Source organism: Taurulus bubalis (genome assembly GCF_910589615.1).
Source record: "Taurulus bubalis genome assembly, chromosome: 20".
In the NCBI taxonomy this organism is placed as follows: domain Eukaryota; kingdom Metazoa; phylum Chordata; class Actinopteri; order Perciformes; family Cottidae; genus Taurulus; species Taurulus bubalis.
In genome coordinates this window covers 4,652,084-4,724,172 of record NC_136608.1, presented here as the reverse complement: position 1 = coordinate 4,724,172, position 72,089 = coordinate 4,652,084, and the positions used below count along the sequence as shown (strand labels likewise).

At 42.5% G+C, this 72,089-nt stretch overlaps 2 protein-coding genes across 3 annotated transcripts; both read left to right on the top strand.

Moving 5' to 3' along the window:
• Positions 1-37,823: 37,823 nt before the first annotated feature.
• ntf3 (neurotrophin 3) lies at positions 37,824-39,964 on the top strand (the record flags this gene model as incomplete). Its single annotated transcript, XM_079236054.1, has 2 exons — positions 37,824-37,871; positions 39,005-39,964. The coding sequence occupies 2 exons, from the start codon at positions 37,824-37,826 to the stop codon at positions 39,875-39,877; spliced, it is 921 nt and encodes a 306-aa protein (XP_079092180.1). The 3' UTR covers positions 39,878-39,964.
• A 13,834-nt stretch (positions 39,965-53,798) lies between these two features.
• On the top strand, positions 53,799-59,854 carry LOC306752145 (uncharacterized protein). Of its 2 annotated transcripts, XM_079235854.1 has the most exons (6): positions 53,799-53,928; positions 54,136-54,197; positions 55,236-55,355; positions 55,462-55,530; positions 59,106-59,201; positions 59,690-59,854. In XM_079235854.1, the coding sequence occupies exons 2-6, from the start codon at positions 54,156-54,158 to the stop codon at positions 59,777-59,779; spliced, it is 417 nt and encodes a 138-aa protein (XP_079091980.1). In that variant the 5' UTR covers positions 53,799-53,928; positions 54,136-54,155; the 3' UTR covers positions 59,780-59,854. The 2 variants fall into 2 exon arrangements, with proteins under 2 accessions (XP_079091980.1, XP_079091981.1); XM_079235855.1 differs by lacking the exon at positions 55,236-55,355.
• Positions 59,855-72,089: the final 12,235 nt, after the last annotated feature.

The window sequence follows — 72,089 nt, the reverse complement described above, 5'->3', positions numbered from 1 at the left end:
TTTGCAGCTTAACCCACGTGACCAGACTCAGAAGAACGATGGACGCCGCTCAGCTGCGAGCCTATTTTTTCGGTGACAGAAGATACCCGCACACTTTGACCGAGGCAGAGCGCAACTTCATTTGAACTTTCCGTCTGACGGGCCGTCATCGCAGCGTTCAGGAGTCGACTGGAAGGTGAAGAAACAACCAATCACATTCCAATCAAAACACCGGAAAGGAAGATCTGCCAAAGGGAGCTCTTCTGTGTCGACACTTCTGATACGCTTCGGCCAAAACGAGGAATCTGAGACGAGTGATGTGCTGTGATCCAAGATGTTTCAAGTAGAATTTGGTGTCTATGGTCATGATGGCTCGTTTCTTCACCTGCTCAAAATAAAGTGTGCTCTGCATAGCTCAGTTTTTGGACCTCGGTATTTCTAAAATCCAGCGTACGCCCATACTCGCCATGATTGTCATACACGTGCATTATACGCTGTCATGGGCTACATTTACTAAAGCCTGAAGACGGAGCCAAGAGGAGTTGCACAAGTTTAGTTCTCACAGACCGTTTGAATTTCAACATGCTCAAAGATGAGTAGACAAATTGCACTAGGATAGGCTACAGCGTCAGACTTCATTGCGCCTGCAATTAACTGTAACCGCAGTCTTTTCCTGACCTTCAGCGAGGGATTTTTTTCCGTCATGCCGGCTCGTCTACACAGGAAGCGCTTCAGTTGTCCGTCTCACACAGAAAGCGACTCACGCAGCTGTCGACACAGGATGGGAATTGGCTCGTGTTTCGAACTTCCAGGCGTTCACAAAACGCGCAGCAGCGAGTGCCTGAACACGGCCAGCGATGGACAACGGCGCTGCTCAGCGTTCACGGTGCAGTCAATCATAAAGCTATCGTCAAGTTACCATTAATGTGATTCTTACATGGCATTAAACACACCACATAGTGCACATAGTAGAAAGTGAGTTTTGAAAAATAGAATATCGAAGATAAAAACAATTCGCAAACTTTTTTTGTTTGCAGGGTTGTGCAGAAGAATCACCCGACGTCTACATTCTTATCTGGCAACAGGGTTTATGTGTATTTATTTTTTCCTTCACTGACAAAATCTGATTCAGATGGTCACCGTTTCATTTCTTTTTTTGTTGAGATGCCTTTATAAAACCATTCAAGTTTTTCAACCACACCAGCACACTCTTATTAAATGTTCTTTTCTTGTGCGTGTGTTTTATTACCTGTGCAAATATATCAAATAAACTCCTCATGATATCAGATATTTGGCGGCGAGGTGAGCAGTGTTGCAGCAGGCATAGCAGGAAAGAGTAAGCGGTACACCGCCATGATGAGAAGGGTTCACTGTCAGGTGAGAGCAGCAGTGAACTTGAGTTATCTGCCTGAACTAGCTCCTCGTAAGCTTTGTTTTAATTGATTTATTACCGATGGAGGTATTCTTCATCTTGGTTAAAAGGTTGTGAGTCACTTTTAAAATCACCAGCTGCACTTTAGTCTCACGACACTAGAAAGACACACAGATTTAAATGGAGACAGTGCCCTTTCGTGGGTTACCCGCTCCACTGGTTCTAGGTCTGCAAAGCCTGCAGGTAGCTGGAGTTCATCGATGTGGAGCAGTGGGAATAACAGCTGAACCTAACAGGCATTCACTCTTTTTTTGTCAGTAGAAGAGGCCATCATCCGGCTCAACGTCAGCAGACAAACCAGCTCACTTGGTTGTAAAATCCACAAAGACGACCCCCACATGTCCAATTCTGCCAAAAGCCCCGGTGCAATTGATGGAGGGTCCATCAGAGTCAAGCTCTAGTAAACGATGCCACACCCGAGGCTGCAAATGTCCGTTAATCCAGCTAATTGCAAAAGGTCGCAACACTTCCCTGCTGGTGATTCATTATGATTTAGAAGATTCAAACTACTTCGCTCCCGACAGGAAGAGGAGAAAACCCGACTCCGGATGCCAAGCAGACGATAAAAGCCTTCTGAATGTCTGCAACAAAGAAACGGGACCACGATGTAATGTCTCTCCTGCTGACTGGGAAGTCAGACCTTTCCATGGAGCCATCAAAGAAGACATTTACTGAGTTGAACTTTGGTCGTACCAATGAATCTTGAAGCCTCACATGCCAACACGGTACAATGCCATGGGAAACCACAAACCCTCCAAAACATGAAAGAGCTCCACTGGGGCTCTGGCCATGGCTGTCATGGCTGATTATACATCTTTATACCTTATTAACAACCATGAGTGTAGTCCTTCAGTGCCTGATCCTCGTAACAGAACAAGTACGCCGCCCCTCTATCCTTACTGATATACTTACATCACATTAGCGACTCTCTTGCATCCCAGACGTTATTCAACTCGCTACTTCAGCATGTTTTTCCTGAAAATCTTGCTATTTATTTGGTGGACAATGCCATGGCTGAAACATACTCTCACGTCATATTTGCTACGCAATATTGGTTTGAATCTTATGAGCATAATGTTAGCACTCTGGCTCGTAGCTGAGCCATCGAGCTCATGAGCTGAGCCGATTAGATATCTCTCCCGTTGCCAAGTCGTACTTAAGGTCCATCCTATTTACTGGAGTAGTGACCAACGTGTCTGTTGCATAAGGACCTTACAGGGTAGTAATGCTGGTTCCAGGTATTATGGATACCTTCACCGCACGCTGCTGGTTAGCTTGTGCCACTCTGCAGTCCTTCAGCCTCCCGGATGAATCCGACTGATGATCTTTTGGGCGCTGCCCTCAAATCCAATTACGAGTCACAGCTGCTACAGAAACATTTCTAGGAAATAGAAAAAGACCAATGCAGAGATTTCTCAACCACCGACTGCTGGGCCTCAGGGTGCAGAGGTACTGTCCAATAAAAAGAATGAATCATATTTTGGGGGGTAATTTATAGCTACATTCTTTCACTTTTAAATGTGATCAGGAATTCAAAAAGGAAATGTGTCGTCAAGTCACCGCTGGTTTTAATTCCTTTCAGAAAGCATGCGTTACAAACGGAGGGTGTGGAGTTTGAAAGACGTGAACATTTATTTACCAGCAGGAAAGTTCAAATGAAAGAAGCTACACAGATGCATTAAGGGAAATGTTAAAATGTTGACCTGTGTCAGAATGAATCCAGAGTCAGGCTCTTCTCTTTCTTGTTAATCCTCTAATTCTGTTGTGCGTCCAAATTATGACTAAAACTACATAATGAGATATGAAGTGAAGTCACAAATATGATACATTAAATCATGTGGTGTTTGGTTTCTTCACATAAACAATAATTACTTTTTATACATTTTATAATGATGAAAACATCTTTTATTCATGAATATAAATACATACAAAATAGTATTTTGTTGTTTTGCTGAAGTGGGAATCTGTGAAACTGCTTTCTAGCTCGACTCCAAAAGGCAATCAAGACCCTTAATATGTGGATGTTTTATAATATTGTTGTATGTAATGTCTCTTTTGTTATTGTTCTATTTTTTATACATATCCTTTATACTGAATGTGTATGTGTTTAATAAAGAAAAATAAAAGTAGAGCTGAGTCACCAACTACTGTAAAATATATATATTTTATTGCGACTAGACCTAATTATTTGTCTTATTTTTTGCATTAAATATAAACATCTCTTCTCATACATTTCCTCTTAAATCTCTCCTTCCTTCCTTCATGCCTGCCCTCCTTCTGCATATTCTCTCCTCTCCATCTTCCCCTGCTCCTCTTCTTCTTCGTCCTCCAGCCCTCTCTCAGCTGACTCGGCCTCACCATCCCCACTTTCTCCTCTAAAAACTTCCCCCTTTCCTTTCATATTTGATGATTTCACCGCGGCCCAGGATAATTAATACACAGTTGTCACGTCACGTGGGGAGCCCGAGGGACCCGCTGGAGACGTGCTCGTTAAAAATTAAAAACGTCCTTTACAGTGATGATGCTGAACCAAAGCCTGGCGTGGAGGGACCTCTTATGATGTATGAATAATGCTTCGTCACTGAGGGGGAAATACATACAATATCCAGTGTGTTCCTCACTCTGTAACATACCGAGAGAAGTGAAACATGTGCATGAGGGTAGACGGGTCGAAGCTTTCGCTCTGATGGGATCTGTTGGGGGAAATTATGCATCTTGCATTCCTGCTCCGGAGATGTGAAGAAATATCTTACTAACAGTTTGAAAGTTCGTATTTGCAGGTGAATGCCGATTACTCATGTGTTCATTGCACAAATAAAGAATGAGAAATAAAACCCAAAAAGTATACATTTCACCATGAGTTTTTATGAATGCAGCCGTCTGCGTTGGTGCCACTAACATGCAGTAGCAGATTACAGGCGTGACGTAAAAACCTGGTGATTGTTAAACCCCAGATGCACGAGACGTCTTTCGTTTCAAACGTGCCGCCTGTTTCAGTGTTTCAACTCCACTAACACGGTTTCACGTTCACCTCAACGATGAGCAGGGCCGGAGTGGGGCCACTTTTCAGCCCGGGAATTTCAGGCTCAAGACCGTCCCACTTTTTCCATGGTAGTGGAAATTGGATAAATGAAGCAACAGTTCAGCTCTTATTATCCTGTATTTTTTTTTATTAACACCATGGTCCAACAAATAATGTAAAGGTTAAATACAACAATAATAATCCACTTAAGATGAGAAGTTAACAAAAAAAATTCCACTATTCCACAAGGATAGGTTGATAAATTAACAAAAGCAGAAATAAATAAATCAAACATTAGAAACGTATCCCACTCTTCAACAAAGAGGCATATTGAACTAATGTTTACAGTTGAACTCACAGTACAGTATACACTTATATTGTGAATAGCACCAACAGCATCTACAGCATCGTAACCGCCTAAGCAGTGCACTGGTTTCAGCCACTGCATCTATAACTGGGTCGTTGCTTAAAGACATGAGGATTTCCTTCTCTGTGCACATTAACATGAACGCCTACAAGTTGTCCTGCAAAGTTGAGCAAACAATGCATATTGGTTCATCAAGTACTGTCATATACTGCTCTTTCTTACAATATGTAACTTTAATTCATATTGTTTCCCCTGTTATCCTCTCTACCTGTCCCTGTAGTCATGGCCTCCTCATTGCAAATGCCTCATTGCAAATGTCGGGCTCATCATTTTCAGCAGGAGACTTACGTCTTATCTGCTGCTCTGAAGCTACAAAGAAAAATTAAGTCATATTACTGCATACTTCAATAATCAATATCAATATTATATATCAATATTTGCAAAGTCTATGGATCGCCCTATTTTGGGTGATATAAAAAGGCTAATATTTTAATTCAATTGAATATTTTGCTTGGGAATAGGTTGACAACGCTACAACGATATTAATCAAGGCTACAACGTTAGCCGAATAGTTACGTTGCTAATCATTAGGCCTTCGTCTCTCTTTACCAGTTGCCACTTTGTTTGTCCTCTTGAAAATAAATCGGTAAACTTGGCACATTTGGCAGCATCCTGCTCCAACGCCTTTCTTTTTTTCAACCTGGCTTGTTCAGCCCCTCCTGTCCTCTTCCTCCCGTCCATCCTCCCTGACGCGTATCGTTGCGGTCGGGCCGGCCCAGCTATCGGTAGCCTATCTGAGAAAACTTTTTGGAAAAGACGGGCTACGGACCGAACCAACTCTTTGGGAGGGGGGAACTTCCTCGCATGGTACAACCCATGCAGAGGCTGCGGTGTCAGAATGCGGAACGTGTGTAGCCCACTTTAAGAGAAGATGGACTAACGTGACAAATGTCAACAAATAAAATTCTCGACCGGCCCAGAAGTGAAGCGGCTCACCGGGAACTCTCCCGATTCTCCCGATTACCCACCCCGGGCCTGACGATGAGTGACTGCACTTTTGTTTTTCTTTGCTCACTACAGGTTTGTTTCTTCTGCTGAACTAAAATAAATGAAATGTAAAATGCAAAACTCAAGTGCTTCCAGAAACGGCGAGATGATACCTACTGTCTGCACACCAGACGACCGTAGGCCCTTTCAAACGCACTCTCCCTCCTCTAGTCCGTCCTCTATCTAATGGCTTGCACCCCTTTTTCTTTGTGAAGTTATAGGACCTTGGGAAATGAATGAGAGGAAATGTGTGGGACATTAGCACGAAGCTCTGTTCAATTAGATTCTGCCATTGTTGATCATTTTTGAGGAACTGTGGAAAAAGTTATAACGTCCAGACACTGCAACAAACCCACTCTTGGACTCTTTGTATCTTGAAAAAACTTTAGAGTTTCCAAAAACATGGGAGACCACAGACATTTTAATCTGCGTGTTTAGAATTACAAATACAAAAGCTGTTAATGAACTGGGTATCTGTTGGATAACTATAACGCTTTATGGTTGTAAACGCATGAAACCGGCTTCATGAGGTCTCTCGGCTCCATAGCGCCACAAGTGGCCAAAACATTTTGAGAATTTGCTTCTGATCTGCTAAACCTTCTGAGACTGTAATAATCTGCCTTTATCGTTGAGGTTTGGCACGCTCCAACCCCATAACGGTACAAACAATAATCTCCATTAACATAGTCTAAATCCAGCCGCAGCTATTTGATTAGGGCTCAGCCCGAGGGTGTGCATTACCTTCTACTTTTGTTAGAGTTTAATAGTCCATCCACCACCCACCTTCTACTTTTGTTAGAGTTTAATAGTCCATCCACCACCCACCTGTCCAATTATCCGTCAGGTCAGATCTTGCCTGTGTACGCCGGCCAATAAAAATAAAGCACATGATAGCTTTACCATGTGCCATTGAGATTGACAAGAGATGGGGGAAGAAGACCAGATGTGCAACCAGCAGAAACGCTGCAAGTCTATTGTGATGTTCCAACTCAAATAAGACAATTCACTGGAATACTACTCATTATATTAATCATTTCTGTCACATTCATTGAATGTGCTGTAACTCCGTTACGTTATTCATTCTGGCCACGTGACATCTATTGCTTCTGTCCATCCGTGGAGAGGGATCCTCCTCTGTTGCTCTCCCTCAGGTTTCTTCCACTTTTTTTCCCTGTGAAAGGGTTTTTACTATCTTTTTGGGGGAGTTTTTCCTGATCCGATGTGAGGTCCCGGGACAGGGATGTCATGTGTACAGATTGTAAAGCCCTCCGAGGCAAACTTGTATTTGTGATGTTGGGCTATATAAAATAAACTGAATTGAATTGAACTGGAAATGGGCGAGGAGAGAGACAGAGGGGTATGACATGTCATCAACAACCCAGGGCCAGAATCAAACCGCGGATGTTATTGTTGCTGTTTCACACTTCTAGAAATCCCCTAATGAGAACTCGCGACCTCCGATGTGGCTGCTGGAGGACACGTTACACTCCCTGTAGGACCTGTGGACATGGACGAGGCTAAATAGAATGATAGGTCCTCAAATACAAAGCGCCTTTGAGCAAGGCATTGAACATCCAGCTGAAAATACAACTATAAATAAGATATATGTATACATCTTACTCTATGCACCGGTTTACATTGGAACATTAAGACTTTCTCACTCTTCAAGAAGGGTACACTGACTTTAAATGAGTCTGTGCTTTACAGAACTTTACTGTAATATATAAGCTCCTGCTTACCCTAATATACAGAACAACGTGTGTTTTACTTGAGGGCTTCTTTTTTTGTATTTATTGATTAAGGAATACAACCCAGTTTGAAACGTTGCGCCTTGGGTGAACCTGCCCAACGTCAGCCAGCACCACATGAAGACGTAAAGGTTGCTTTGGTCACGCGCACACACGCGCACGCTCCTAATTCGATGCCCTAATTCATGTCAGCAGGCTCGCTCCACTGACAGACAGTGGCAGCATGCATGCAGGTCTTTGCAGCAGCGTGTGCCAAGAGCCATCTGTCCCGTAACAGAAAGAGCGCCGTAGATTATGTTGTCCAGAGAGAGAGAGAGAGAGAGAGAGAGAGAGAGAGAGAGAGAGAGAGAGAGAGAGGGAGGGGGGAGGGAGGGAGAAAGAGAGAGAGAGAGAGAGAGAGAGAGAGCGCATTACGCACACCCTGATCCTCTCCACGCACAACCAGTGTGGCGCGGAGACAGACGGCAGCCCTCAGAAAGTGGGAAGTTTTCGCCAAAGGATTCAGTCTACAGATTAATCACCTTCATGTCGACTGTGTTGGATACTAACCCGCCGATGCTATGGTTACCTTTATTACGGTAGGAAGGGCTTCACTCATTTTCATCGGGTTCTTTGCACAGCGTGTCTTTCTTTCCCCTCTGAAGAGCTCTGTGGTCCTTGTGGAATCTGACACGAGTGGAGTGACAGAGGCTGACCCAAAGTGTTCAATATGTGCAACTGACTTGAGTTGTACTTATAGTGCACCGAATCGTGTGATGGAGAGCTTTGGAGAGCTGCTGGAGTAGCTTTCAGAAGTTTGGGGAAATAGCAGGATTTGGCACCGCAGCGGCGTCTAAATTGGTTCGAAGTGCTCCAGATTAAATATTTACTTTTTGTACAGCACAGGAGTTTGCATGGCGCGTTCAGGGACGTTTTTCTTCCTCTAAACTCGAGCGTTGGCAGCTAAAAAACTAAAACACAGTAGAATGTGAGGCACAAGGCGCTGTGCGCTTCCTCAAGGCAACCTAGTGCGGTCTCTCTCTCTCTCTCTCTCTCTCTACCTCTCTCTCTCTCTACCTCTCTCTCTCTCCACCTCTCTCTCCACAGGTAGACAAAAGGGTTGGGTCTGGCACAAACACATTGGAGACTCTCCCTCTGTTTGTGTTTCACATGCATTGCTCTTTAAGGCGCTGTGGCTGTGCGGCGTGTCGCTGGGCGCGGGACCGGCCCGGTGCGCACGGGAGCGTCTGTGGTTCAGTTTGCATCTCGCAGATTACCGACGCGCTAATTGTGCCTCGCCGTGCTCGCAGTGAAAGCTGAGCTGTCACAGTTGACTCCCAACACAAAAGACTTCTTTCCCTCCCGGCGTCCAGGTGTACATGTAGATATTGTTCCACTAGTTTATGGGAAACATCTTTAAGTTTGGCCAAATAAGATGTGGAATCTACTTTGTGGAGCTGAAGTTTAGTGTTCTGCATGTATGTGAGTGCCTGTGTGGTCAATTTGAATTTGAATGTTGCTGGATGCTATTGATGGAATTAGAGCCAAATAGCCCAGTAACCCAAAAATACTGCTGCGCGCGTCTGTCCAGTGTGATAACGTAACATGCAGACAGATAGCAGTGCTGCTGTATGACCAGCTGTTTCAACATCTGTGTTGCAAATATCCTTATATCCATAATTCAAGTCTACCCTGTCATAATTAACATTTCAGATAAACATCATGTAATTTTTCAACAAAACAAACCCACTTCCATATCAGATATCTACAATCCAATTATTAACATAGTAATCATTTTATAAAAATGTAACCATTATATCATTTTGAATGTCCAAAATACATTTTACACTTACAGTCCAAATCCAATGTCCTCTATAATCATGAGTATGACGAGAAACAATGCGAATAAAATCTGTTCTGAATATCCCAAAAGTGGCCAAAATGGACCCCTTCAGTTCTGATGTGAACATCTGGATCTCAGATTCTATTGTAGACGATAAAAATGAAATTGTGTTTATCTAAAACTGAAAGCCCAAAGGTGAGAGAGTTCTTCCTATAGGCAAGAATGACGTTGAGGATATCCGAGAAGTTCTTTTTGATAAAAAAAAAAATTAAATGGAGAAATTCTATATGGATGCCTCAAAAGTAATTACAGATCAGAGTGTGGTTCCATTAAAAGTGACCTGCCAGAGCTGCGGTGTCTGACACGCCATGTGGTCTGGGCAGCTTTGCGTAATGGCGCGAATAAATGGGCGTCTTGAGCCTTTGGTGAATGATTTCCTGCTGCTATGGGAGTCCCCTTATATATATGTGTGTGTGTGTGTGTGTGTGTGTGTGTGTGTGTGTGTGTGTGTGTGTGTGTGCCGAGGCCGCTGCCCGAGCAGCTGTTACAGCGGCGGATTTGACGCAGAGCCCCTCCTGACATGCCGGCACACAGCAGGATGAGGAGATTAGGATGCAGGGAAGGAAGCGAGAGAGAGGGGCCGGTTCCATTCAAGTGACTCCCTTTACGGGCACTTGAGTCCAAACTGGCCTCCCGGGCAGCCCGAGAAACGCCTTCTACTACAGCTGTGGGCTGTTGCGTGCACGTTCGAGCTCTGAGTGCTGTGCAGCTGCGCCGACTCACTTTAACAACTCACATTTTGTGTTTTACTGCAGGGGAAAAGAGGAAAATCAGCAGCGAGGGGTGTGATCATATTAGGGGCTGGGCTCTCACTCCTCATACCTGTTTCATTTGCTGCCCAAATTGGTGTCATTAATGCTGCAGGACTTGTCTGGCAAAAAGCCAGTTGACACGAGTAAACAAAGTCGATCTAGCCTGAAGGTTTACGAAGCAGGGCGCTGGTTTAAATTCACAGCCAAACAGAAATAATGTGTGACGGGAAGACGCATGAGTAACTATTGGTGCCAGTGACAAGGGACAGAAATGTGCATTAAATGATAAACTCTGCACATAATGCCATAGAGTTGAAGCGTGCACGTGTAAAAAAAAGCTGTGCTTCTGATGATTCTTCATCTCCTAAAGACACATCGGCCTTCTCGGACTGTCCAGAACATCCAGTCTGCCTGAATCTCCATGTTTCACTCGGCATGTTATGTTTCACTTTTCTTCACCTCCCTTCATGCTGCGGCATGGCATTCAGTTTTCAATTTACACTTGACATTTCTCAATACAGATTTGTATTTTTTTTTTTACAATTACATATTCCCCGATAACAGCAAATTCCGTTTTATCATACCACTGAATAAAAGTCAGGAAAAGACCGCTCATGTTGGCAGCTGTTCCTCTTTTAGACCAATTCTACTCCATAACACAAAGAAAATGACATGTAAACATAATGTAATGTAGTAGAAGGCGTTTCATAAACATAACCAAAGCATCAGGCAGGGTAAGATTTCATGTTCGCTGCCATGTTAATCAAGATTGAAAAAAGCAATGGCCTGACAAATTAAAGGTTAAATCTAATTTAAAAATGAACAAACGACTGTATTTATCTGTTTCTCGTCAAAAACAACCTTTTACAAGATCGTGATAACGCTATAATTTACTGCCTAATAATTATGGAATAGAGCTTGAATGCATCCGAATGAAACTCAATGAAACTCTCCGTTAGCCGTTAGCTCTGCAGGACTGTGCTGCTAACGTTAGCTAGCTTTCCTCTCGACTTCAACACAGATTTATTGTTCACAATGTTGCATTCCTTAGCGCAAAAAACTACAATTTGACATAAATCCTCATTTTAAATTAGATAAAACTTGCACACACACTAAGCAATAACTGCATCTCTTACATTGGAAGTAAATTAGAAAGAGACCTCTCATTGGTCAGTGTGAACAGGAGCAATGATGACAGCAAGAAACACTTAAAGGAAAGGCTTGACAAATTCAGAACTTGTCCTTGAACTGAAAGTTGCTCACCAGGAACCAGGAACCTGTGACCCGAGGATCAAACCCGAGGATCAAATGAGACACTGAAATAATCTGCGAAATTTGTGCTGCATTTTTTCGGGATCTAGTTTGCCAAGCCCAAAACATCCGGTCATGAGATTTGAATTAGATCTTCGACGTACCATCGTGAACGTAAATACACAAAGAGGAAAATGTTGATGGCTGACAGTAAGTTAAACTAAATCAAATCACCACATCTTGCCACTAGTACTTGTTTCTACAATTAGCACCTTCAAAAGCACCAACAGGGACCGAGGTCCACCCATCACTCTGCAACTATAAAAGCACTTGAAAAAAACCTGTTTCTCTCAGGTTGTTTCTGCTTTTCGAGACATTGAAGGGTTTCGTAATAAAAGTCAAGGAGCTCAAGTACTTTTCTAATAGATTTGCGTCAAATGTGTTTTTTGCAAGACGGCTGGAGTCAAGCGCCTTCAGGGTTTTTCTATCAGGGGAGTGAACATGAGTGACGTCTGCAAGGATTCTGGGCTCTGATGTCCCTCAAGTCCATTACGAAGGCCTTCCATGAAGTGATGCGCGTTAATGTGACGCTTCATTCCAAAGGGATGAGAGAGACAAAAGATGTTCCACATGTGTTTGGGAACAAGTTTGGATTTCCTCCCCACACTTCCCCCACCGAGTCTCCCAGACTCAAGCTGTTCCCCTCAATTCTATATGTTTCGCAGTTTCACTGCTCTGAGATGGTTTACACATTTAGTCGACTGTTTATACGTCGCACATTCTTACGGCTAGTCAGAGCAACACACGCTGGGAGGATTTGGATTAGACGGAGTTCCTGTGCTCAGTGGAAACCGAGCAGTGCGAAGGAGCAGAAACACACACACACACACACACACACACACACACACACACACACACACACACACACACACACGACAGGACATTCAGTCAAGGGGAATTCATTCCTTTAACCTGTCACCTAAAACACTTACCGTGATGTCAAGAAGTTTAAATCTTAACTGAAATCCTAACGCAGAAGCAAAAGTTCCTTGCCTCGTCTTTCCCACAATTCCCAGAGACAGAGCAGATAGAGATCATGTGGTCTCAAGGTGAGGCTTCCCAACAGTTCAGTCATATGACAGCTCAGCCCGCCTCTCTCTGTCCGTTTTGACCCGGTAATCTGCCTCGCCGTCTCAATGATTTTCTTTATCTCCCTCACATTTACTGTCTGGGATCTTTATGTCCTCCTACCTTCACTTTGTACATCCCCGGTCCAAATACCCTCGCAGACTCAGTGACCTCCTGAAAACATCCTGATGCTCATACAGCTGATGGCTGATAGACTGGTCGACCGGGACTATCTTTCACTTACTAATCAGCCTTTTCTGATTGCTTATGTTTATATGTAGATTATATGCATGGACGTTGGCGTGCATCATTCATACCCACGTTGAGTAGTAGCTTCGTCTGTCCGCCAGTAGGCCAATAATACATTTATGGAAAGCAGGCAAATAATAAATAATTGACTACTTCCTGTTTGTGTTGGATTTTCAGCGTTCATTTTGATCTATATTACATATTTTTGGGTGATTGTGTAATTCATTAAAATTAAATTACCCATAAAACCTTTGGTGGAAGAAGTACACTTTCTTTACTGAAGTAAAAGTAATAATGCAATTTTTATGGGGTTTTATTGTCTTACTTTCTTTACGTTTCTTTTTTGATGGTTTTTATTTCATGGCCTGAACAATTTCAAAATCTTAACCTGAAAAGCCCCGAGTTACTAGAGCTGTCAGATAATTGTAATGCAATAAAAAAGTACATGAATCCCTGTAAAAGTAGAAGTATAAAGTAACATAAAAAAGATACATTAAAAAAAGTTCCTCAAAATTGCCCTTCAATACGGTACAGAGTAAATGGTCCAAACGAGTCAGATGGGCTTCTAAAAAAGTTGTGCACATATTTCCTTGACATTTGGTAGACGAGTCAGCCTCATCCAATGTGCTATTGGATTATATTAAGTGATTATATCAGATTTAGATCTAGAGCCTTTGCCAGTAAAGCGATTACCGTTTCCTGATTAGAGCTATGAAACTACAACCAGTCAAAGTCAAGTCAAATCTACCCAAGATCTGTCAGTTTCAACAGAGATTTACACAATCCAAGTGAGTTCTTGTTAATCTGCAAAACCAAAGTCCATTGTATAATTTGCGGAGACATGGAGATGTTGTTATGGCCACATGTTTTTACCTTTTTTCACTGCTCTTACATCACATTCATGAAAAAAGATGGAAAAAAAGAGCTTTGTGTTCAAGGGCTCTTGTGTTCCCTCCTTGTTTCACACATGATGCATTCACAGTGATGGATTCCCTGTTGATAACAACAGCTCTTAATGCTTTACTGAACTCAAAGGTACACCTCCAGCGTGTCTCGCAGGGTTTATCTGGAACTAGCTGTCGTGTAATGCTAGCTCAAATACACGGGCAGCGGCCATCTTTGTTTTCTCCCTATAGAATGCGAGGCCTATCGGTGACAGCTGTGTGGACTGACGGGTCAGGTTGGTGGCCACCTTTGATACTCGAGCTGACAGATGTTCAGACAACCCGAGGGTGAAACCACCCACTCACACAAACACGCACAAACCCAATCCCTACTTGTCTTCTCTTTCGGTTAAACTCCAACCCTAACATGAGACTAATCCTAACTTTAATCCGAGCCCCGAAGCCACAGCCTGAACCCTAAACATGGCCCTCGAGGAAGTGAGGATTGCGGTAGAATAATATCCGCGGGGGTCTCACATCACACATCGTAAACCATGCATATCCGATAATTTAAAGGGTTTTTAAATGGATACTTTTGTTCAAGTATGGCGAAACTATGTTTAATCCACGAAACATTATGTAGATACAGGACATGCTTTTCACTTGCAGCTAATCTTCACGGCGGCTGTGTTTACACACAGCGTGAAAGTCAAGTTGTAGAGCTTGAGAAAGGTAATCAAATTCAAAAGGCTTTATTGGCGTGATCATAATCAGATACAGTAGGGTGCAAAGCTCTGTATTAATAGTGACATTAGTCACCGTATTGTGTTGCCTTGAGACTTTTATGTAACTTTGACAAATGTTAGGCGATAATGCACTGGAAGGCTTAACTGATGTTAACTGACTCAAAAAGTGTGCCGGTGTGGTGCGTTCATGTGCTGGTTGGGAGCTCTGAGATCTGACACTGTGTGGGGATGGTATTTAAGTAGAAATGCCCCAAAACAAATCTCATTGCTCCTCATTGTTGGGGCAACACAGGCTCCCTGTTTCACAATCCTCGCTCCCCTAGAGTGTTGTGCCTGGTCTGCTGGGGGGTAGAGATGTTTAATTTAGCTTTTCATAAGTGCTTTAAGGATGGAAAAAGTAGTAGTCACCAAAATGGCCGATTCGTTGACAAATGAACTAAGAGGGTTGCCCCCTGGCGGTTTGAGGCGATGGGTGGGTCAAACAAAGACGGGACGTTCACCCAGTTAACCGCTGTTCATGTCCCATGTGAAACATCAACGTTGACTTATTTCACTGTAGTTTTGTTACATGACTGTCAAACAGTAGGACGTGTTGGGCCACTGACCAAGCATTGGTATTTGACAAGAACATGTTTCCTGTGAGGTTTTACAGAATTTAAGAATCAATGTTTTTGAGTCTGGAATTTCATTCTTGCTTCCTAGAAGTGCTCTGAATCCGTAGACAAGCTTTTTAAAAGCCTCATATCAAGTGAATCAAAAATAAATGACAATTTACTCAACTCAAGAACTATTGTTGTGACTTTCCACATATCGGTTGCTTTTCCATACTATAGTCATTTGTGGTTTTGCAAGTTCCTCTTTTTTAATCACAACATGTTTGCTTCTGAAGAACAATACAAACCAGATTTCATCGTATTATTTTCTTTCCATGGTTTTCTACCAAAGCATGATAGAATGGATGGATGGATGGATGGTTTCCTACCAAAGCATGAATGGCCTTAAGCATCAGGGCAGGATAGGAAATTAAGATTAGTTTTGGAACCAGTTGGGCTTCAATGATATAACTTTCAGCTTGAACTCACATGAGCCTCGTGGTTGGTAAAACAATTAGTAAAACCAGAGGGAAAGAAAACTCAACCTCATACTATGGCTTCGATGCTGAATAACACATTGTTTTGCCACAGTGAGTGTGGAAGGACACTAGTGGATAGTTTGTTTACATCTAAACCAACATTGGGTGTAGGTAAAGCATGGCCGCCTGTACAAATACATGTGACTTATGACACTGCTTGTCATAAGCAGTGAGTTAATAATGTGATATCCTGACATGTACATCTCTTCCCAATGCGTGTCATTGCTTTTCTATGCCTGATAATGAAGATTTAAATCCATAACATAGCACCCGATTAAAGAGAAAGCTTTTATTTTGGAAAGACTTTCCATATCCAGAAAGCTTTTTAGTGAAAAAACACTTGAGGTGAATTAGTCTTTCCACCAAACACGGCCTGGCGATATTCCAAGAACTAGACAAGCTGGAAGCGGCTTTTTTCAACAATATTCCAATGTTCCAGTACTGTGCTTGTACTGACATGGAGGTAATTTTTGATGTGGCCCGAGGCCTTCGTGCACACCTACTCGTCACTATGTTATTTGTTTAAAATGTGACAGAACGTGTTGTTGGGACTTCACTGTGTGGCTACAAAAAAGGAAACCGGCCTACCTGAGCTAGGTTTAACTTCACTAACTGTGTGAGATTTGGGTCAATCCAGTTTACTGGTGCCTTATCAGATGATTGGCCATGACATCACCAGGGCTGTATAAACCAGTGCTCAACATGACAGTGCCGTCCATGTGACTCAGGTTGCTGAAGGAGGTGAAACAAGAAAACCCCCTCGGTGTTAGTCTTAACTTTGCTGAACTGTTTTTGGATACCGAAGGAGAAAACGGATAACTTGCCCGTACTCCACATCTTTACCTGCAGAAGGTATTCTTCAAAGAAAGAGAAGGATAACTTCGACGGCCTGCTCTCTTCCTATTCAAGCCGTGGAAGGGAGGAATTCCCTTAACTTTCGAAGAATTAATTCCCGCTGTCATACGGAGGATTTGTTTGCCGCGTAGCTGACTGAACCAGTGTAGCTCCGTTTCCCGAATAGAGAAAGAAATTCTAAAGAAACACACAAACCGCTACAAAGCAATCTCAATAAGAGACGTTTGTCTGGGCATGATAGAAGTTCATAATGTGTCTGTAACCTTGTTTTGTTTTGTTTAAGTTAACTGTACTATTAACCGCGTTTGTGTGTATTTTACCACTGTTCAGTGTTGTGCTCGCTGCTGTAATGTGTTAATGTGTTGTTTCACGCTGCAGTGCTTTGTTGTGTTTGAATCGGTAAGCTGCACTTCATGAGTTAAAGGTCCAGGGGCTGAACTCGAGTTCTTCTGTGTGATAAAGTTACAGGTGCTGTACTTTGCTGCTGCGGTGATGATCTGCCTGACTGCTTTCTTCCTTTGTTTCTTTCAAACTAACCAACACACGTATACACACTCACACACACGCTGTTTTGATCCCACGTTAAATAATTGTGGCCTCGCCGCCATCGCGGAGTATTTCATGATGTGATTACTTTATGGGAATGCGTCTGCCTTCTGGCTCCCTCTCTCTTCTTTGTCTCCCCCCCCCCCCCCCCCCCCCCCCCCACACACACACACACACACACACACACTCCTCACCATGTGAGTGTTTGTCGCTTTTAGGTGTATGCTCGTTATATAATAGATATTTGTTGATTTATATTATTGGTTTTTATTAGCTGGAGGTAATAGCCTTTGCTCAAATGAACAATAATTTTGAGACTTTATCTACAGTCTGATTATTTGTCCCTGATCCCAGGGTGATGCCTCGTTATTGTTCATACATGTGAATAATCCTCTTGATTTTAATACTTTTATTGACTTCAATGATTTAGTTTTCATACTTGCTCTTAACCAAACACGCTCCTGCCAGATCCCAACAGCGTCAAGCTCGATAGCAATGCAGCTCACCGGGAGAGAGTGTCTGATGATCCCACATTGTTTGTAGTTTCTAAATATAAAGAAGACATTATGTGCACACTTACATAATTGGCCTTTGGCATTTCTAAACATGGCTGTTTTGTGTCTGCGTTTGTCTGGATCTGCATTTGTGTTTTCCGCTCCTAGTGTTTGTTTAAAAACTAAACACGTCGCGTCACGTTTACACACCAACCACCGAAACCTTTGCCCATCATTAAAGTTTTCAAAAGAGGGTGTGATTTCCATGCACTTTTTTGCATCCGTCAGAGTTCGACCGAACGTAAATGAAAATGGCATCATTCAAAATGTAATCTGATAATCTGATTCTCTTCGTTCATTCATCTCCCAGAACAGAGCAAACAAACAAAGTATTTGTGGAATTTAAAGACAAATTGTGACTAATGTGAGCTGAATGCTATAACACTGTTAATAAACTAATGTTTACTAAACACCAACTTAAAAAATTGTTATGGTCAGTTCAAGTTTTTGGGAAGTCATCCTGTTGAATGACAATATGGTCGCCATCTGGGTTTTTGGAACCAAAAATGACCCAAGAGGTTGGAGCTAAGTACAACCAAATGCTGAAGACATTTTTAGGCGACCAAAATGTTACAATTAACATGTTTTATGAACTGTAAACACATAAAACAACCTGTCAATCACAGAGTAGCCCCGCCCGAAGCATACCCTGCTTCATGGTAGTTTTACTCTAAATAAGACCATATTTCACAAAATAAACAAATGATGTTTACTATGGTAATACATTTCTCATAAACTTCAATACAATCAGACTTCTTTTGCAACCGGAGGAGTTGCCCCCTGCTGAAAGAATTCTTTAAGTTAAAGGCTCTTCAGCATTGGCTTCACTTTTCAGAACTGGATGTTGCTTATAATAGGCTTGTTCGAGATGAGCCAGTTCTGCGCAGAATCGATCGGCGGCGATCGGCGCGCAATGCATGCTGGTTAGATTTGTGTCCGACTTGCTCCCGACTTGCTCTGACGTCATGCACACGTGGTCAACGATACTCTCACGAGATCAAGTCGCCGTCGATTTCAGAGTCAGCCGCTGCAGTTGCTTTCCAACGACTGCGTGGCCCAGTGCATGATGGGAAACGCCTGGCTCTCACCACATCAGAGAGCTGATTGGCTCTTAGATCTGACAGCAAACACCACGTGTTGTAGAAAATTCGTATTTTATGTGTAGTTGTAATACTTAACGCATTACATAATACATAACGGATTATTGACTATTCGTCTCATGTTTGATCTAAAAACATTTATTGTGTGGTTGATAACACAAAATCGTATTTATACAACACACATCAAAACTACTAGTAATGTATTTCACAGGCAGACATAAAAAGAACAAAGGATGCAGCTACACACTCATTTTTACATAAATATATATTTATAAACACATATAATAAATCCAAACGTGATCTGTAAACTACAAGTAAACAAAAGTTCGGAACTAACAGGAAGTACTTTTTTCTGTGACTTCCTGCGTATACACAGCTGACAGCTGACAACTGTCGACTTGATTGCAGTTTTTTGTCAACGCCTCCTGCTGCGGCCGCTGCTCTCGTCTGGAGTCCAGGCGAGGCGCAGCTCTAACGAACGAGCCTATTACTATTTTTTTTTCAAATAGTACTGCTATTATTCATCCTTTTTAGCCAAAAATGTTCGAAAAGGACAGACAGGTTCACATTTAGACATTTTTCAGACAGCGTTTTAGACAATTAAAAACGCTAGTTAGGTAGTGTTTACGGTCCTCTACAGGCTCATATCTTTTAAACGCCTTGTCAACACAATTTTCCGGTACAATGAAAGACTTTACTGTTCGCAGATGCTGCTTAGAGTAGTTGAGTAACAGAACAAAGACGTTTTAAGAAGCTTTCCATTTGCCAAATCAAAATAAGACCAAATCTCCAGCCAAATAGTTGACAGGTCAATCGACTTTGAGCTCTAATGTTCTCTGCTTTCTGAGATCAAAAAGCGAAACAATGATGGATCACAAAACTGAAGGCGTCCTCCATTGACTGTAATACGGTACGGTTCAGGTCAGGATGTGTCTCCTGGATTGAGAGCTGAGCCGTGTGATGGCCAGTGATTTTGAGCAAAAAAGGGCTCATTTGCCGCTGCTTGAACACTTTGTATCTCGCGTGGGGAAGATACCAACGTCTTATTTGGAGAGACTGGAATGACATATGGACCGGAGGCCCAACATGTGAGCACATGCTGTGTTCTCTACTCGCAAGAATGTAAAGGTGACCACAAAGTGCATGTCTCTGGATCCTGAAACATCTAGAAATATTGAGGAATTACAGGTTTTACAGTGTAAACACATAGATGTGTGCACCCATGTAAACATATCAATTAGTACAGGGATGCACATTTTAAAAAACAATATGAACATTTGAGTCCAGTCACCTGTTTAATTCACGCCGCCTTTCCTTTAACCACGGGATACACAAGGGGTGAAGACAAAAACAAAAAAGTAATTCCAGAATCTCAGTCAGATGACAAATAGAGCCCGAGAGGATGTAACAGCAGAACAGATCCTATCGTCCAGAAATTCATCACGACTCTTGTTCCAGCCGCCCGGTAGTTGTCTGCTGCAGCTGTTGTTGTTGACGCTTGTCAAAATTTAGTGCAGTTTATTCTTTTATCACTCAGGGGAGGGCCGATCAATGCGGCACATTGTGTTAATGACTCTTTCGATGCGTGTCTGATCTACCATGCTTTGAGAGCAATTTATGCTAATTACATGAAGGAGATGCGCAGATTTCTCTCCCACTTGGCATCAGGGCCTGAATGCACCGTGAAAAAAAACATGATGCAAAAACTTTTAAAGGGGGGGAGGAGGGGTATTTGAAAAATTACTAAGGGTGCCTTGAGGCCGCGAGTGAGTGTGCATTCATGTGTGTTAGCCACTGCTAATCTGGCATTCTGCTGCAGCAAACTGGAATATTTTAGTTGCTCAGTTATGGCGTAGTTGCGGTGGCTCACGCTTTCTCCAAAGACCTTGTTGTCCTGCTGTGTTTATTACTGCCATTGACTGTCCGCCAACCCCTCACTTGCTACTCTTAACCGCCCCCCTGCAGGTGTGATAACACAGCTGAGTGCATCGCTGACCACAGTGGGGGCAGCTTGCTCACTCTAATTGTTCTGGACAGTGTGTTCGGCTAACAGCGAACAGAAGTACGCACACAGCTAACTGCTGTCACTAACCCCTGCTCTGAGCTTCCAATGCCTTTTTATTGGGCACCAACCCCAACATTAACACACATTTTGTCAAACAAATAGAATTGAAGCCTAAATATATACGCTTCAAAACGCAGTTCCACCCGACAAAGCAGAGCGGGCGCCTTCACAGAGGCAGTGCTATGACTTCTGCACAGAATAAAATGAAAGCATATCAGTTGTGTGAGACGTGCGAGTGAAGAACACATTTGATACACTTCCATGCTGGAATATTATAGGATTAATATAAGATCGGTTGCGTGTTAATATGATTATACACACTTTTGTGCAAAACGGAAGTCATAAAGGTCTTAAACCTTTATTTTGACCTGGAACTTCTTTAAGATTACATAATAAGGAGAACCCAAGTTAAAAGGCAGGCCAATGTCTAGATCTGCTCCCGCCTGTGACTGCAAGGGTCCATGGACTGCAAAAGTACAGTCAGCCTTTTGGGATCCTTCGGGGGCTCCTGGGCGGTTGCCCATTTTGCCCGGTTGGTAATCCGGCCCCGGCTACTGGACTATTAATCCAGGTAATACTACCATCATAAACACACACACTGAAGAAATGCCAAAGCCACTGTTGAGCCGTCCACAGTCTATTCCTGTGTCTGTGATTCTATTAGGCTTGGAACCGGATTAGCTTCCCTGATCTCTGCGGTTGATTTGGGTCGGTTATTACGACCCATTAACGCTGCGTCCCTCTCGCTCTCGCACATCGAGCACGCCCCTCTCACAGCGAGCGATCAGAACGCAAGCGTCTCGCTCTCTGTGGAGACGTTGTGGATTGAAGTGTTGCCTTGATATGACAAAAAGTACCACAAAGGATGCAGGAACTGGGGGAAAGAGCACAAACATCTGCTCGCCGTGTGTTTGTGTGTGTGTAACCCCAGTCGGAGCGGACCTCGTTCGATGATGGAAATCTAACACTGCAGCCAGTCCTGCTGTGTCTGTCTGACCTGTTGTGTAAACAGGAGACTGGTGGGGCCCCCATCCCTTTCACACTAGGACCAAACAGGCGTGTGTCGTTTATCCAACAGGTCGAGGAGGAACAGACATGTGCCTGAGGGTCAAGAGTCTGCGAGTTTGCTTTGTCAGCCAAACACTTCAGCAGCTGGTTTCGCTCATTACGTCGTCTCCTCCGCTCCGAAGCGCAAAGGCTCGGGTGAACAGACAAAGTGCTCCGAATGATCTCAACGGTGCATGGGAACCTACTGCATACTGCGCTTTATTCATTCAGAAAAGGGCCAGTGTGGAGCATTTAGGAGGATTTATTGATAGAAATGGAATATTAGATTATTAAGTATGCTTTCTTTAGTGTATAATCTGCACCATGTTTCTATAGGGGCCCAGAGCAGACAACCAAACTCTGGTTCTAAATAGTTCTCCAGTTGGTTGAAATCTGCAACCCCACCGCAAGAGGCCGCCAAATCCTACACACTGGCCCTTTAAGGCTTTACTTGGCAAGATCTTTAAGGGACACTCCACCAATTGTACATATCAAAATTGATGAACTAGTCACTACATATAAATGTGTATATATATATATATATATATATATATATATATATATATATATATATATATATATATATATATATATATATATATATATATATATATACATACATACACACTCTAATATACAAATTAGGGTTGCAACAAAATACACTACACCTCTTTCCACAGGAAGAGCTAAATGGTTTCAAAGTCTTCTTTGAAATGTCCTGGAGCTTTCTTATCACTCACTAACATATATGGTTTGCATCTTTGAGGCATTATGCACATGTTGAATCCATTTCCTTTTGCAAAGACAACTTTCTTATTGATATACATTTTTGGGTGACATTTTTATAGCTTTATTAGGGATGACAGGAAACAAGGGGGAAGAGAGCGGCAATGCCGGACCGGAGACATTGGCTCAGAGATTTAAGACACAATCCATAAAGTACAAACTTGGTTTAAAGGGGAGATGTATGTGCAGAGTGGAGTTTAGTACATAATGTAAGACTTTGCATTAGTGAGTACATTTTGACAGCAAACGTGCAGTTTTTGGTTGTAAAGACCACGACCAAACAAAGATCCCACTCGATATATTACTGTCTGTTAAGGAAGTTAACTGTGAATTAAGTTTAGGTTTTGAAACGAGTTGTTAACATCCATGTTTACTTGTCTGCAGTCTACTTTCCCCCCGCCTTCGCTGGTGTAGATCAGTGGAATAATGTAAACGCATTGGAAAGGCTCCATGTTGCAACTAGAGGTCAAACCCCCACAGGTTGCCTTTTAAGTCACCTTCGCTAGGCTTTTTCCCATCTTCACCGACCAGCGGGGTTTGTGTGCAGTTGACTGATGTTAAAGTTCAAACGTTAATGTTCAAAACTCTCAGTTACAAATCATTACCATTCAAAGTATATTCTCTCTGAGTTGTGGGGTGAAATCACATGGGCAAAATCGACTGGCAATTCAGAAATGTTTGTTTTGTATTGCTGTTTTTCATGGGCTTGTGTTAAACCAATCATGGGTGTAAAGCATGATTTGTAAGGGGGTCAATCGTCAATTGTTATTGTGGGTTTTAGCTGATGGATGGACTCGCTGACAGACAGTTCCCAGCTATAAAAGTCCGTTGTTTTGTCCATTGTCTTGTCCACAAGCTGGAATTTCACTATTACACCACCGAAAGCTTAGAAATAACAGAAAGTCATACCAATGACTGATTGTCGGAGTGTCCGTTGCTCCACTCCACACTGGTACCACTACATACACCCACTACTGAACAAAGTCACAATGGACGTTTCAGGACAAAGTGGGGGTCATGTTTACAAACACTGTCAACTTTTTAACGTTTGTTCCAATCACAAGTACGGATCCCCGGTCGGAAAAACTTGTTTACATGATTTACAATTTGTGTAATAAGTCTCCTGCACTGGGAATCATGATCATGTGTTTAGAGAAACAACTTCTTCTCTTCCTGGTTTCTGTCGTCAGACTAGCTGCAAGGTGTGCGCTTGTTTTTCTCCGGTGAAGGAATGTGTAACTGTAGGTCTGTACATACGTATGTGCATGCACTCTTCAAATCACACTTGTATTGTGCAATCACACACACACACACACACACACACACACACACACACACACACACACACACACACACACACCACGTTGACCTTAACACGCTCACTAATCTTCCCCATGCCCCCCGAGCTTTTAGAACCCGGCTCACACACACTTTGGCACCGCTGTCACTCTCTTCAACGCACACGCGAACGCACACCACACCAAAGACGGTTTTTGCAACCGCACATGTACACAAACTAGTTTGTTCAAAGGACAATGCGGATGACTCACCTGGCTGGTGGCAGCCAAACATTCAGCGAGTAATTCATTTTCAAGATGGGAATTCTGCCCTTCCCTTCGCTTACCTTAACATCCTGGGGGTGAAAAGAGAGGTGAGAGGTGACAGGGAGGATTAGCCGCCTGACTTAATGGCCTAAATCACAAAGTTTTTCACAAATGTACTCCTATTTGCTCAATTAAAATGTGGTTTCAAGCATAGCCACTTCTCTTCCCACAGGAAGTGAAATGCAAACTATGAAATGTCTCAAAGGACATCGATACCATGCTAGTTACGAAGCTACAGCCCGCAGCTGGTTAGCTTAGATTATGCAAAACACAGAAAGAAACACTTCAAAAACCAACGCCTCAAAAGCTCACTAATTAACATGTTATATCTTGTTTGATTCATTTACAAAGACGGAGGAGTAGAATTGAGCTGTTGTAGCTTTACGAGGCGTTATGAGCTAAGCGCAGCCATTACAGTGAGGTCGCAGGCCTCCAGAAGAAATAGATACGTAGCCCGCAGTAAACACCACAACGTGTTGCTTTACGCTTCGCTTTTTACACGACTCAGATTCAGAAGATATTAAAGTCTAGGTAAAGTCAAATCGGAGATGTTTTTCTTAACACAGAGATGTTGGAAAATTATAGCTGAAAACATGAGAAACGACTACCAATAAAGTACGAAATTGTTTTACATTTAATTGATTTCCCACCAGGACTTTGCAACACCTTGTTAATCTTTATCAAAGCACATCCATGAGTCAAAGCTGTATTTGTACCTGCCTTCTGAATATCGTATTCCTGTCCAGTTTTCAAACCACTTTGGCCATTTCAGGACCACAGAAGCCATTTGTAAATAGTTGTGGAATTCAGCATAGCATTGACTCCAAGCGTATCTTAACCAATACAACAGAGCAGTGTTAATCCCATTACCTCTCTTTGTTCTGACACCTCAACCACTCTCAAGTGTTCACATAGCTCTTCTGTTTCTCTGTGATGATGAATTATAATTTCCAGAACAAGTACTTGGCTGGAAACTCTCTCTCTCTGTGTGTGTGTGTGTGTGTGTGTGTGTGTGTGTGTGTGTGTGTGTGTGTGTGTGTGTGTGTGTGTGTGTGTGTGTGTGTGTGTGTGTGTGGTAACATCTGGAGTCAATTGGACAGTATTAGGGCTCAGACATCGCCGGGTGAAAATCCCTCTGGAGGATTTGCAGGTTTGGCACACTGCTCGCTAAGATGCATCACTAAGCACCCTGACTGCATCATCTCTGTGGTCTCCACGGTAACTGCAACGCACACATCCATCGACCACCGTCTCAATTTGATACGGTTGCGGTTTCACGCGCCAGCAGGTTTTCTGTTCGCAGCCACCAGGTCTCAACAGATGGGTCAGGGGTGTGTTTATATTTTACCTTGAGATAATCTTGCGTGATATCGGTTGGGAGTGCAGCTCTTAATTTGCGGTTTGGCTCATGCGACCGGATGCAATACAAATATCAAAGACTTATAGTTTCTTCCCATTGCCACGTTTAATATTTTATGCTAAAAGTAGTTTCCAGTGTTTTTCGGGAACGCTGTTGGTGAGGCACGCTGCACAAGAGTTGTGTCTTTCAACCCAGTGCATGTTAATCAAAGTCGTGTTCAGGGATTGATGTCAATGGGGTTGGAATCTATATCTAGAGGCAAAATGGGCCATTTTTTTTAAATAATGGTTTTATCATGTAATTTATCTCTTATAAAACAAGTTTATTTCATCAGTACTTTACTCTTCTGGATTGACTAACTCCTGTGTTTGCTGCATTGCTGCTTCCGTCTCCTCTGTGGACACATTTTATTCTAGTGGTTGCCTTATTTTGCAAATCATTAACTTCTGTTGATGACATGATGCACTTTCTGTTTTTGCTCTCATATGAAACTATTCATCAGCAGCAGTGAGTACTTTTAGTTTTCATCCACAGCTCACTCTTTTGCCAGCTAAGATGGCTACTGGTTTTGAGTGTGGACCTGTGCTTTATCGACTCTATGGACTGTGCACTGGAAACATGTCAAGGTTTAGAAAGCTTAACCAGCCACAAGCAAACATGGATCAGTGGATCATGGCTTGTTACAAAGAAAGGGTTCAGGTGGTGGTTGACGTGGACAGTTATCTTCATCACGTACTTTAGCTGAAGCAAGACCATAGGATTACACGGCTTTCTTTTGCAGCCGCTAACAACCTGCACAAATCAGACAAAAGGAAACCCCATAAATCAAAGCACCTCCTTTTCAATGTATTTAAACCAGCTGTTTGGATAATGAAAACTGCTGGACATTAGTACGCTTTTAAAAGACGTTATGATGCCAATTTCAAGTGACAAATAATTGTCTTGTAATTTTTTGAGAACCGCAGAAATTTCGCTATTGACACTTTCAGCTAACCCCTCACAACAGATGCTTTGGCCTTAACTTAATGTCCAGCTCTATGTTTTTTTGTTTTTTTTCTCCCCCAAATGAAGCCTTAAAATTACACTTTTATTTAATTCAGCAAATCTGACAGACTTGTAACACAGTAGCAACAGTTGTAAACGCAAATGTTAAATACACCACCGCCACAGCCTTTAAAGCCGGGGAAGGCCGTATGTTCTTTGGCATCATTGGGTCAAAATTCCATAACAACCTTTCAGCATGTTGTAATTCAAGTGGTATTCATGTGTCGGCTGTTTTCAAGGAAAAAGGCACGGGCCAAAACATGTGCCTCATACAAGACCCGTAGGAGTACTAGTCATTCATGCCAGACGTTAGTAGTAATAATAGCTGCAGTTCTATGAGAAATACCGTCTTGTTTTCTTTGCAAACGTGTGGGCCTTTAAACTCATTTGGGAAGACATACTGTAATTGAAGACTATCAGCGAGCAATTTCCAGAGATGGAGAGAATCGGGGTTTCTTTGCAGTGTAAACAGACGTGCATCTGCACTTGTAGAACGTCATCTGAAAGGACCTGCGATTGGCCAAAAATCTCCCGTCAAATTATTTTTAAGGCCTCAAAACAGAGATAAATAGAAGAAGTTCTTAATGTCTTCCGTTATGCCTTATTATTTATTAAGATTGTTGTGAGAGACTACAATTTTGGGTTTGAATGTGCATAAGAGTTATGTTCTTCCTTTCCCTCCGTGGCGTTTGACAGCTATGTGGCTTGCCTCATTTTTAACCCGACTTCTTAAAATAGCAAAATCTTCTCTCCCCTTTATTTCGCCCTTCGCCTCATTTTGCCTCACTGCCATATTAAATCTGTATTGTCTCCTCTTCCCACGATACCTCCTCTGATGGTCTTGTTAAATTACAGGTTCCTTTGATGTACCTGCCACTGTCTTTTCTTCCTCCCCATTCAAAACATTTCAACATTGAAAGCCTGTATAAAGGGACGGCTGTGAGACTGAAAATTGCGTTGAGTTTCATTCATGGTGACTGAACATCGTTCAGCCCGATATGACTTGTGTTGCTGTACTGAAGGAATTTAGTGCGGTGGAAATGAACATTATACTGTATGCATTGAGACAACAGGAAGACAAGGAGGAAGTTGTGAGTTTGCATTAACAGTTGGGGAACATGGGACAATAGAAATGAAGGCCTCTTTCTAATATAAGAGTTACAGACCATTTGAGAATTCACAGCATGAGATACAGAGTCTGAGGCGGTGAGAATCATGGTTTTCAGATCTCTTTTCAATGTTGGTACTGACGTTACGAAATGTTTTAAACCCTTTATGTTCATGGAGTTAAACAGCTTACCTCTGACCTTATGGAAAGTCAAAGTATGGATCTTTAGTGAAACAATGTTTCTGCACCTAGATGCTGTATAACAGGCTGAACATATGGTTGATGAGTGGAATTCGTGAGCTGGAAAACCAAATCGGTGAACCAAAAGATGTTAAAATGTAGCTGTAATGTTTCCTTCTTCCCCCCTTTCTTCTCTCTTATCTTCTTCTTTCCCATTTTGGCTTATCTCTCCTGGTTGGCTCCCATTCTGCTGCCTCGCTGCCAAACACGGACCAGGCTGCCTCCATCATTACTTCATCTTAATCAGACAGATGGGCCGGCGGCTGTCTTGCTCTAACACGCTACTCCTCTACTGCCGGTAAACACCACTTTTCCTGTTCATGCCCTTTGCACCATGCAGTTGAGGGGCGTGTCTTCAATTATGTGTGCCGATTAGGGGCCAGTTATCACCGCCACGCCCCAATGAGGTTCCTGTACATCACATCTGGGCTGTAATCTGGAGTCAGATTTGTTGCATTTATACTTATACTTAAAATAGATAAGCATTTTATTTAGGATGAAGGAGGATTTATCCCACGCCTCTTTACAGTTGATGTTGTAATTCAAACTGCAACAAAGCCTCTCGTTAAGGTTGAGTAAAACATCAAGGCTTTAAATAAGTACATGTGGTACTTGAGTTACGGGGTGGAATTTAAATAAATCAGTGTTGTCTTTTGGTCAAACATGGGACATGAACAGCAGCCTTCTGGGTTAAAGTCCTGTGCTGACTCACTCTAGACCTGACCTCCACCCTAGATTGGAAAAACATATTTGTGATTCGTCTAAAACAAACGTGATCTGGGAGCGCTTCCATTGTCTATAGCGCTTCCGCTCGAAGCGAAATAGAGAATGGCGTGTCGTTAACCTTACAGAGACCAGTCTGACAGACACCAGCTGTTCACTCATTAATTGCTCAGTGATACTCAATTTACGACATTTGGCCCACGGTAGGATGGCGGTTGGCCAGCCAACCATTTTCTAATTCACAATGGAAATAAGTTGATTCTAAATAGGATTTTTTTTTGTGTACCTTTAATGTAAATAAGGGACCAGGATAAATGAAATAAAACATATCAAAATAGACTAAGAAAAACATCACAGAAGGCGATTCCTAGACAGTTAAATATTTGTTTATTAACTCTTGTCATTTTGGGCAGAACAAGTTGAATCACCCTGCTTGTGATCTAGGATACAAGGCCTAATAAACAGTACACTTGGATCTAGAGAGATAGTGTGCATGCTCCTGCTCACACGCTCACACGCACACACACACACACACACACACACACACACACACACACACACACCCCCCCCTGTGTGTTTAAGGCCGCTCTTTCATGTGCGTTAGATTTGAATTCCTAATGGTGATCACTAAAATAACACACGCACACAAACTCAACAAATCCAGACACGATCCGACTTACATTGCCACAGGCTCCACTGACAACAACACAGAAGCATACACACACACACACACACACACACACACACACACACACACACACACACACACTCTCTCTCTCTCTCTCTCTTGCTGCATGCAGCGGTGTGTTGGCTCAGGAAGTTGTTTCATGACTTTGTTTGTGATGAAATGTTTCCTTTACAAAAGACAGAACCGTTGCACATTCAAAGAGAGGGGTAACCCCAAACACAGCCAAATCTTTACTTTTTAAATTTCACAACTGGTGTCGTCGTTCTGCAGTGGAAGATTAGAGCAGAGAAAAGCAACACAGCTCGATGAGGTAGTGAGCGGGAAGAGGAAGAGAGGAAGCAGAGCGCGGGACAAGATTAAAGCACTGGAAAGCAAAAGTTCCCATGAAGACGGGGTGAAAAGTATTTATAGGGCGATATCCAATAGTTAGATAAAAATATGCCGTGTGCACTAAACAGATAAAACATTTTTTTTTTATTCTGTGCCACGAATGACTCGGGGGCCAACAGTCACTCGACATAAGATATATATATTTGTAATGATTTATGGCAGTAAAACTGTTATTTTTGAGTTCTCTCCACTTCTAGTCATGTTTGTGCTGTTTCAATAGAGATGCATGACGTATGTACTGCAGTGGAAAACAAAGCCACAGTGAGTGATCATGGGACACGGGGGAACACAGCTTCCCTGCCCGGTGGCATGAATCCCGTCCCGGGGGATAGCTCTCTCTGCAGCGGCACATGATATAGTGGCGCTTGACCTGCACATGAAAAGCACAGAGTGCGTCCAGCACGTCACCGCTGAGGAACCCTGTCTGTTCTCCTGCTAAGACGCGGCCACGCTGAGAACGATTATCTGCACCAATCCCTCAGGAGTTAAAAGCTCAGAGGCCCCTTCCTCCTGTGGCTCACACCAGACTGCGTGCAAGAGACACTTATTATACTCTTTTTGCATATAATGGGACCCTTAATGGAGCACAGTCTCGCAATTGTGCCCCGCTTACTTTGCATTTACAATATGTGCATCCCCCCCTCTTGTGCGGCGGCTCTAAACCTTCAACTCGAGCTTGAATCAGATTAACAGCGTCAGTGAGCGTGGAGAACGGGTCATGGCTGCAGCCAAGGGTGCTGGCAATTCACTCAGCACCGTTTGTTGGGGGAATGATTAGCGCTGGTATTTTGGAAACGACCAGGGAAATGTGCAAACACACAGATGGCGGAAGAGCTTAGGAAGCTACACATGCACACCCGGACCTTTAAAAAGGCCGCTTCCACTGGATGAAGGGTTTGGGGAGATTTGCTGAACAATGTTCAAATAGCAAATTCAATTGTTGTAAAGCGAAATTGACCATATTCTATTGTTTCTGTGCAGAGGTTAGTAGAGTTTGTGTGGGTTTGTGTGTGTGAGCGGGGTATTAGACGCAGACGCAGACGGATCGAGAAAAGGACGAGGACTGAGGTGAGGATGAATATGAGCAGATTGGCATGTGAGATCATGAGCGGGTGAAGGGGGATAATGTCAGAGGCGGGCTGGACACTGACCTAATCGGCCTTCAGCCTCCTTAGATGAATCTATAAAGAGAGCAAAGGGAGGGCCGAGGCAAACATTGTAAGCTTTGTTCTTCAAAAAGTGAAATCTGATGTTTTTTACTTGTATATCATTTGGACACGATGTCCCCACAGATGCCGTCTGTGGTCATTCCGGTTCCTGATCAATGTGTTAAATATAAAGTCTCAGGATGGAGGATAGTTTTTTTGTGTGTAGCAGGACGTCGTGTTCCTACCCTGACCAATTAGATTAAAGTTATGAATAACGCCTTCTGCAATAAGAATACAAATCATGAAGATAGAATTCAGAACTGTCAGAAGAAGAGTATTTAAAGAATAGAGAGGAAACAGAAACTTGAAAGTATTTGCACCACCTGTCCCATGTTTTACCTCAGTACGCTCTAGTCTGTGCCCATGGCTCCACTTTTTACATTGCACACACACCACAGCTGCTGGTATTCTATTTTAATTTAAGTCCTAGTTCGAGTAGTAACTTTGGCAACGGGGGTTAGCTAGGGGCGTACCCTTTTTTGCTCCATCCAGGTTTTTACAAAGAGCTCTTCCTAAAATGCACAGGGAACAGTTGCATCAGATCTTGCTAAATTGCTTCACAAAGTCCTGCAGCTATTTCTACTTGCTGGAATGTGCCACGGCAAGTCTTTCCTTTCGTTTTTACCGTCTGCTGATCGTTCATTTCCATCTTGTTATTTTAATGTAATTTTTTTTGTGATATGTTTTGTACGTCGTGAATTTCTGTGTCAAATATAAAGCTATGGATCTGCAGCATTTGAGCAGTAAAGAACAAGTACATGTTTTACGAGTCATTTCTAGGAAGTCAACATTAAAAAGAATTAGAAAAACAAACAAAAAAATACACATTAGCCAACAAGATTACACAATACATTTCCACAATGGTACATGCCGATGATTAATTGCTTTTCATCCTCATTATTGATTCTTCCGCTCCTGTCATTGTTGCCTCCACACCTTCTCATGTCCCAACTCCCAGCCTCTCCTCTTCTCCATCCTTGGCCACCGCCTCACTTGAACGCTCATCCAAATGACTCAAGCCCTGACCTCTCCTCAAATGTCTCTTGTGTGTCATTGAATCAAGGTAGCTACAACACTTCATCCTTAGTCATTGAGGTAATGATGAGTTGTCATAGAGTCAGCAGCCCAGTGTGAGAGAAGTGGATTTCTAAAGTGTGTGAGTGAGTCTGAGTCTTAAGGCGGATCTTTCAATTTACCGGTCAATTATATTCCAACTCAGTCTATGAGCTCTGGGTGACAGAGAGGACCAGAAAGCAGATACAAGTGTCTGAAACACTTCTGCATGAAGGCATATCAATGTCTTGGAGGTTGCTGTTCTCTTTGGGATTTGCCTGCCAGGCTGCACTTTATTGAAGTTCCAGGGTGGATCGGATTTATTGCTGCACGTGTGGAAAGACTGAAATGTGTTGCAAGTGCCGACATGTGCAGGTTTTTGGGATGTAATGACAACCAGTACTGAACATGAGACATTATCCTTGGCTATATGGGGATTTATGCACATGATACTAGACATAACAATTCCTCTGAAAAAACTCCATGTTACATATTACATTTGAACACATCGTGATAGCATTTAAATAAACAGCAAATGTAAATGAGACTGAAAACCGGACCGTTTATGTGCATCTCCCCATGACTACAGGTAGAAGAGGAAATGAACATGCACATGATATATAATTCTAGTGTTGACTAAATCATAACAACCAGTAGGCTGCTTCCCGATGTTCAGCCTCCAACCTAAAACTGCTCAAGTTGACCTGAGCAATGCTTAAAACAGAATTGTCGATATGTGTGCAGCGAGGCTAAGACACAACCTGGTGCAGACCTCGCTAGATTGATTTAAAATAGAAGCGGATCGGTTCTTGCCAGACGCTTGTGATGGAGCCGACTTAAAAAAAGAAACGCCTCCTGTTAGCCACACCGATGCTAACTTCTGCATGCTAACATACTTGTGGCAACATAGTTGAACTACAGAATAGCAAATATTCATGTTAAATTACCAGGAGTCACAAGGTACGTTGTGGTGGGCGACAAAGCCCCCAAACCCTGCATTCCAGTTCCACACAGTTATGTGACTATTTTCAGGCCACAGTACCATCTGAAAATCACATGGAAAAATAGATTTTCCTTGAGCAATTACCCATTTACCCATTTGTGCGTCACCCAAGTGTGACGCACAACGCTCATTCACTCGGTGAGTTTTTTCTTGCTGCTGTGTCGGATCCCCTCTCCATGCTGACGGGCACCTCTCCCTAAAAATCACCGGCAGGTAACGAGCACTCAGTCACGAATACAGAAACTCCACAGACTCTCTGATGACCTGCAGATGAATGTGAGGAATTTAGTGAGTCCCCCCGAGGCTTCAGATGTTTCTTCTTGTCCAAACCTGCTATTTTAGTCATTTACAGTAGGAACACAGTGCAGGTAACCGCCACGCTCTGAATCAGTTTCAGGGGGGCAAGGTTTCAGCTAAAAGGATTACAAGGCCCTCTGCGGGAGGAGACAATGTTCCGTGTCCCTTTTTTGGCCGAGGGAAGCATTTAAATCCACCAGGAAATCTGTGACTTGCTCGGACCTCAAGCCATGAGGAACGCTTAATGCTTCCAAATGTGACATTTTGGAGGAACAGCCGGGTTGTAACCTCATCGGATATCAGTTGCAATTGACAGCAGAGACAAGAAAGGTTGGGGTTGGCTTTAAACACTGTTTTTTTTGTAGGGTTGGAAACGGCCCATGTTGAGAGCCGTTGCGAGGCAATGAAAATGTTCCCAATCCATCTATCTGAATAACTGAATATTTATAAAGTATTCAACTAAGTATTCTAATCACCAGCTGCAACTTTATAATAGCCATCCACTACACATCTACTAGTTAAAAAAACTATTATGAACCATGAACAAAGTGTTACAAATATCTGTGTAAGGTTTGTTGATGTTTTACAAACAATTTCTTATCATTCATGAATACTTAATATGGCATATAACATGATTTAATGTGTGCAATAATTAATGTTCTCCCATGTCCACCAGCTCGTTATACATCCTGTCGATTGTCCTATTTTATTATATTGACGTAGCTTGATTATTATATTATCTTGCATTGACTCCATGCGGCCTCCTGTCACACAGACTGAAAGACATGGAAACAAGCAAAAAGAGTTTGCCATTCATTTTAAGCTCTGTGGTCATAGTATGTTAAATTAATATAATATCTGTTATTGACCTTCATGCCTATGGAACAGACAATCTGTGTCGGCACACCGATATAGTTTCTTTTCTTTCGGGAGCATTAACATCTGCCAGCATCCCTCTCACATGCAGACTTTGACTTTCTATGACTACATTTATTCCCTCACGTTAATCCAACACCTAATTATAAACCGAACGCTAAACCCAAGTCCTAAAATAACTTTTTGTGGAGGTGAGGACGGTCAAAGTGTCCTCAGCGGGGAGGTCTTTCCTCATTTTGCCGTCCTTGTGCAGACTCCTGAACAATAAGTACACACACACACACACACACACACACACACACACACACACACACACACACACACACACACACAGCTGTGCTTTGTTAGCCTGCACATGTCTGAATGTCAACTCCATAAACTACCATCAGAGCTTCTATTGGCAGCAAGAGGGGAAATTAGTTTGCCTCAATAGATGCAGATTTCATGGACCAGGCGCCTGATTAACAGAGAGATCCTTATTCATACATTTGGATTAAATCACCAAAGCAGAGACAAATACATTTAGCTAAAAACTCAAAGGCTGTGTCACAATAAATGTGTCAAATTGTCAAAATGCGATTGGGATTGATCACATCTGCTTCTCTTAAGGACAGATTTCCAGGCAAATATGAATACAATTTATGGCACCCAGATTTTATTTAGAGAGCAAATGCTGCTTTTAATTTGATCGAAAGGGGATATATCATGCTCATTTTCAGGCTCATACTCGTATTTTTGGTTTCCATTAAAACATGTTTACATGCTTTAATGCTCGAAAAAGACATTATCTTTCTCAGACTGTCTTTTTGAATAAACCTGTAATTCCCTCTCTGTCTGAGACGCGCCATTCGAGCGCCTGTCTCTTTAAACCCACCGCCCGAAAAAGCCCAGTCTGCTCGAAATGGCTTCAGAGAAAAGTACGGCACAAAAAGTTCTTAAGTCGTGGGATGAGATTCTCAGAAGGGGGGCAGTATAAGCTAACGAGCATGCATGAACCTAGGTCTGTCACAATAATTACTACAGTATATCGACTTATCATACGATATGTGGCCATGACCGTGATCACGTTTGCTGACCTTCACGTTGCCTGTTGTGTTTGTTTACACAAGAACGTCACCAACATCTTAGCCCACACCTGCCAGTGTTTCCCTTCCCCTGTAACACTTGGGCGTTTTGTGGACTTGATGAAAATAATAGTTATCGTGACTACGTGTGACAAGTTTCTTGATTTATGCAACCCACAAAAAGAGGAATGCGTCGAAGTAAAAAAGTGAGAGGATTTATGGATGCTTAAACGAACGTTGCAACAGTGTGGGTGTGTGCATTACGTCGGTGTGTTCAAATTATTATGACTCAATAAAGAAGGGGTTGTTTGAGGGTTAACACGCAGCGTCACGGTTACGGTATGTGTCAAGGTATCGAGACAATGAGAGTCCTTGAGAGTGTAAAAGTACGAGTTTGTGCACGACTTTGAGCAGCGTTTCCAATATTCAAATTGACACTTCTCTTTAGACAGAAACAGACATTGCTGATGGGAACAAATCACCTCTTTATGTTCGCAGCCATCTGTTTGTCCATTATATGCATCCATGTGACTCGAGGAAACTGCATTCCCTGTGAACACCAAAGGTCATTTTGAATAGAAAGAAAACAACCTGTAGCTGGAGGGGGAACCCGAGTGCCATAGTTTGAAGCGCAGGGCCACTGATCAGTGTTTGACAACTCGGGCGTGAGAACACGTTGGCGTGTGTGCGTTGCGTTGCATTGCAACAAAAACAACAACTTATGTGAAACATGAATTGCGCATCACCACCTGCTTCTCTGGGGGAATACTGTAATTACACGGGGTGACGCATGAGAGAAGTATGCTGATACCGGACTTTTGTCCTTCGACTTTGTCATAGATTGTATACATCTTTCTTCAAGGGAATGCTGGTGTTTATAAATCAGAGTCAAGCCAGGATTGACAGCCCATAATAAAAGAATATAAATATTAAAGCAGGCACATACTGGTTAGCATGTCCTGGAGAAATACTGTACGACTGTGCATAAATCATTTTTCTTGTCTTTTTCTCTTCATGTAGAGGAGATCTTTTGCTGCTGCCCTTTTTGTCACAGTTAAGGGTTTAATTGTGAAAAACAAGGGTAATATTTAGTGGTCACAGCTGTTAGAAACCCCTCGTGGTGAACTCTAGTGCGTCAAACCAACTAGTTATTTTGGACACAATAAAACGACTTGCCTCCGAGGATCGTAAACCACCTGAAGAGTTGAAGGGGAAAGCGTCATGGTTCCATTGTTTTTACTGCACTGTTGGCCATAAGGCAGAGAAAAATGATCCGTCTAGACAGCTGAGGAGAATTCCAGACATTGATGTGCTGGAGCGTCTTTGCAATGAAAGTGCTGAAGAGAGGATGGAGAGTTACTTTGAAACCGCTTTGAAACAGAAGAGGATTACCAAACGTATGGAATGTGCCTTAGTTATTGTGGCACGCAGTGTCTCTGCATGTTTAAAGAAGATGGTTCAGTCAACAATGGACTACGTGACAATTTGAATGGCGATCAACCACGTCCGTTCCACCTCTCTGTCTCATGTGTGGATGAGTCGCGAGTTAGTCTGTGTCGTCACATCCAAGATGGCCACATTCGTAGCCACCCACTTTGAGCATCACAACGGCTATTCACAAACCTATGGGGGGCGTCACGGCTCTGTACTTTTTGTGTAAGCTAGCAAAATAAAAAAACAGAGAAGTTGTTTATTAAACTAATCTTTGCCTTAACTCCAAGATTAACCGTACCTTTGATTCAGTCTCACCGCTCTCATCCGTATCGTTTTCATCCGCATCAAGTAGTGGTTTCTAGTGAACAGTGGCTTCTCCCAGCACCAAACGGCAGACACATGAAGTTAGCAGCTAGCCGGTGAATGTAGCTGAACAATTAGACGCTAAAGAGACAGGTATTTCCCTCAGGAGTTGGTGGAGACCAAAACAGAGCTAAAGGGAGGGTGATTATTGGATGCTATCTGCGCAAATGAGTAAACCTGCTAATGAGTTTGCCTAATGGACTCTCAATATGCATATATGTGGGTGTTGTGTTTACTGTTTGTTTCTGCTGCTTTCAAACGGCTAGAAATTCAGTTTTGAAGTGGGAGAAATCCCCATGAAAAAGATGAAAAAAGCACAAACATTACTAGGAAGTGGTAATAACTCTTCCCTGATGTTTTACACCAGCAGCACATCCTGACCCATGCTGACTGGCTGCCGAAACATCTGCCTGTGCGAGCGTGCACGAACACACACAAACTGTGTGAACATGCTGTCTCACACCATGTCATACTATGAACTCCTACTTATCACCACAGGGTTTAAAAAACTCTTCTGGGAGTGATCGTCCATTAAAAAAACAGAAAAAAGGAAAAATAAATGAAAGAGATGGAACTCATTCATGCTTGATAGGATGACTGGGTGCGCCCAAATGAAATGTAAGAGTGCATGTCCCCATTGAGTGGACAGAGCCAAGAGCTGACAGATGATAGCAGTAAGAGTAGATACTTCAGGTCGGGCTCTTCTTTCATTTCTGGCTCCGACTGGAGGAAATGAGACAAGAGCCAGCCGCTGTGGTCCATGAAGACAGTGTTCGTGCCGTAGACGCTGTTCAACATGGAGCAGGGCGTCACCTCCAAGAATCATCCTACTCGATTTGAACTGGCAACCTTCCCATCACAAAACTGCCTCTCCACCAAGTAAACTACAACTGCATTTAAAAAAACAATTACTGCAAGTATGAGACAGCGACACCCTTTGGCAAGCCAGCAAAGTGTGTCTTTGTGTGTGTGTGTGCGTGCGTGTGAGCCATGTTTCATGCTCGCGTCAAGCATTTTACGTGTCCTACGAGCAGAATTGTGGGTGTTTCATGGCCACATGGTATGCTGTACATGTAGCAGCACGTCAGCTCCCATAACTGTTTGTTCATACGGCTGCTGCTGTTATTTACAATGTGGGAACTGAGTTAAAGCCAAAAGGTTCCCACAAAGCCACAAATGTATGTTGAATTAGCTATTAGAGGTTCCTGTTCTCTATAGACGTGCAGATGACTACAAACTGGAATACTTCGGAAGAAAACGTTAAAAAGTCATCATTCTCTTTCAAGTTCTTAAGTTATAAGACATTGGAGAGAATGATATCCTCAGGAAGTTAAGTCACACTGAATCAACCTGCTGCTGTCCTATAAATGAGCTGGATAAATAAACAGGGCAAACTACAATAATGCCCTTCCTGTTGTTTTTATAAACGGCATGCGTCCCTTCTTACCTCACACAGGCTGTTCTCATTCACTGTTCCTACTTTGACCAATGAGAAGCACTGTAATTTGTATTTATCCCGTGAGATCGTGAGCCAGGAAGTGCAGGGCTGCCCCTTGGAAAGGTGATGCAATATGAAGAGCGACAAAGTCGGCGTAGGGAAACAAACACGGGACTTTCACTCAGGAGACCGCTGTTTGTGTCCCCTATGAAACCAAGTCAATGTTGACTCCTTTTACTAAACTTAACTAACGCACTAGCTTTATTTTATGCTCAAACCATTCTTCACCGAAACCTAACCACGTAGTTGTGTTGCCTCAACAGGTTCTGATCGCTTGTGTTGCTGCATATTCATAGGAAAATGGACAACTTAAAAATAACCTTTCGTAAAATATCATACGCATCATTGTATGAGAGATCTTTGCCTTCTCTCTCCTCCCTGAAAAAAAAAAAAAAAAAAAAAAAAATGTATTTCTTTAGTCATGAAGACAACCAGGAGTACAGCATATCTCTTAAAAGTGTCTCTCTCTGTCTCTGCAGATCTTACAGGTGAATCTAGTGATGTCCATCCTGCTGTACGTGATGGTCCTCGTGTACCTCTACGGTATCCAGGCGACCAACATGGACAGCAGTCGCCAGGGGCAGCAGCAGCAGCAGCAGCAGCAGCCGAGTCCCGACCCCTTAAACTCCCTCATCATTCAGCTGCTTCAGGCGGACCTGACGAGGGGGAAGACCAGGGTGAACCAAAGCCAACAGGGGAAAAGCAGGGACACCGAGCCCCCGGACACGCTGCCCCCCATTCTCAGCGCTAACTTGCCTCCGGAGGAGCAGGCCGATGCAGAGCAGTGGGGGACGGGGGGGCGCAGCGACGACGCGGCCGACCAGCAGGTGATGCTGCTGAACTCGGACGTTCTCAGGCAGCACAAGCGCTACAACTCGCCCCGGGTGCTGCTGAGCGACCGGCCGCCGCTGCAGCCTCCGCCGCTGTACCTCACGGACGATTACAGCGGCAGCTTGGACGGGGCGGCGGGCAACAAGACGCGGAAGAAGCGCTACGTCGAGCACAAGAGCTATCGTGGGGAGTATTCTGTGTGCGACAGCGAGAGCCAGTGGGTGACGAATAAAACCCAAGCAGTGGACACGGGGGGCTACCCCGTCACCGTCTTGGCCAAATTTAAAATCAGTGCCACGCAGGACATCAAACAGTTCTTTTATGAGACACGCTGTCGGACCCCCAGGCCCTTCAAAGGTGGCTGCAGGGGCATCGATGACAAGAACTGGAACTCGCAGTGCAAGACGACGCAGACGTACGTCCGGGCGCTGACGCAGGTCCGCAACTCGGTGGGCTGGAGGTGGATACGCATAGACACCTCCTGCGTCTGCGCGCTGTCGAGGAAGCGTCGCAGGACGTAAACAAAGCCGCTGGTGACTACCTGTTTGGAGTTCTACTCCCTGTATCGGATTCTGCTTCCTGTTCACGGTGCCCCGCCCCCCACCCACCCGTCCACCCACCACCCCCACCACCACAGGGTGAGGCGTCACGGTGGTGATGAGCAACACTCTGCTCTGAAATAAAACTTCTCCTGAAGAATTCTCGGGTCCGTTTAAATGATATTTCACTTTAATGAGCCGCAAATCCACAAGAGCCGCTGTTACAGAACTCGTGTGAGAGGGGCTGGGGGGGGAGGGAGTGTGTGAGGGGGAACTGTACATATAAATTATTTAAATTATACGAAATGCATGTAGTTTATACATGTTTATCTATCTATATATGACTTATGAATATATTTGTGTTATTTATTGAAGGAGGTCTTCTCAAAAGGAAGGAAATGTCTACAAAAAAAGGAACGAAACAAGCTATGAACTCACTTTGAGACTTTATTACGGAGCTGGGCGGCAAAGGTGCTTCACGGTAAGATTTGACATGTGCCTTGACCAGTGTGGCTGCAGAGCAGAGAGAGAGGACATGGTATTCACACACAGCTGTTACCGCACATTTTTTAGAGGGATGAACCTAAAAAGGCATCCTATGACGAAAACCCCCCCATTTGAGATGTGTGACCAAACATTCACACCGCGTCCACCACAGGTCCATTCAGTCCTCTGGGAGACAGTTTTGAAATAAAAAAATAGGAATTCCTCTTGTGGAACCTGCTGGCAGTGACTGACGGAGATTCAAGAAGATTGAACTGTTTGGTTTTCATCAGACCACCTTGACTCTGTTCACCACGTTTTACGCTCAACTGTTAACATGAGATGTTTTTGTTTCCTCCTTTTAATAAAAAAAACTATATTTCTTAACGCTGGAAGCATTTTATTAACAAATACCCATTTCAAATTTTGAAAAATAAAATAAAGGTGATCAAGTTTGCAATATGTAGGTGATATAATATTGTACTGCTGAAACAAATAATAATCTCAGTTTTTATGTGTGTGTGTGTGTGTGTGTGTGTGTGTGTGTGTGTGTGTGTGTGTGTGCGTGTGTGTGTGTGTGTAACGCTGATGCTTTAGAGGCACCACGTCCTGCAGAGGCCTCACATGATTTCACTGTTTCTCGAGGGAATACAAATGAAATGAAAGTACTGCAGCAATGGTTATCCCAGTGGCCTTTTTATAATCTATGATACTAATCACAGTATTTAGAGTTTGGAAAAGCCAAAGACCTTCCTGAGGTTCATAGCCTGGACTTTAGGGTCAAATTGAAGAGCAAACCAGCCTGGGTCATAATGTTTCCTGTTGTTGTTCTTCAAGCCTGAAAAGTGGAAAAAAGACCACATCCCGCCTCAGAGAAGGAAGTTTCGGAAACATCCCAAGCAGGGAAACATAACTAGAAAAAATAAAGCAATTAATGTGACATTTCGTAACACTCAGACACAAATCTGAGCAAAGCCACGACATAAATGTCGGCAGACCAAACTGAAAAATCTGGAGAGGCATATCTCCAAATGTGCAGCGAGCGACAGAAACAGAACAGACGATTGACGAAAGATATGAATCAGTGATTATCAGATTCCTCAGAGGTCACTGCAGATCACAGGCTGAGTGTAAACAGAGAAGTTATGCTTGGTATTACACGGTATGTGAGGAGATGTAAGGAGTGGTGAACAACAAATGATTGCGGGCGTGACAGCGACACTGGCTCGGGAAGGGATGAGTCATCAGTCAACACAACAAGTACACTTTCAAAGTCAACTGATTTTCAGGAATAACGTTTTTCAAGACTCAAAAAGTTATTGCTTCTCGCTAAAGATGCCAACGTGCATCAATGAATATCAGCTACATGGAGAAAAGGTCTATTGTACTGATGCAGATAATGAACATTTGGATCCCAGAAGATGTCATGGTGAGTAATACACAAGGGGTATTTCTGGCATTCCAGTGAAGCCAGCGGATATCCACACTTGAGTTGAGACGACCTGTACGACCGCAGCGTTTCCCAAGTAGCCAATTTAAACCGATAAGAAGCTAAACATCTTCCCAAAGACTGCGGCAGAAGGATGGACCGTTCACACACAGGACTTTCATCCCACGAGACCAGTGATTGTGTGTTCTTCTACTAAACCTCAGTAGTTGTGTTACTTAAACCTAAACGTATTTGAGAATGCAGTTTCCAAACTGAAAAAGCATGAGGAGCAGTTAAAACACTACACCGTATATACATGTATGTACTAATGTGTATTTGTTTGTTTTTTGATCAACTATTAGTTGCACCACGCTTTAATGCAACACTCGTTAAAGGAAATGCACAAACACTTAGAGTGTGTGGATGAAGCACTTAGTTGTTAAAGTTTACTCATTTTCTCCGGCTCGCTGTGCTTTGTAACGTTGCCGAGTCGGTTTAGTTCATACTGAACGGTTGAGACGGTTGTATTCTTACAGTAAAAGCTTAAAACGGTCAATAGACTTTGACGAAACGATGACGGACACGAAGCTTGGCAGAGGCGTCCGCCTAGTCATGAGGTCATCCCCGCTGATTGTCTCTCAACACCAATTAGATCTCCCGTGATTATCCATCAACATCCCCTGCCTCCCTTTAACCCCGCTGTCCTCAGGTCAGGGAAGGTTTCTCCCCATTGTTCCTGAGACCTTCTGAGGCCCATCCAGGCAGGGCCTAAAGAGGTGTCTGATTTACTGTTAATTTGAGGCAGGTGAGGGAAGCGGGATGAGGGAGCAGCAGAATGTGTTGTCTCTAATGACCCAGGGGTTTTACAGAAGGGTAAAGCTGACTTAAGGAGATGCACATACATGCAGAGCTGGGATTTGAGGCGGTAATCTCCTATTCTAAGAGGAGCTTACCACTTGCCAGGCTGCAGTGGAGAGCAGATCCAATATGCTGGCTGAATGCTTGTGCTCGTATTTAAAGTGATTTAGGTGTAAAGGTCAAATTTCAGTCAATTCATTCATAAATAAACTCTCGGACAAGTATTTTTTTTTTTATTGGTTTTCGAGCTCTAAAACCAGCTCTGCTAGCTATGTCCCCAGACCTCAAAGGTCAATCTCCCCCGCACCAAATATGCCTAGAGATAGCATCGACCTAGGTGTTAGGGTCTTAATTTATATCCCTGTTGCATGCTTGGCAATGAGGAAAAGAAAGCGGATTGTAGTCAGGGAATTAGGATTCTTTCAGCATTGGACGAAACCTACTTGACAGACGTAAACGTAAAGAGGGCATGCTGCACTTCACAAGGTGTTAGTCCCCAAGCCTACGTGGATACCTGTAGGAGGGATTTGAAGACAGACCCCAGAGCCTGCTGACAGCCTGGAGGTCACAGGTCACGTGTTTTTACAGATGGCAGGATCAGCACAAAGATAAGATGCGTCCACAAGACTTGGCAACTGTCAGTCATGCTCACCGTTGTAGCTGTGTTTCAGACTGAAGCCCATTAGGGTCTATATACTATTAAACTAAGTAAGGCAACAAGCTTCAGGCTTTGAAGACCTCTGCCGGCAAAGTTCAAAAGGGGTTTTGTTTCCACCCATTGTCGTCGGTTTGTGTCGAGATATCTCAAAGAAATCTGGCTGGAATTCAATGCATCAGGTGATAAGATGATTGTGTTGATTGCCGCAATAAAATACATTTATCTTCTTGGCGGTCAGTCTCAAGCTGTGTTGTTGCAAGCCGAGTGTGGGTGTTGTTGTTTTCTTTTCTTTTTTAATCAGGATATCAAACGATTAAACAACAAACGTGAGCCATTATGGGAGCCGAGGCCCTGTGAGAACTTTCCAGCAATGTGCTCTGCTGAGTGTAATCAGGTTAGCAGTCTGATATTTTAAAAGCCATGAACTCAAAGAAAAAATATCAATGACCGATCGTGAGAAAGGCGAGTGGCTTGGGCCCAATGATTTATACAGAAAATTAATACGAGAATAATTGTCCAGGGAGTGAATTACCAAACGGGTGAAGCGGGCGACTGCCCTCGGGACTTGCATTCTTAGCAGCGCCATATTGGTTTGTGATTAATTACACATTTCCTGAATAAATAAGTGTGAGTCAGTCTGAGGGCTATCACACTCATACTTGCCCAAATCTCTCCCAAATGTCTCACTATGTATGATACATTTTCTCACTTGTCTTTACAACCTGGCTCTGTACCGGTGGCTTCCAGAGTGGGAACGGGTCTACAGATGTTTCTGGCTCCTATGAGCCCAACTATTACCATCCAAACAGCAATACAGCTACACCACATGTAGTTTTCAACTCAACGCGATTTGAGCTGCACATTAGACTTATTCTGTATTCTTTCTTGAGAATTAAAAAGCATTTAAGATAAAAAAAAAAATGCTTTTGCGGTGTACTTTGCAAATGTCCTTCTTTAAAAAGTCACCAGAATGCAGAAAACAAGGTCTCTGAACACCCAAGAACCCTGCGTTGGTTTCCGAATCCTCCCGATGTTAGAGGAATAAAGGACGTATGACCACACCACAAAGCTTTAAACATCACCGTCTCATTACCTTCTTGCATTAGCCTACTGTATGAACTTTTCTTGTGAATGAAACACATTTGTGTCTCCCTCAGAATGAATCCTGCTGATTTTGGGGATCCCTTTACTTTTTACTTCAGCGCCACAATAAGGTTGAGATTTGTTTTTTGTCTTCGGTGGACAAAGGCTGAATACAGGTTTATTCAGACGTATGAGAAAAAACAAATCTTGTTTTTTGACAGATGTAAACATGTTCTAGTAGAAACCTAAAATAAAATTGAAAAAACAGTGCGAACCCTCAATGAGCTTGATCTGTCTCCTTTAGGGCATGACAGTTTGGCTCTTGAGATAATGAAAGAGGCCATCGATCCTTGGTCTAAAACTTTTCGTACAGTTCCCAAACCTATGTGTGTGTGGGAGCTCAGCTTTCATGCTAAAAGCTTTGACTTTCCGAGGATTAAACATTACTTTCGGGGAACAGGTCGTACCCAACAACGTTAAACATTCCAGTAACCGGCTTTGAGGGATCCACTAATACCATGTTTTTAAACTCCCAGGAGACTACTTCAAGACACAAGTCCTAATATGGTCCTCAGGGGGGGGCAACTTACAGTATTGCCAAACATAGGTATGTTCTGCAATACATTTTAAATCTATGCATGCGGAGCAATTCCCCAAATTCTTTTAAAGGTGAACTAAGTCACCCATTATGCTGCAAATCAGGAACAAGTTTACTCAATTTGGTTTAGGGTCAACCGCAAAGCTGCATACATGAATATGATATTGAGCCGGAGATACGACTCAATTCACAAATTTAGTTTACAAAGCTGTTCCGCAATAGATTTAAAGTGACATTTCCTGCCACTAGAACAGTAAACTTTGATCTATTTAAGCAATAATGAGTCAATGATCAAAAGCTGATGCTGTGCCAGAACCGGAAAAACTGAAGCTACCACACAGTACAATCAAATCAAAACCTGAACAATGTTTACAAGTTATCCAGTAATGTGCTATCCTGCCACAGAGCATTAGTGCTGGCAGAGGTCCATGACATTGGAAGGCAAAAGAAAAACAGAGGCGTTGCCAAAAGCTTGATCAAAAATGAAAATAAAAATCCTCAAAGTCTTAAGGGATTTTTAAGCTACAGTACGTTCAGTATTGACACTGGCAGCGGAACAGAGAAGCTGTCCCACATGGACACATTTAATTGGGTGGCCTGTGTACACGGCAGAGGGTGAGCCCATATTGACAGACACACACACACACACACACACACACACACACACACACACACGGGGATAAGTAGAGGAAATGAGATGGTATGATTCACCGAAATGATTGGCAGGTGAGATTTGTTGAGAAGTGAGGCCGTCTCTGAGCTGGCCTGCAGTGTGAACATCTGGACTTGAACGCAGCATTGACCACCCACTGGGTCTATGAGTGTATGTGTAAGTGGCTCTGTGCATGTGTGTGTGTGTGTGTGTGTGTGTGTGTGTGTGTGTGTGTGTGTGTGTGAGAGAGAGACAGATCACGGGGGCGAAAAGTATGGCTTTGTATCGCAGTGGTTTAGGCTTTTTAGAGCACAGAGTTCATAAGGAGTGCGGTTTCCTCTGTAATGGTTCGGCGGAGAGGCGAACACACGCAGAAAAGGCCGTCTCTGTGGTCTCCTTCACAATATCCGCCGATTTGTTTCAATTTCGAACTGTCAAGTTGATTTTAAATGGACAGACCAGCAATCAACAGCTCGACGGTAAAACAACACAACCGAACAATGGAACAATTTTGTTCCCCAGAAGGAATCAGAGCAGAGGAGAAATGTGAGAGCGGACGTTTCCCCGAGCGCACAGAAGCGGCCTGAGTGTGAGGCGACAGGACTCACGCTGGGAAATCTGTGCGAGCAACAATATGTCTGAGCACAAGCACGACGCTTGAGAAGAAGGAGAGGAAATCCAAGCGCGAGCTCGGGCTATTTGGGAGAGCATTACAAAATATGTGCAAGAGATCTATGAGTCAAGCTGTCAAACTGAAAAACCACGTTCTCGAATAAAAATAGGAATCTTTCAGAAAAAGACTAATATTATTATGACCTATGGATTATCCTTAAATTACAAAACAGTAACTTTCGGAAAACATAACTCCCTTTTATTTGATTTTCCTGCTTTAGCTTTATTTATTATGTGTTGACGCACTTATGGAGGTCAACTACATACATTTTGGAAAAGATGGCATTTTAGATATTTCTCTTCTCCCAACAGCTACAATATATACAAAAATGTACGGTATTCACAAAATGTTCCACCACATGTGAGAGAAGTCAGATATGGAAGGATTTGGAAGAGGAGGGAGGACAAAGAGATTAACATCTCTGAAGAGTTTGGTTATGCGTCTTGTCAAGAAAATAATGAATTAACTTAAATGAATTTATTGTGACGGTTCTGATCAGTTTAGTCTCCATCGTCTCCTCTTTTAGATTCTTTGTGGATGCTGTGTTTGAGTTGTGTCTCTCCATGTCCTCGTCCCAGGTCTCCATGGTGGAGAAGAGGTTGTGTGGCTCCGGTCCGATTTGTGTTTGGCAGCACGTGGAAGCTGCTCGAAGTCGCCCATATTTTTCATTTATGTTTACAATCAATAAATCATCCTGTCACCCTCAGTGTCCATGCTTTACTTTTACAATCTTCCTCCGGTTCCTCATGCCCCTTTTAAAATGTGCCTTGCGTATAGTCGGGAACACAACTGTAGAGAATGGACTTCAAATCAACCTACAACCAGTTCGGGAACCAACGTCATCACAATAACATGTTTCCTTGTTTCCATCTCTAAATTCTAATGGACATGTCATTACGCCCCGCAGCTCCACACTTACCACGACCCTGTTTGGCGCCTAAAAACCAGTCTACGGCTTCCTCTTACCAAACGTATCTCCATGTGCCAAAAGATAAAACACATCATGAAAAGAGTCTTTGTGCGCTCCCCTCTTCACACTCTCTTAGCTCCCCTGAGCTATTTTGAATTTCCAGAGAATGAAATTAATTTGACAGTTGTTCTATTTTAGTAAAGTGAAGCTGACAGCATTTAGTTTGAGTAGGTCTGCTGATTCACACCTATCCAAATCCCTGCATGTGTCGAATGTCCAGGGTCATGTTATGGTTTGAAATCCCCTGATCGGTCAGATTGTATGCTTTTCTTTTCCTCTGGCAAAGAGTTCAAAGTGGGCTCAGCTCTCTCTGTTGGGCCGGATCGGGATAGAATTCCACATTTCAAAGGGTAAATGTCTGAATGAGTATGTACAGTATGCATGGTAAAGCTTCTTGATTCTATACAATACTCTAAACACAGAAGGAATAAGAACAACAGAGAAGGAGTGCCAGTGAAATCCCCGGTTAGAATACAATCATGAAGCAGACATCTTTCAAAAGGGAAAATCATGCAACAAGCAGACAGAACGAATCAAAACGTACGATGAAAACAACACGGACCACGCATGATAGCCATCCAATAGTGGCTCACGTAATGTCAAACCATGGATCCTGAAGAAAACAACATAGCAAAGACAGCTGCAATACTCTGCTGCACCAACCTGCAGTGCTTATGCAAGTACAGAATGTATAAACACAGCAATAAACAATGTGCATACAGCACGATATGTTGTGCAGGCAGTCACGAATCGCCGAAGACTAAAGCCGTATGAAAACTCGGAAACACCTTTTGATGGATTTACATGAAAATGTGACATTCATGACCCCGAAACAACCTTTTATCCAGCGCCACACCAGGTCAACAAATGACCAAATACAAAATAAAATGACTTAGGAACTTAGGAAAGCGCTATATAAGATTGAAGTATTATTAATATGCTGATGGCAAGGTGCACTCAGTCAAAAAGGATGTTTGATCAATGTGGGGAAGTTTTCTGACCACAGAGAAGTGTGCAAAGTAATTTTTTAATGAGAAATGTGCAAAAAGCCTTTGTGCATCCCTCAAGAGAGGACAGGCTGTCTGACAGCACTAATAGCAGGATCAACGCTAAAACATCAAGGTGGACTTCCGCAATAGTGGCTACTTTATGGTGCATGGGGAATTCAATGGCTATCACTCTTGTTTTCATAATGTATGTGAAAGCCAAAGTGCTGATTCCTCCAACGTCTCAGATTGCCTTGAAAAATTACATTAGCTATCTAAATTGTTTTTACAGTAATCTTTCCTCCCTTTTTTTGTGTTTACTCATTATATATTTTATCCCTCAATAGAGTCCTTTTGCGTGCTTGTTATTTTTAAAATCTTGACAGTTTGGGATTAGGATTTGACTTGAGGTGTTTTTCCAGTGTGGCGTGTCCTGGATGGCTGCTCTGCTTCCCATGTCGAGGAGAGGAAAAGGGTGTAGGACGGAAATGTGAGATCTCAGCTTCAACGAGTCAGAGAATCTCTCCACAGCCCTCCTGTTCCCATAACTCTCTGACATAATGTTATTTTAGTCCTTGATGAAGTGGAGTCATAACCTGGTCACTCTCAATAATACCTCGTCTGTTTCTCTCACAGCTTGAGTACCCCAGATTTGGTCATAAAACCTCATGTTTATCTTCGTATGTCACCAAAAAAACGGCAACTCCGGTCTCTAAGCGGATGGATCACCAAGAGGAATATCATTAATTTTGCTGCGGTTCACAGAGGGATGGAATCATTAATCACTGAGTCTGGCAAGCAGACAAACTTGACTCAAATGTATACTCCTCCTCTTACATGCAAGTGGAAGGTTGATATTTTGGTCAAACCATTTTCTGTAAAGCATAAACACATATACACTAACTATGTTGGTTGAGCTACATCTCGTCAACAAAACGTGTTTACAGAGTGAGTCGCTGTTACTTCATGGAACACAGTTTCCTTTCTATTGTATATATATATTTATATATATATATATACCATTTCAGAAAGTAGTTCCCATGAAGACTGTCTCTATTGAAGTCTGTGAATTACCCAGAGGCCCCAGGTTATTGTTGCAGAGACATGTTACTTCTGTGTTTGTGCCCATGACGGCAACGTGGCTCTAGGAATGTCGAGGAATGAATGGGATGGATCGGCATGACATTTGGTACACAGATTCATGGTCCCCAGAGGCTGAATCTGCATGACTTTGGTTGTCCCCTGATTTTTCCTATCGCGCTGAGGTTGACATTTTTGGTGTTGAGTGAAATGTACTTCTATTGGTGGGATCTCCTGACTTTTGTAGTGCGACCAGCAGGTCGACTTGCTCGGGATCCCATCATCTTGTAGATGGAGCGGCAGCACATTTTGCACAGACAATGAATCCTAAAGGCCACCTTGAACGTGACATTTGTAGTTTTGAGTCAATATCTCAACATACATTGGTTTCCCATTGATAGAGCCAACCATTAGCATTCTCTTCAGAATGAAATGAGGTTCATGAGCAAAGACCTAATGATGTTCCCATCAGCCTCCGCTGTGCTGTGTGTTTAGTTATAATAAGCGATTAATACTCTGGTGCCCTAAGGGGTCAAACTGCCAACCATAAACTAAATGTAGTGCTTTGAGCTGGGAGACGAAGTGAGTGTTGATGCCATTCTGGATGATAATGTTTTCACAGACTAGTTACTTACTGACTCAACATGTGGGTGTACATATCTTTAAACGTATGATGATTTCAAATTATATATATATATATATATATATATATATATATATATATATATATATATATATATATTATGAGCACCACAAACAAAATCCCTAATAAATGATGAAACTGAAGAAATGATTGAGCTGCTCGTGTGTATTTAGTTTCAATCATAATGGAATATTTTAGTTTGTGCAGCCAGGGGCCCAAAGGACATTCTTTGAATATTAACGTCATCTGTTTGTCTGAGCACTTTATCTTACTTAATTTGAATACCCATTGCACTGTTGTTGTCGTTGATTGTTGTTTGTCTCGTCTAACGTCTCATGTCTAATGTTTATGCACCTTCCGCCAAGAAACATTCTTTGTTTGTGTAAACATTCCTGGCAAATAAAAGGTTTCTGATTCTGATTCTGACATTTAAACAAAAAATAAGACTATACACGCATGTTGGTGCAAACCCAGTTTTTATGCAGGGGTGGGATGATGCTTAACACATAACGACAGCATCTCGATATGCATACACACTGCTGCCCTCAGACAGCTTTATCAGGGGACTGTCTAAACAGTCACAGCTACTCTTTCTCGTATAACATAACAGGATCTGCTCCCACAAACACACGTGTGCACACAAATACAAGCACACTTCTCAGAAAGACTAAGAAGGGAGTTTCAGATCCCCGCGGCCCCCATCTGTGGGCTCCCACACCCAAACGCGTACGAACACCTGCACTTCAGCGACTGTTCCCGCCGGAGGAGCCGAGTCCCCTGGAGCCTGGAAACGTGCTGGACAACGGGCACGGAGGAGGAGCTAAGCCTCTCGCGGTGCACAGTTTAGTGGCCGAGGGATCAGACATTAAGACAAGAGGCGAGTTGGGGATTCCTCATGACAAGAGCTTTTCACAGAGTCACTCCAGGTCACCACGCAGCCGCCCGCCGCGCATCTGATCCCGGGCGACGAATTTGATGATTTGGGGTGAAAAAAGGACGTGATGTCACGCAGGCGTCGTGGCACATCTGGGATACACTTTGCTCTCGGGTCACTTCAGGCAACCTTTGCACACGCTCTTCGTGCGATCTACAACACAGCTGTCGGAGTTCGTCTGCAGCTGTGCGAAGAATTTTTTATTTCAGTTTTGGGAGCTGGTTAAATGTGACCACATTCTGAAAGAATTGATTGGGTGGGCTTATTACGGTCCTCCGACAGCTAGAAAACACTTTTTTTTCTTCTGTTTTTATTGCTGTCAGAAAGAGAATTTTAACAAATATAACGAAAAAAAATTTTTATAAGCTTACCAAGCTTTAACCTGCTGCCACTGATGGAAACTAGAACTCAAGTCCAGTCAGACTTTGAGGTTCTGACTTGAACCTGGAGCCATTATCCGTTAAAAAATACACAAGCAGTCCTATGACCTCCTGTGAAGGCACTGAAACCTAACCTCACCCTTTTCACACTGCGGCACTCGAATGTGTATCAATGTGCACATCCCTTCTGTAGCAGGAACTTAACGCTTATAGATGCTGCAAAAGTTTAGAAAGAAAGCTCAAACAGAACCATCACTGTTCTCCGCACCGTGTCCCACATGAAGTATCGATGACAAGATGCGTCCAGAATACGACCACCAACGAGTCACGGAGTTTTAAAAACAACACGCGTATAATTAATGTTAACGGTTTGCTAAAGGGCTAGTTCACATATTTAAAAAGTCCAGCTCTGTTTCCTGTTATGAGCAGGGGGATGAGTGATGTCAGGGCGTCGGGGATGTTCAGAGGCCAGAGGTCAAAGATCACAGCTTGTTGCTCTCTCTCCGGGTGCTGAATGTACGGAGGGTGTGTGAAGCGATGCGGGATAGTAGGTTGTGTGTTCTCGTCTGTGTTTTTGAGAGCATGTGGACGCCATAAGTGCTCTTTGCGGTTTGAGACTTCACACGTGACTCCATTCTAAGATGCCCTGTAACAATTAGGATGGTCCTGCTTATTGCATGCTGTGATCAAACTTCATGCAGTTAGGATGTTTAGGCAGCTGCAGCATTTTTTACACACACACACTTACATTAACATGAACATAATTCATATGTATTCCAGGCCTGCCAGACTTCTGCTATTTCTCATTACGAGCTTGTCTAACAACCTATAAAAAGGCTATTTAAAACTACAGTGAGATCAACGTACATCATTCTACAGTGGGAGGATGAAAATGTTGCACCTCGTAAAAGAACAAACATTGGCCATAACACACCCGGACAGTTATGCTTTACTGCGTTTTGTCATTCACAGTCTGCTCCCACTTCCCCCAACAGCAATCCCTGCTGTTAACCTCGGCACCGCCTCTGGTCTGGAGTGAGGCTCCTGGAGCACTCGCCCTCCAGCTCACTCCTTCCCCATGTTGTCTCAGTGGGTTCTTATGACATAGTATATAAAGGCTGGTATGGTTTTGGTTTAGCTTTATTTGTATATATTATAATAATGATGTAAAATAATGTAAAAGGTTATTTATTATTCATTTGTGCAACTGAGAGAATAATGCATATCACTGTGGTAATATTGTTTTGAATGATTTAATACGTTAATACAAGTTTTTTTTCTGATTTTTTTCAATTCATTTTGGCATGTTTATTTAAGATTTAAATATACTGCATATTACTGATGGTGTACCAAAAACATACAAATATATATAATAATCGAGTTTCATGATCAATTTCATGCACATGCAGCGTAATTATGTTTTTTTCATGTTGTTTTTGTATAATCTTGCTTTGCCAGATTAAATCAGTGCATCATCTACAGTATAGAGTTTACTGAGGATAGATGACTGTGCTACTTAATAGAATCTGACAGAGAAGGGAATCATTTAACACTCCTCATCTGATCCAGCAGCGCTGTAACAGCTCACAGACGTGTTTTTTCTTGAATGTGTCAACGCAGTGTCAGAGTGAGTTCACTGTTCACATCTCGGCTACCGTTTGAGGCTGCCGGGCTTCTTATTAGCAGCCTGCTGAAAGGGCTATCAATTAGGATCAGAGGACGTGGTGAACTATATTGATCCCAAAGGATAAATACAGCACGATTGTTGCAACTCTGCACAGGGAGCGCCGTTGATACTTATTAGGCTAAACTGTATCATCCTCATTACACTCTGATCACGTCTTTATGCTAAATATGAAGCGACAACCACTCTCTCAGCGTAGCATTAGGCCTTATAGGGGGAAACAAAGCTACGTTATATTTGGTTTGTTCAACCAAAGTGTCCAAACCTGGACTTTTTGGAGTCCTATTGTCATCGGCACAAGCATGTTGTTTTTTACACTCCAAAGTGGAAATAGTGTATTTATTAGAGAGCTTTATATGCTAAGCTAACTGGTTCCTAGCTTCATATTTAGCATGAAGCCATGAGTGGTATAAATCTTCTCACCTGAATCTCGACAAGAAAGCTGAGATTTATTTTCAAAAATTTCAAACTATTGATTGAAAGTATTTACTGTTTTTTCACAGTTCTGTTCTCTGGATGGATGGAAAGCAGTTTCTAGAATACAACGATACACTACCAAACCGAAGGCCCTCTGGTATTGGTAAGGGTTGAGAAACACTGACCTGAAGCCTCATACTGATCTCAATCAAGAAAAAGCTTCCAAACCATCCGTTATGATCTTGACTCGCTCTATTAGAGCGACGGTGGCACTTCTGTCACCGCACTGTGGAAATAACTGGCATGTAGGTTGCACGCCGTCACTGGATAAGAACCTTTATAACTCTGATCCGAAACTTTCTGTCGGGACTTTAAACTGGAGAAGGACGCAAGAAGGATCTGTGGTTATAATGAGACATTAAAGACGTAAAGAGGACATAAGCAGAGAGAAGCCACAGGTATTGATGACAACAGTGGACACTGGTTTGACAGTGTTGACCTACAGGTGAGTCATTGATGGACTATCAATGAGTAATCTGACTCTTTTAGATTGTATTTTCCTCCAAATGCTAATATCTTTTCATTTTTTATTTATGAAGTAAACGGAGATGTACATTTCTCACTGAGGTAGTTGTATAACTGGTGATGTAAATGTCTCAAAGTCAGGGAGACTTCATAATTCAAACTGTGCATATTTATGTGCCATGAGCAGCAGACCTGTCCTGGATCAAGATGAATCACATGAAGCGGTTTCAAGGCATTCCAATGTCAAAGGTACGTGATAAAAACGCTGGAACCAACTTGACTGTAAAGACAACATGCAGGGATTGGCTTGCGGTTATTAAAACCGCTCGTGCTTACAGTGGCGGCGGTTTAACAAGTTCCTTAGCGTGCTCATCCTCATTAACCCGACGGACGACTCTTCCGCGAATATCTTTCAGCGGAACCAAACCGCTTCTCCAAGGAGACACAGCAACATAAACATCAAGTAAACTAAATATATTACCACAGTGGATTTGTTCCAAATATGTATTTTGTTATTTGGGTAGGGATCTGGATCTATGATTTGCATCATTTTCAAACTCAAACTATTCCCTGACCCCTCCCCCCACATTTATGTTGATGTATCTAAGTTGACTTATTTTATTTTATGAACGTTTGTACTTCACTAACAACAACATACGTAAGTTACAAAACAAACATACTTACTTTAAGACATAACAGAATATTTTCATAAACCTAACCAGGTAGTTATGAACCTTGTATAAGGTTTAGAAAATAAAACCAGTAGTTTTATTTCAATTCATGACCGCAAGTTTCTCTGCGCTAGCCCATGTCGATGTGTCCTTGAGCAAGACAATTAACCCTAAATGTCTCCCGTAGCTGCGCCTACGGTGTTTGTATGTTAGATAGTCCTGATGTGGCCCCTTGCATGGTAGCTCCTCTCAACAGTGGGTGAATGATTCCTATGTAAAGTGTCTTTGAGTATTCAGAAAAGCGCTGTATGAAATCAAAGTATAAATAAATTCCGGTATGCTTTAGGGCGGGGCTACCTTGTGATTGACGGGTCGCTACCAGAACTGTATACGGCAGCTCTACGTCACTCCTCCACAGTCCATATATGGTCATTTTGGTTCACTGTTTGCAACTAAACAAGACGCGATGCCCGAAATTACAAACTTAAGGCTTCAAAACCACAATCCAGAAACCAATGGGTGACGTCACAACAACTTATGCTATACAGTCTATGGCACTACTCAAGGCAATTTAAATTGCCGGAATATGTTGACGAGTATCTTCTTCTGGTTCTAGTCAATGAGAGGTTTGTGTAAAGAGGAGGACTACACGTTTCTGGCACCGTCAGAAAAGATAACAGTAGGAACTGCTCAAGGAGCTTTGGAGGACGACTGGAGAGACAAAAAGGAGGATCGGGTAAGAGATCAGGAAGGTCTTCACATATTGTACAACCCACTATCACCACAAGCCACTAATTGAAAAGAAAAAAACACAAATCACAACTCAAGTCTGTGTGTTTCAGGTCCGCCGGCGGCTGGAGAGGGAGCGTGTGGAACAAGAGAGACTCCGAGAAATGGAGGAGCTCAAGAAGGTGCATACACACACATGGGCGACACACGCTATCTGTACATCTGTGAAACTAAACGGCCTCCAAACGCCGGGCAGAAGTCAAGTGAGCCGATGTGATGACAGCTCATCCTGGCGGTCAGCAACGTGTATTGGGAGCCGAGCTCTAGCGAGAACAGAACACTTGATACGTTTTGTTTCAGATTTCATATTTGATCCCAGGGTTTGGTGCCTAAACTCAGCAGCGTCCCGTATTATTAAACTCGGAGCAATTAGCAGCTGTCAAACTTAGTTTTCCTTCTGTTCGCCAATCCCACGGCTAATCCTCTCGTATTCACGTGGTAAGACAAGATGCTGTGAGACCAGGCGGCTCTGATCGGCCTGATGGCGGAGCAAACAAGTCTGGCAGACAGGCAGCGGGGTGACGATGGATCGATGAGTCTTAATTTACCGTTCCCTTCAAACTCAGATACACAACTCTGGCCGCGTGTCAAGGCTGCCGGGTTTACCAGTCGCTTCATGCTCACCATTCAAAGCGCTAATCACACACACACACACACACACACACACACACACACACACACACACACGTTGGAGTGCATTTAAACAGCAGGAGTGTGTATACTTTAAATACATTTAAAACACACACACACTTGTCATAACAGATGAGCAGCCTCACGGACATGGAATGCTCACTCACACACACACATAAAACAGCTGTGTGTGCTTTGAGCAGACTCTCTGACAAGAGTGTGTGAGGTCAACAAGGGACATTGGCTGTTGTTGTCAGTGTTTCCGCTGCATGCACGCGCACACACACACACACACACACACACACACACACACACACACACACAGGAAGCTGATGACTACATTTACCCTGATAGAGAGGACAGTCACTCTCACCTAAGTATAGAATGTACTGAACCCTAACTTAACCCCACACACACACAAACACACGTGTACTCCATGACTTACGAGTATGACCCTTGATGTGTGCACACACCCAAAAATGCACTTATAGCAGATGCATATGTGCAGCTTGGACACACACACACACACACACACACTCTGGATACAATCTCACTTACACAGAGCTGAGATGACCAGCAGACCGAAGTCTTCATTTATTCAGTCAACTCAACATCTACTCAATGAATTGGCACAAACTTTCACAGACATTCATGGTTCCCAGATGGTGAATTCTTCTTACTATGCTGATCCTCTGACATTGCCACCATGTGGTATCTGATATTAAATGGCAAATGTTAGCATGCTAATAGCATATAGCCTCGCTCTGCAAAAATGCACTTTCAAAGCGGCTTCTCTTCAAAAAAAACATCTCTTTTATGCACCTCTGCTTTCCATGTGTGCACACAATGTGTCTTAAATGGGACATTTAATGGGAACATTTTTACTTTATCTGTACATGCTTTCATGTAAACAAAAACAAAAAACACAATTAATTCACCCTCTGTCTGTCCATTTTGCCTCTGTCTCTTTAAACCCCCGAACCCTCAAAAAAGCCCCGTCTGCTCTGATTGGCTTGCAAGAAAACTAAGGCGCACCTTTGAGGTACTTGTCAAGCCGTTGTGGAGACACTTTGATGGGCAGGGCGGTATATTCTAATGAGCCTACATGTGGCACAGGAAGGGAGACGCATCTGATTGGCTTGTTGAATCATTTCCGATTTAGGCAACTCACAATAATAATAATAAAAAATTAATTGTTTGGCTAGGATACCTAAATGTATGAGCACAAGTTTTTCATTAAATGCCCTCTTTAAATAGCCGAGTATTATAAAATTAGCTACACTTTATGCAATTTAGAAAAAAATGTAGCAGGGATTATTTTTGTCCGTCTGACATCTCCACAACTAACACCACTGTCCAGATGGCAAATTGCCCCCATGATGTTGTGATTGGATCAGAGACAGAAAACAAGCATTCAGGCAATTCGTCAATGATTTAAGGCAATTTAAGGCAATTTGCTCAAAGCGTGCTGCTCCCTTGTCACAGCATGAAGACGAACAAGTGTGTACAGAACGCGAATGAAGTGATCATTCAAACGTCCAATTGCTCATTTTTGACTCTTTGGAAAGAATGTCCTGATTGTTCGCCTGAAATAGTGTGTGTGTGTGTGTGTGTGTGTGTGTGTGTGTGTGTGTGTAGAATGTAATTGGGGAGGTAACGGTTTAACTGCTTTCACCTTCACTCCATATGTGTCAGCGTGTCTTCGTCTTTAAAGTGACATTAAACTAAATGATTCCCACACACACACACACACACACACACACACACACACACACACACAAGAAATGCTAATTGATGACAGACGCTGTCCGTTGAGAGCCACTGGCCTCGGCCACCTCACATGTATCCCATCTGAGCCGTTTAAAGTCTTCCATACACAAGCCGAAAAGATTTATCATTTTCTCACACACACTTACACACACGTGAAAATTATACATACAAACACACAGCAGGAAACCGGATCCAAGAGAGTGATACAGAGTACAAGTTGAGGTCAGGGATAGACAGCAGGCACTTTTCATCAAGCTATCACACGCACACGCACACGCACACACACGCACACGCCTGCTTGAGGCTGGGGGGTATAGTCCGAGCAGAATGTATGCACTGGTATATCATTGTACCAGGGGACCTTTGTAACCTTCAAAATGTTCCTACAGAGCTTTAAGATACCACAGAGGATCTCCTATGAGGAATAGTGAGGGTTTTCTTTGTCTACTTGCTTTTATTTTATGCCAAAAACTGCTAAATTTAGTCCTGATTTTTGTTCAAATAACGCATTAGAAGTTGCACTACATTTTTTGTAACTAACACTAAAAACAAAAAAACTAAAACCTTCAGAGCTGCCTTTTCTGATATAAGATGCCAGGGGGAAAATGATGAGATTATACATTTCTAAAAACTCTGAATACTAATTTCTCTTTCTTCTTTTTGTCATTCACTCACAAGGGACGCACAGAGCAAACACCGTAGTTCATCAAGCACAGGATGGGTTGATTGTGTCAAATCAACATGGGACTTTCACCCAGGTGACAGCTGCTTGTATACAGCGTGAAACCAAAACTAAGCGTTGCCTAAATACTTGTTTTGTTATGTTGTTACACTTACATTACATATTGTTAATGTAAGACAGTCTACTAAGGACGGGTGTTATGTATTTACACTTATGTTACTACGTTATTATTTTAACCCGTGATCTTCTTTATGACGTCGACCAAGTCGTTTAGTGGCCTAAACCTAACCAACCGTTTCACAACGTTTGCTACATGCCATTGTGCATTTTTTTCTACTAGCATGATACAAAGCTGATATGAAACTTATTAATGAAAGACATTTTTGGTTTAGAAACACGCTGAACGCTGGATAGAAGCAAGGCTAATGAGAGCAGTGACCAAAAAAGTAAAGCTGAAAGACGCTAAAGCACTCTGTGGGTAACTGCAGAGTCGGGCGGTGATTCATTGCAAGATTACAAAATCATTGGGTCCATTGTTTCGCTGAAAAATTTGATGAGTGCATCTTTAAAACTGTATTTGAATGTTCAGTCTTGTGTATTATATCCATGTGTCAGGAGAAGGAGCAGCAGTGGCGGACTCATGTAGAAACACTGACCTCCAGCCAGGAGAAGACGCTGCAAGACAGACTGGCAAGACTCAGGAGATTTAGGGTACACACACACACACACACACACACACACACACAGGTCATGCTACGGCTGACAGTAACGTTCTGAGATTCAACACTATAGCGCGGCGGCGTCAGCAGCTACAACGCGTCTAAAGTTTCAAAGCACCTGCGGAATAGAAAACCCTTTTTTGAAGATCAGAGGCGAGCTATCTATCAAACGGCGAGGGTTCGTGGACGCCGTCGTCGAGTTACACAGTTCACGGTCCCTGACCAGGTGCTGATTGAAAGAGCCCGGTCGGTAGCTCCAGATGTTTGGTAAAGTGAATCATTCAAAGCCGTCATGCTGGCGTTAGCTTTTATCCCATGTCTCTCAGATGCCAAATAATCATTGCTCTCTCCGTTGTTTGGCACTGGACTTCATCTGAGAACCCTTTCAATCAAATACTGTCGGCAGGAGTTAAGATGAGTCTGTACACTGTTCAATCTTTGTCTTGTCTTCTTTCTTTCTTCACTTTCCTCCTCCTGCAGGAGTTCCAGAAGAAGGTGCTGGGAGAGGAGTCAGGGATGGAGGGCGGGGGAGCCAATCAACCAGCTTCTCACCAGGATGTAGACTCATGAGAAATGTGTTTTTTTTGTTGTTGTTGCTGTTGCGCTTTAACATCAATAAATTAGCACATGTCAACTGTCATCAGACATGAGTGTGATCGTGTGAATGAATGAGATGATGTCGGGGTTTCCGTGGAGTTTTCTGGAGTTGGATTGTACGACCGGATTGTTCCACAAGGTGTAGTTTACAAGCTCATTTCAAACCAATGCAAATCCAAATAATTGTCAGACGATAGCCGGTTGGTTCCCAGATGGCATTTCAGCTCTCCATGCAGCCCGCTAAACTGCATTCAACCAAAGACTGCTGGAACGTGATTGGTCGATACTACCGCGACTACGAGTGGAAATCTATTCACAGATATATGAATGCAGAATCTGCAAACAGAGGTTAATTCACAACCACCTGAACTATTTTTTTTATTCAGAACAAAACTATTTTTGTTTTTGTATTTTAAATTCGTCCAGTCAGTCATACAGTGATACTTTTTTGTGTGGAAAATACCACTGTCATCATTATGTTACTAGACTTTTGTGAAATCATTGCTTCAGGAAAAAGTGAGAAATCTCCATATTGTTTGATATTATTTGAAAGACATGATTTCAGATTCCCAGTCTGGCACCATAAAATACTTACGTTACCTGTTGATAGACTTTATTTAAGCGTAGTCACAAGGTACTGTGCGAAAAGTTTTTCATCTAATGATCATTCCAGAGTACAACAATAAAAATAATCCCATGTTGATTGTGTGTCTGTTTCAAAGCCTCAGCTCTGCTCCGTGTTCCCGCGTGTCCAATGAGAAAATCATGAGGCCTGCAAGCCATTTTGAGGCCATAAAACATCATTTAAACAACATTTTCTGTGGAATTTTTCCTCTCAATGTTTCAAACCCAGAGAGCAGATAATGAGTAATGGTGCATGGGGTTCAGGTTCTGAGAGATTTATCTGACCCAGATCATAAATCTACAGCAGCTCTGATACTTTTCTTTTATGCGTTCCGGTAAATGTGCATATGTCTGTGGGCAGAGAGTGTGAGTGTGTGTGAGTGTGTGTGTGTGTGTGTGTGTGTGTGCGCGCCTGTATCCATGTCTGCCTGTCTGTCTAAACAGGATTTAAGACGTCCTGAGACTTCAGCTCACTGTGGCCTTCTTTGGTAAACGTGGGGCCAGAAAATAGCAGAAAATAGTCAGGGGCATTAATAAATATGAAGCCTGAAGCTTCAGGGCCACACTGGTAGACACAAAAATAAATAAAAACATGTCCAGAGATGGTCCCGCAGTAAAGATGCTCGTCTTGGGAGCAGCATCTATCCTTGTTGGTCAAGGATCACATCCTTCTCTGCTCTCCAGTAATGAATCTTCCACCATTACTTTGGAATAAAGTCACCATTTAACCTTTTCTCCTCCAAAGTACGTATCCACAACATTGGAAAAAAGATAGTATTTCACCGCGAAAAAAAGTGACTAAGTATCCCCTTTTCCTACGAAGTACGTTCAGACAACGAATAATCACCGAATTCTTTAACGGCATCTCACGGCCACTCCATGGAGCTTTTTAAAGCTTTACGCTCATTGTTTTGTTTTACAGAACATTTACTGTCGGGTTCAGTCTTATCGCTCTCATCAACTATTTCCAGTAGCAGCGAGCACTAATGAATGAATACATCGCACACATTCTCTCTGGAACAGCAGACGGACATAATCAGCGAAATATTTTACTTAAGGCACTTAATATGAAATTGAGAATGAATCTATTGCTTTCAGCTGAGCCGGGTGGCTCGCAGCTAACAATGCTAACAGTTTACAACAATAAACAGCAAGAGAGCGTAACGAGCTGGCAGGGTTTACCTGGGGAAAGCCAGAGGGCGGATGCACCGCTTCCACGACGCCATGGGCATGCATAAAACCACTCACACACACACACACTTTACTGTATTTACACAGATGGACAGAGAATAGGGAGTTTCCTGGCTGCGATCTCTGTGGATGTGTTTGTGTGTGCAGGAGCGTGGGTGTTAAAGTTCCAGCATGGCTCTGTGTGCACGCTGCAAACACAATGTGTTTGTGTTGTTAAGTTTTAGGTGTGCATGTACAAACACCTAGATTCTTGCAATGTGTGAATACATGGAGGCCTCTGGTGCATGTGTGTGTGCGCACACACTTTTCCCATCACAACACACACACACACACACACATATATATATATATATATATATATATATATATATATATTTCTCAAAAAACATGAAAGACTTCACAGAGTTCTATAGAAGTCTTTCACCTGTGCTTTAAAGGAGGGGGGTGGGGGGGGGGAGGGCTAAAGCTGAGAGAGAGAGAGAGAGAGAGAGAGAGAGAGAGAGAGGAAGATGAGATGAGGAAGAACAGGAGTTTCCAGTGTGTCCGATGGAGAAAAAGGAGAAGTATATGACTTACAATGCAGAGTATAGTATTGCCCAAGGACACAGACATACAGGAACATGACCTCTCTGTTCCTCCTCCCCTCACTGTCTCTCTCAGAAACCTTCCCTATAAGACCCCTTTAGTGTTTACATCCAGAGAGCCTTTCTACAAAAATACAAAAATGGGGTTAAAGCCATGCAATGCAGATTCATCCAATAGCCAGAAGATATTTAAACAATTTGTGGAGCTCCAGTAATGCTGATTGATTCCCCTTCCTGTCAATGCAGTCAGCTGCCATTACAATCCATTCTGTCAGCTGCAGGCTGAGCGCAGACACAAACTAATAAAGGATTCTCAGATGCCCCCGCAATGTTAATACCCCAGATATGAGTATTGCTTTCTTCAAAACCTGTATCTCTTTGAACCTCAGTTTGGAATTAGCAAAGAATCCTTCAGAACGCAGACGAAAGACGGTTTTCTAATCGCGTCAGATGTATAGAATGGAGGCATGAAGAACCACAACAAGACACAACAAAAATGGGGAGAGACCAAACAAAAATGACATTAGAGGTCTCATATTATAGAAAGTGAGATGTCCATGTCTTGCAGCTTTTTAGTGCAGCTAAACTGTATATTTAACACATTAAGTCCCCAGATGTGGAATACAGGAAAATACTGCCCAATCAGAGGAGACTGGGCTATTTTTTTTGTGAGAGCGGGTTAAAGAGACTTTAAAAATGACCGCTGATAATATTTTAAAATGCTATTAATACAGTATAAGGCGTGTCATTACCACTGCCATTGTTATTGTGGTTGTTCATGTAATTATTATTATTGTGAGTGATGATGTACTGAAAAGTTTTTTATTGTTTTGGCTTGGTTCTGCGTGTGTGAATGTAAGCAGTTATTAATCACTTTGTGTGTCGGTTAATCCGTTGCAGTTGCTTTTTGTTCAGTCGCCCCACAGGTGTTTTCCATCTGCCCGATTAGCCCTCCCCTCAGACGGTGTGGGCGTGTACAGGCGGTCTGATTGACATCTCCATCACTGCCCCGGTTTGTTCTTGTTGCACCTGTAAAAGCGGGACAACTTGCTCTCACAGCTAATCTGTTCGCCTCCGTTCAATCAAAAGAGCAGGCGTGTCGAGCTTGTATACTGATCTGTGGACTCAGTGCAGTTCCTCGACTCCATTGGGAAAAAGTGCATGACGTAACAATTCCACAGTAATATCAGTCAGGGAAATATGACTTTCCCATGTTGGTCTTGATGACACGTGATGACAATAGCCAAAACCGTTCTAGCCTTAAAATTGTAATTGCATCGACTGGTGACCTGCGCTGTGGTGTAGTGAGCGTTGATACGAGAGAACGCCTGTGTGTGTGCATGTCTTTCATTTTAATACAGCATACGTGTCCCTGTAGTGCACATATACATGCATATGCAATGGAAACTGATTTCAATACATTTCCTGCCGTATCTTGGAGCTCAAAACACTGTACAAGGGTGCTTGTGAATGGAGCTTTGTATTGAGTACACATAGTTTACAATGAAAAGTATTTTTGTGTGGGGGGTGATATTTAAACTACTACTTCTGAAAGAGTAGAATAAGTACAAGCAGGTAAGTAAATGAACACTTGAGACAAATCAGGGCAGGCCAGGAATTAGCCAGAGGCTGTGAACACACACTGACATGTCGGTAGAAATGCACCCACTTCGCCTCGCGAAGACAGCTCGACCTGACACACTGCAGGAGAATGAAAACACGTTTAATATAAAGTTATACGCAAAACGAGTGTGTTCAAAGAGCTCCATGTAATCTACACCGTGTTAAAAAATAATGTTAATTAAAAAAATATGGAGGATTCAGTGTGTGTTCAGTTTAAAATGTTGAAACATGAACTGCTTTGGTTTGACACTGCATTCAGTCTATGTCATACTGTACCCAACTCCATGCATAATACGAAAGCGCATCATGTATGGCATAGATATTTCATAATCCGGTAGTACTGGATGGATTACAAGGGAGTGACCAGTGTGCATAAACATGTCCAGTTGCCAGCAGTGAGCTCAGCTCAGAACCCTGTTAAATAAATGAAACATCCATCGGCTGAGGTGAGTCGAGGTCTGACATCATCGGTGAAGCGATGATTCAGCTGACTACTACTACTACTACTACTACTACTACTACTACTCTGCAGGCACCGGACCAAAGGACCGGATTCACCGTGTTCATTCTGTTCACTCTCACTCATTCTTCTTTCTAGGCTTCTTTCCTCCTCTGCTGTCATTAATGACATAACTGTCATTAATGTTATGGCTTGAGCACCAACGCGGTCGGCGAAGGCCCAAATGAAATCTCTAGGATTATTATTATTATTCATGATTTTTATTTTTCCAAACTCAAACAAACTTTCGAGGTGTTCGAAAACTCACTGAACTTGAACCAGAAGTGGCGGAAATAGACATTCAGGGGTCTCAACGCTTTAACAACCTCCCCCTACAGAATCAGTGTGTAATAGTTGGTCAGTACAAATAATAAATAGTGAAAGGAAGTGATATAACATTTGCAATATCTCTCGTGTCCAATGGTCGCACGGCCTTGCTCACCTTCGCTCTGACGGTAGCCTCGGTGAAGGTCGAGTTCATTGCTGCATCTTTTAATTATAGCTATTGCATTGTTTTGTCAGCCAGTATATTTTAAATAGTTTATCGTTATATACAGTTTAAATCAGCCACTCAGGTCTGCTGCAGTCTAGTGTGCTGTACAAAGACCAGTTTCGACTCTAAGCTGGAAAAGCACAGGTGGAATTAATAACGTTAACGATGGCTCCATTCCATTTAGCTGAGCCAGTTCCAGGGCCGTGGTATTGCGCTTGCGGACTCACCGACATGGCTTTGTGGAAAACTTAATGGGATGGATCGTTAACGTGATTATTTGCACCTGTGCTTGTCAGCGTGTCTGCTGTGAAAAAGGGTCTTTTACGTCCAGTGGTGACCCCTTTTAGGGCCCACTTAAGTTCATATCCACTTTTCTTGTTAGTGGAATAAACAAAACCCCACCACCGCCTGTTTAAAATATAAAGTGCTGAGATGTCACTCAATGCAGCTGTCAAACATCTGCAGGTGACTTCGGCCTCGTGAAACACAAAACCACCCAAAACGTCTATGTTCAAGATTGAACAGGTCGCCTCTTGGCATGGTTCAAAGATTGTCTGGTGAATGGAAAATGAAAAAGCATGCATTGGCTCCTCCTCTCTCTGTAAACACTCTTACTCGTGTTCTCTTCTCTATTCTCTCAGACCTTTCTCCCCCTTTTTCCAGCTTTTCTCCAGATCTATCCTCAGTCGAGGACAAACAAAACCAAAGCAGGCTTTTACGGTTGTCCCTTCTTCAACAAATCCATTCCATCACCTGTTTCTCTACTCTGATTTTCATACCATGTGTTGCTGCTTGTACTATATTAGCCTTTTTTTGCTTTCATAGGAAAAAGAGATTGTAACAGGTTCGCGCGACTCTCCACATGCGACCCGCCATCAGCTTATGTTCTGCCTGTGTCAAGGCTAAGCCTCTAAAAAGCCAAATATTGACGTGCCTCTGGTCACTGAGAGCAGGTTTTGTCAAATGACCAGACTACACCATAGTAAAGCCTTCAACTTACATAATCCTCTTTGGAAGTGCACGCCGCTCTACGCACGCACTCAGCGCAGGCAGACAGATCGGATTTATGAATATAGAGCTATACAATCTGCTGCACATCCGGATTTGGCTAAGTTGTGGGTTATTACATCATCACCAGAGCACAGCAGCTTTTTCTTGGAGAGCAGTTAACTGCTGCTCTTAACATGCATTCAGTGCATCGAAAGGCTGCTTTGTGGTTTGTACTTCGCGGCTAACGCAATTCACCAAAAGCTGCAGAGCGTTTGGCTCCGTTCCCGTTACACGGCAGGAATGTGGATCCCATAAAGTTACACTCAGGATGGTGGATGCTTGAACGTCTCCTCCACCGCCCACAGCTGAGCAGCTGGTGTTGATCATGCTGTTAATGCTACACTCATGTAAGCAGCTTTTCATTGGACGCAGTTGTTGCTGATTCCATATGTTGCATTATTGCAGCGTTAATGTTAAATGTTTCTGGAGTCTAAAAACGTACATGTACTGCTGACAAGGCATGAAATGGACCTAAGACATTAAAATCCCATCAGATGGTCTTTAGCACAATCGCTATGCATGTTTCCTGGTAGGATGGGAGCCGACCAGAAGACAGGTAAGGCAATTGGCAATGCAAGAGGTTGCTAGATTCATACTTACATACGCACTGCAGTCTCCAACCCCCACTGAGTGAAGGCGCTAACCGCAGCTTGTTTTTCTGCAATGAGCTTTTGCGAAATTATGTTGTGGATGCATTCCAAGTTGGCTTCGTACTACAGAAAGGAAAACTACCTGATGGTCCACTGCCACAAACACACAAAAGAACAAAGTCACACACAGCGGAGCTGCACATTAGCAGGTTTAGATCAGCGATTCCCAACAGGGGTACTTGTACCCGAGAAAGGGTACTTATGGAGTTTCCACAGGGTACATTGAAAGTTTGTTGCTCAACTTTAAAGATTTAAAAAGTAGCAGTTACATTTTGATTAACAAGAAAAACCTTTTCACTTAATGAATCTGCTACACTTGGACACTTCATGTCGCAATTAAGTGAAATATAGTTAACGAGCGAGCAGAGATGTACAGTTAGCGAAATTGAATAGATAAAAATAATAACTTCACCGTTCAAATAATCAAATGAATAATGAATAATAATAAATAAAAGGTTTAAACGCTAAACTAAAAGTAATAAAGGTTCAGGTGCTTAGCTCAAAGTAATAAACAAATGGTTAAAACACTACTCTAAAAGTAATAACGGTTCAAAAGCGTACTTTAAAGTAATGAATAAACAGTAAAAACAGTCAGCTTAAAGTAATGAATAAACAGTAAAAACAGTCAGCTTAAAGTAATGAATAAACAGTAAAAACAGTCAGCTTAAAGTAATGAATAAACAGTAAAAACAGTCAGCTTCAAATAATAAATAAACAGTTAAAGTTGTATAGCTCTTGTACCTCCAAAACCATAAAATGCCAGCTAACCTGCAAACTACCGTATCCCTTATATTTCCACACTTCCAGCTCTTATTTAAATTCAGAAAAGCTTGAACACAACGCACTGTGTACATGTCACAGGTTTGTCCTCTTTTCTTTTCAATCTAATGTTTTTTAAAAACAACCAGCGGGCCTTTCTTCCTCTTTTAATAATCTAAATCATGAAAACATGGTTCCGGGCATAAAATATCATCTGTGATATCCACCAACAATGATTCAAATGCATCAACCACCATTTAAAACAAACGTTCAGAATTCACTAATTATTCATCAGCAAAACATACCTGTTCAAAAAGATGCAAATCATGTCTTGAATTAAAGGAATGTATGACAACTCTGTTTCTTATTTCATGCATTGTTGACATAAAAACCTTTCGGTGCCTTCAAAGGAAAAAACACACAATTCCACAGTAACCAACATGACAAACATTAATTTACTTTGATGAGACTGGTTCAGCATATGACAAAAATAAAAAATACTGAAGCACTGCCATCCGTTGCTCTAAAACTAAACAGAGCTGAGACACTTGAAGGGCTTCTGTCCAGAACACTGAATATAAAAGCTGTGTGTTTTCTATCAATCAGGTGCTCATTCATTTAGTTTTTTTATCCATCATCCATGTTCTCCATAAGAATAAAACTCCCATGCCGCTCCAGCTGTCTTGACTTTAATAAAGCCTTTCGTTGAAATGAAAACTTTCATGGCACCGTTTCTTACAGCTGTCAGTGTGGACCCCAACTACAGACTGTGGAACAAACTCTTCTCAGTTTCTCAATTAATTGTTTATGTAGCAGTTCTTTGTACGTTCTACTTCATTGCATCAAACATTTGATTTGTATTACTCTAGTTTATGGATTTAGGAAACTTTATGGGAAAGACTTTATGCGAGAGGAGGTATCGTAACTTTTTTTTAAATATAAAGTTTAGTCCTACCCATCGTGAATCCAACTTTCATCAACCTCTCCGTGTGATGTAGTGGTTCAATCAGAGGATGAGACATTTAAAGCTGCATCAAGTAATCTGTTAGGTGGCAGAAATATTCTCAGATATTTAGCCCTGATAACAGTTGGCAGACAATGTGAACATCCAAATGGAGTTGTCAAATGCATGTTAGGTAACCATACTGTTGTTGTTGTTTTTTATTTCTGTTGGTCTCCACCATCTTGCAGAAAAAAATATACAGGTGATAAAGGCTTTTAAATCTTATGAGTGCTTCCCAGATGAATCAAGAGTGTACTTGTACAATTGATTTCGGATGATTAACTAGCAATGGGCAGTCCACTTGCTCTTGTGTTTTTTTCCATATTAGGACACCTATAGGAACGCTGTAATGGTAAACGGCAGGAAGAACAACAGTAGATTTTGGCAGGATTTATCCCTTGACCCCCATTGCTGTGCACCTGGTTTAGGCTACTGGTCACCAAAAAACTTCAAGGCAAGACCAACCGAGTTCAGACAGAGTTTTTTAAGCAGAGAAGCCTACAAAAAGAAAACAGGCACCTGAGATAATGACAAATATGAAGTCCATTCAAAAAAGCATGTCAATATCCGTACCTGAAGCATCATATTGCTGTCAAACTGGTTGAATGTTTATTCATTTCTGAGGATTTTTCTTTTGGCCAGGTAAAAGGACTGCCCGGCCAAAAAATTCAAAATAAAAAAAGAATAGACCAATGAGACGAAAGCAAACAGATCACACAACGTGTAAAAAAAATAATAATTTCAGAATCCATCTAACAATCATGTATTTAGGAACTTCCACGACAGCTTAATTAAGTTAAAGACCAGGTCGGGATGAACATATCTCTTCTTGAGTGACAGAAACCAGCATAACACCACTACCACAATGTCCTAGTCTTAAAGTCCAATGAGTACATTTCAAGTTAAATGTGTCACTGAGTCCATAATAAAGAGATATTTGTGTTGTATTGGAAATACAAGAGCAGTTACAAGGCCTCTGAAACAGTACTGAAGGTTTACAGCATGTTAAAATCTCAACAAAAACTGGGTATGATGTTCCAAGATGGCGCGCCTTCATTCCAAAGAAAGTTGCTCACCCGTTGCATCCTCCAGACGTTGCTGTTGCCAAAGGACTGCCATTGTGTCTTGTTGGCAGGACTGACTCTTCCACACACTATAACCGGGTCTTGTCACATCCATGGGTAAAGTTGAACTGAAATCAAAATGTATTTTTGCTTAGAAACCAGCATAAATTGTCTGTTATGACTTGTGCACTAGTCTTATTGAAATTACCCCTAAAATAAAGGTCAATTGAATGAATTCACACGGACACACAGGCAGATGATTGGTTGACGTTGTTAGCCATGGCTTAGTCCCATCTGTGATTTGAACACATACGTAACTCTGTGATTCCGTAATTTACGGTTTGCAGACTACCGTTTTCTGTGAGTTTTGACAGTCTGGTCATTTATTACACCCTCGTCTGGACCCATGAAAGAGAGACAGCTAATGCTAGCCAGCTCCCCTTCTTTCTATAATGGAGGACACACACTGAGCGTGTGAGCTGTGGATGACTCGAGTGTTGAAACAACATGAACAAAAGCGCTGAGTGGGGATCAGCGCTAAGGTTAGCAGGCTAGGCTAAGTAGCTTCCACTTCCTGTGTAAAAAGCTAGCCACCTAATCAGCACTATGTGGGCTTGCTGAGAGAGAGAGGGTGACAATCTCTCATATTAATATTTGTGGGCTGCAGGGCTATGACTGTTTCAATAAGTAGTGCACCACAGAAGTTAAAGTATCTCCGAGCACCTGCTCCAAAATCTCAGTGGGAGCATCTATGTTCCCAGGGTCCTAGGTTTTCATGGTACTATGTTTCCAGGGTTTTATGTTCCCACAGTCTTGTTTCCAAGGCCCGATGTTGCCAGGGTCCTATATTTTCATGGTCCTATGTTTTCATAGTCTTATGTTCCTAAGGTCCTATGTTTCCAAGGTCCTATCTTCCCAGGGTCTTGTGTTTCCAAGGTCGAATGTTCCTGGGGTCCTATGTTTTCATGGTCTTATGTTTCCAAGTTATTATGTTATCAAGGTCCTATCTTCCCAGGGTCTTATGTTTCCAGGGTCTTATGTTTCCAGGGTCTTAGGTTTCCAAGGTCCTATGTCCCCATGGTCCTAAGTTATCCAGGTAATATTCTGTTACACATTAAGTCAACTTTTCAAAATATTTGATACTGTCAGGAACTAATTTTTCCAGGGTCCTATGTTCAAATCCATAATTTGTTCCCTTTGACGAGTTACCACAATATCCCGTGTCATAATAAGCAAATAGAGGTCGGGAACATCTTTTTCAGGTTCCCATTATATGCTATATAGAGCTGAGGAACCAGCCTGTTCTTATTCCCAGGTTGTTGCCTAAACCTATGTGATGCCAGAAGGACCTGACCATGTGTCCCTATGTGACGGGTTGGCAATGAGAATGGGTTGGAGGAAGGTAGGACTCTTAGGACATAGGACCTTAGGAACAAAGGACCCTGGTAGAACCGGGGAAAATACAACCTTTGTCATGTTCCCATTATGTGGCATAGAAATGTCGGTAACATAGGACCCTGAGAACATAGGAACCCTCTGCCAAAGAAAGGACTTCATTCTTTCTCGAAAAATGGAAGATTATGCACATTAGTTCAATATCGTTATAGCTTATATTTCCTTGCACAAAAATTGGGAATTACAATTTTAGTTTTACTTTAACATGCAAAAGCTAATTGAATTAGTATGCTTACAAGTTGTCAACAACCATACAGCAATAGTTCAACCAAATACTGAAGCCGGCCTATGTTAGCTAGCTAACAAGCTATTATCTATTATCTAAACATTAAATCGGTCAGATCTATCAGGGATAAGAATGACTGCTTGGCAGTCAGAAATAGATGGTCCAGCTGTACAAAATAAATGCTTACAAGTCTGTTTTTTAAAGCTAAAGACTTCAAACATGGCTGACAGGTTGCACAACACCAGCAAGTTCTTCCATGCAACACGCAGTTCTTCTATTTGGGCAATAGTCACCCAGATTTATTACTTACCTGCAGGAATGTCAGAGTACACAGTCTATTTCATAATGAAGGAAGGATTGCCCAGGGAAGTATTTGTTTCCATGGCAATACAAACAGTGTAATAACATGATAAGATCATTTCTAGCTTACTGCCATTCACAGTTTGCAACAGAGTGGGCTTTCTCTTTGCATTACAAAGTTATTAATTGTCAGTCATCTTGTACTCAATTGACAGCCGTAAAGTCCATATGGCTAACAGAGAAAAACATATTTTCTTTGCAGTCTATTTCTAAAAACTAGCTCGGCCTAGAATCTATGAGTGGCATGCAACGCGCGCCACATTGGCATGTGCATCTGTCCTTCAAACATGTAGAGCAGTACGACGTGTGCATCGACTAACATGACAATTTCAGTAAAGTTTGAAAATTGATTCAAAGTAGTGCCTGAATTCTACGGAGATAAATCAGATGGAACACAGGAAGGAGTGTAAGGAAAATGATTCGCTCGTGTGCTTTCAGTACCACGTATTGAAAAGTGTCGTAGCTGCTACATAAAAGAGCGTAAGCACATGAAGCAGGAACGTTCCGATAGTCCCCAGTCCTGGTAATGAGCCCATGTCCATCGATCCCTTTGTGTCGATTAAGTCTTCATCACTGAATCTGTCCATTCCTTCTCAGTTCTTTCTTCATCTCCAGTCTCTTCCAGGTTCTTGTAATATTCGATTGTTCAGACTAATACTGTAATTATTGCTCGTCTACGCTATGAAGCAAGTGTGCCTCACT

What these genes read in the sequence shown, in the direction of transcription:
- LOC306752145 (XM_079235854.1), top strand. Translation starts at nt 54,156, where the DNA reads ATGAATCACATGAAGCGGTTTCAAGGCATTCCAATGTCAAAG. An exon ending in AAGGCATTCCAATGTCAAAG is followed by an intron (nt 54,198 to 55,235) that starts GTACGTGATAAA and finishes TTCTGGTTCTAG; the next exon opens with TCAATGAGAGGTTTGTGTAA. An exon ending in GAGACAAAAAGGAGGATCGG is followed by an intron (nt 55,356 to 55,461) that starts GTAAGAGATCAG and finishes TGTGTGTTTCAG; the next exon opens with GTCCGCCGGCGGCTGGAGAG.